General features: G+C 41.5%; 1 protein-coding gene across 1 annotated transcript; it reads right to left on the bottom strand.

Annotated features, from left to right (window-relative positions):
- Positions 1-7,613: 7,613 nt before the first annotated feature.
- Positions 7,614-51,026, bottom strand: rnaset2 (ribonuclease T2). Its single transcript, XM_039737868.1, has 10 exons — positions 50,818-51,026; positions 49,784-49,887; positions 47,384-47,444; positions 26,325-26,386; positions 20,877-20,934; positions 18,152-18,216; positions 16,634-16,747; positions 15,609-15,654; positions 15,443-15,517; positions 7,614-8,186 (listed from the first exon to the last, which is right to left on the bottom strand). The coding sequence occupies exons 2-10, from the start codon at positions 49,855-49,857 to the stop codon at positions 7,974-7,976; spliced, it is 768 nt and encodes a 255-aa protein (XP_039593802.1). The 5' UTR covers positions 49,858-49,887; positions 50,818-51,026; the 3' UTR covers positions 7,614-7,973.
- Between the last annotated feature and the right edge of the window lie 1,261 nt (positions 51,027-52,287).

The following is a 52,287-nucleotide window of genomic DNA, read 5'->3' as shown; positions in this document are numbered from 1 at the left end:
GCTGGTAAGAAGGTGGGCTTTTCTGCGGCCGGCGGTCATCTGCACGTGGTCAGCATTCACTTTGGCAGGCTGGTCGTTTATCGGCCGAGTCTGAAGGTCCCAAGAACTCCGCCGTCACTTCAGCCTTCCCGTCTGCCATCTCGCATTCAAGGTCACCGCCCTCCTTTGTCCAGCAGATGGCGCTGTTGTGTAACATAAGCAGGCGGTCAGCGCGCCTCGGTGATTTTTTTCACTTCATTTAAAGAATCGTTAAAATATTTACAGCAAACTCAACTCGAGGCGCCCTATTCAGATGTTTCCTAGTTTTCCATGACATGTCCTGTGGAATTTCTTCTCTAAACAAAGGTTTCTTTTCAGATTGTGTGAACTCTTCCCGTCATACTTTGGCTCTGCAGTTTGCCCACCCTGCCTTAACCACACCTGCCCAGTCAGGCCCGCTGGGTGATTTTTTTTCTAAATAAGACCCCAAAGCCCCCCCTCCTCCATCTCTGTGTCTTCACTTATCTACACAAGATAAATGGCGCTTGCCCGCAGGTTGCCCCTCTCTGCTCTCCAGCGGTGGACGTCAAGCAGGGCAGCAGAGGGTCCGACTGAGTGCTGCCTTCGGTCTGCCAGCATCCCTGGCCACTTTGATTCTGGCATCGGCGTTTCCTCCTACAGCTGGCAGATACCAACAGCTTGTAAATGCAGTCATGGCGCCCCCTGCAGGACCAGGCCATCTTAACGCACGGGCACTGGCTGGGGCCCACAATGTCTCTGATGCCCATGTATGTTTCCATTTTTCTATTGAATACAGGGGGCCTATGATGCTGGTAAGACAGCCCTGCGGAGTCCCGTCTCATTGAACAGATTAAATGGTGACAGCTGGTGGTCCTGCCCTGGCACTTCCTTTACACTAGAGTGCCCTCACCACAGAGGTCCTCTTGTCTCACCACTCACACCAGTCGATGCCCAGGCAGATTCAGGCCCCAGGACTCGAGGTTACTGAACTTGCGGCTCCAATCACAAGCGTCGTGTCTGCAAAGCGGCGTCCATCACCTCAAATCAAAAGGATCAAACAGAGACATATAAAGTGTGAGATTTCACAAGTGGCCGAGTCGCACCCGATTGACTTTCCCTTCACTGTGTTGGTGGTCTCTCTCTGCTGGCACACGTTCTGAATAAAGGGTCTTCTGTTGAAGTGCGGTCTCTGGTCTTCATCAAGCGCGTCTTCTGGGGCCGTAGTCAGGTAACTCCATCTTTGCCTCATCTGCCTGGGGCACGTCGCTCCAGAAGTCTCGGACTTCACCGTGTGGGTTTGTGGACACGCTTTAGTATTTACTCCTGGCCCACCCACCATGAAGATCTCATTTGTGTCTCCTCCTGCACTTTGACATCAAGTGAGCTACCTGTAAGTCCGGCGATGAAACCCTCCGCTTCTGGGAGACCCTCTACAGCATCTTGGGCTGAACCTGCTGGGGCAGCCTGGCCTGTAGGTGGTCTTCTGATTGAAATCTCTTCCCAGACTCTTCGGCGTCTAGGACCTTCTTTGTGAAGAGCTCTTTCAATGTCTTCATAGTCATAACACACACTTCAGCAACAACGAGCAAGCCAAGCTAAACGTCAGAGGACGGGCTCAGTGAAGACCCTCCACTCTCGTCATGTCCTAATCATTTAGACGGACGGTAATTTGAGGTGTCTGAGGTACTGATCAATGGAGGGGCGTATTGATGTTGTCCACATGTGAGATTTCTTTATCTGTAGACACGGAGTAAAGGAAGATCACGGCTTGATATGGCCACATAGGTTAAAAAGAATAACAGCAAATCACTGGCTGGGGTGTACTTACTATTTCACATTTATACATTACGAGTGAGGTACAGCATACTTTATGTGTTTCGTGTTCTTGTGGGTTCCATCGTTAAAGCTTTTGGTTTTACTGCTGGTTGCTCCTACTAATGGTCCACATTTAAAACAACAGAAGTAGGAGAGACGGAGAAGAAAGAATTGGAAAGTCGGCAGACATGGCATGGACATGTGATGAGGAGAGACAATAAAAATGTGGGCAAAAGATGGAGGAGGAGACACAGGAGGAGGACGGATAAAGTAAAAGAAGATTTGAAGGAAAAGAGTCTGAGTGGCGAGGAGGTGCAGGACGAGCTGTGAGGAGAAGGTCTGAACAGACATATCAACCCCACGGAAAAACGGAAAAAGGTGACGAAGATGATGGCTCTTTACTGCATATTAATGTCAACTGTTGTGACGAGACATGCATGTAAGAATGTCATTGTACAGTGTCCAGTATGCACTCTGTCCTTCTAGCCATCCATTTTCCAAACCCTCTTGTCCTGAGCAGGGTTGGCAGTAAACTTGAAATCGAATCCACCTGACGTACCACCCGTCTAAAGCCACAGTCAGGCATGTGTGCCCGGGGTACCACCTGCCTGGCTAACGGTGTTGTCTCTTTACCTTGTAGCGTCCAAGGGCCGTCAATAATCAGGTCACCTTAGCTCCGCCCTTTGGTGACCCCGCCCCTTCCGGGACTGACGAGATAAACTCAGGCGCCAAATGTTAATCAGAGAGAGAGAGAGAGACCTGTGAGGGGGTGGAGCCTGAAAGAGATACAGCCCAGAAGGGTGGAGCCTGAGGGGGAAGAGAGAGAGAGAGAGAGAGAGAGAGAGAGAGAGAGAGAGAGAGAGAGAACGACGACGATTGGAGATCCATGTGTGTTCGTTTTGCTCTCATTAAATGGGGTGACCCGGCTGCCAACGTCATTCTGTTTCTCAGCCTCGTTACACCATCTGTATCGCACCTCAGATGAACTGGATAAGCAGACAGGATTCAAATTCTATATAAAAGTTACCGGCAGAATGAGTAACGCCAAAAAGGACGTCCGAGTTTTAGGGGTGAGCCGAGTGTGTCCAATGGTGGAGCTCCACTAACAGTCAGGGAGAAAGGAGCCATTAAAAGCACAAACTCACTGTGATGTAAGAAAATGGGAAAATTTTATAAGCTATCACCAACGCACTAAATCCTAAAAAGTTTACCCCACCCTATTAGAAGAGCCCCCCAGCTCGAGCCACACCCACACGCACATTCCGCACCCCCTTTTCCCAGCCAGTGCTCAGGGGACCCGTCCCATTCCGGCTTACTCCATCTCCAGCTTTTTAAACTTTCCGATGACCGTTAGGACTCCTTTTCAGTTCGGTCCACCAGTGGTCTCGTTGTTCCGTGTGGTTCTTTTCGGAGTTTTAGCCTCATTTTGGTGTCGTGTTGCCATTTCACGTGCTTGCTATTTTAAATAAAATCTGATTGATCATTTGGTAGGCTAGAAAATCTTTTGCTCTAATAAGAACGCTAGATTATGCAACGATCTATTTAAAAAAGGGAGGATTAAACGAATAGTGAAAGGCTCCTATTAGAGAAGCTCCACCGACTCCGAGTATAACGAGACCCTGAGAAAGGAAAAACTTCACGGACCAGGAATCGGCCAAAGTGTCGAAGAGCTTTTAACCGCAGCGATCCTTCTGACTGAGCGCCAAGCTGCACATGAAGCACTCGTCCTTCTCTGGCCGTCACACCCGCAGACCGCGCAGGTCGAAAGGCATCTGGAGTCCTAGGGTGGGTGAACGGCGTCGCCCCTCGTTGTCCTAGCGGGTAGTCGGTATTATTAGACAACAATAACCTGCGACTTTCCCCCTCAGTGCCCAGAGCACACGTCCCTTTAATTGTCATTCATTGATGGCGCCCTACGCAGCCGCTTAAGCCACCGAATAGAACAGCACGGTGTCAGCACTCCTTAATCTTGCGCAAGCTCAAAACGCAGTCTGCCTAATTAACAAAGTTCTGATCCGATTTGTTCGAGCGCACCTGCCCCGACCCGTAACAACATGGGCCGCCGATGTATCTGTTAATGTGGCCAGTTGGAATGCAGACTCAAAATGTCAAAAAAAAAGGCAGGAGTTCAGAGACCAAGACCACCAGGTTCCTCCGGATGTCCCGTCTTTAAAAATGACCCGCTCAGAAGTCTGCTCATTCACATAACTTCATTTGATAACTATTTCATTTCATAACTATCATCAACAGGCGTTCTGAATTGTGGGTACAAGTGTGTGGAACGTCAAACAGCTCACGTGTACAGGAGACGGACTGAGCCAAGAAAACGTGCAAAGGCACATTAAGAAACCATTAAATGAAAATGACTTTTTGGGTTTCTTTGTACTTTTTATAAAACACACATTTGCGTCTTCTGCAGGTAACTTAACTAAGGAGAAGGAATGGCAAGAACGATGCTAACCAGCTGTTACTCGATAGGCCACCCATGTCAGTCAGGCCTGTGACAAGCAGTTATTTATGGTGACCGAGAGTGTCACGCGGTTACAGGGACGGCCGTGTAATGGCAATGAATCAAGGGTGGGCACCCTAGTGGGCTACAGTGGCTATGGACGATTTCTCCAGACAAGTTCTCGATTACAGCCCAATGCCATTTACTGTATGCCGGGTCAGAAATTCATTTGGGCCTCAATTGTAATTTCTGGGAAAATCAAAACAGAAGACCTGGGCTTCATTCAATCCCTCATTCTCTCCAGTTTTTTTTCCTCTCTCTCTCTATTTTCCCCCTCAAACATCTCATTAAAAGCCAGCATGGCAGTCCAGTGCTCGGTGATGCTGCCTCATGGAATGGCGTTTTCTCCTTTTGTCTGCTTGGGTTTCCTCAGGTTCTCCAGTTTTCCCCCCACATGCCCAAAGATTTGCCTGTCAGGTTCAAGATGGCCGAGTGTGTTTGGTGCCCCTCACACACACAGACCAGCATCCCGTCCAGGGTTGGTTCACGTTTTGACCACTGATGGCTGAAGCCCCCTACAACCCTGAATCTGATTTAGCAGGCTGGAGGATGCTGGCTTATATTTTACTAAAAGATGCTGCTGGATGAAGACCACTTGAGTGACGATGGCATCTCCCTTTCAATTTGTGACTTACGGTTAATTGCCGTATTGTTAGTAAAAATTCAAAACACAGTGGAACTTAACATCCGTGACCAGCAAGTTGATTAAAATCAAACAAAACCGTCATGAAATACAGACACACCTGTGCACAAAGCATCATGGAGGAAGCAGCAGGGGGTCTGGCGTGAATTTCAGAGACAAGTGAAAGGGACCCTCAGAGGCCGAGAGCTCGAGCGAGTCGGTGGAAATAAACTAGGAGTTTGCAGACTGAGGGAGCCGCCGGACGTCAAATGGAGAAGCCTGGCTGTCTGTCCAGTGGGCCTGAGGAGATCAAGGTAAGCAAAGTCACCATACAAATCACAAAGCATTTTAACAGAAAGTTTATAATAAAAAAGAACAAGGAGGACATTATTTAAATGAAACCTTTTCTACAAATCGCAAATCAATCCGATTTGACAAAGAAAAGAAACTCTTCAGCAGGCCAGATGAGGTTGATTTTTATACAGCAAAGCAGCAAAGGAGAGCTGTGCAGCCTCTGAAGAAAAGACTACATATGTTGAGAATCTAGCAGATAAAACAAGTAAAAATCCATAAAATATTCTCCATTGCAATATAAAGACACATTACGACATTGGAGACAAAGGCCACTTTGGTTGACCTTACCTGAGCCGTCTTTGAATGTTTTGTCAGGTGCCAGTGATGAACAACATTAACACTCCGCATGAACTGTGAAACCAGAAAGATGGACGACCCTCAGAGTTTCTGGCTGACATCAGCAGATGTCCTCGAGGTCACAGAATGCAGCTCAGGTGTACAGGTGACCCAACCGGAGGGCTCACAAAAGAAAAATCACGGACATGTCTGCTTACGTCTGTTACCACTGCTACTGGCCCAAGATCTCAATTTCCTCATAAAAGTGGCCTTAATATTTGTATGTACAGATTACGTGACACTCTTCATAGCATCGCCCCTTTGAGGTTTTCTATAGAAAGTGCAGGATAGGCAGTACAATTAAAATAGATTTTGACATTTTCCCAAAGAATGCACTTTTCAAAACTAGAATCGCCTTATGTTAATTATATTCAAGGTCAAGACATTAAAATCACATAACTGGAATGGCAATGAAACCAAAAATATACAAAAGATGCCAATGAAGTTCATACTGACAACGAGAAGCCAGTAGAGAAAACAAAGAACGGGCAGCCTGTGCAGCACCAGACTAATCAGCGCGTCCTCCTGTTACAAGTCAGGAGAACATCTAAAGCCAGGGGGCATCAGAAGAAGCGACCAGAAGACCCTGGAACGACATGCAGGGTCTGAATACTACAGAGACAGAAGATGCATCAATTCTCCATTACGCTGAACACCATGTGCCAGTTACCTTTAAGACTGAACAGATCCTGAAAATTCTCTGTCACAGTGACATCAAGACATCTGCCCTGAGAAGCGTGTGATCTAACCAGCCAAGTCCACACAGGGTGGAGAGAAAACGTGCTTCTGAAATGAGACTTGACAGCTGGCCAGAAGAACAGGAAGAGGCGACGTCATGGGTGTACAATTTAAAATAGCTGTTGATGCCACAGTGACAGACTCATCAGCTCTGTGGCCACAAGCTTCCCGTGCCTTAGTTTCTATTCGGCCATTGTGTGGAGTCTGCAGGTTTGCCCACACGGGTTATTCTAGAAGTGTTTGTGTAAACTCCGACTTCTCCGAGGACGTTCGCGTTTGGTTATTTAACGGCTCTACATTAGCTTGGAGTTGGACTGGCGCCTTTCTGAGTTGTGTCCTGTGCTGCTGGGACAGCCTTAGGACCCCCACAGCCCTGAATTGTATTGAGCAGGTTTGAGAATGTGACGTGTTAAAGTAGTTTCATTATTAAGCACATCAGAACACAATTTGTTTTCACTCCAAGCTATGGTGGACGCTATTCCAACCCACCCTGTCCTCTATAAGCAGTCTTAACGCATGCACATCTTATTAAAATGCAACGTAAAGGGGCTTTCCAAGAACAACATAGGGGTTACTGAAACAAATTTTAAAATGAGCTAAAACCAAAGTGCGCCATTACTGGCGGTAACCTCAACACTTGGTCTCCTGCATCAGCTTTTACAATGGGGCCGATTTTTGTTCTCTTCTTAAAACAGACTTCTGATGTTACTGTAGGCGGACAATATGAATATATGTGGCTCTTATTTTGAGAATCACGGCATCATGGGTAAGAAACAAAAGATGCAGCTTGTCTTGTATAGAAATGTCTGCACATGGAAGTGTGTGTGTGTGTGTGTCCGGCCCGGAAGTGAGAGGTGGCAGTCGGGGTAAGGGCTCTGTGTCCGAGGAAACGGAAAACTCGCTTATCGGCTATTAACACAAAACTAAACCTCCTAGGAGAGAGACGCCCAGAGGAGTTCCTTTCAAGTACCCGACATCTTGACATTTCAGTTTTTTTCTCCTGACAATTTCAATAGTTTCTAGGACCCCGGGTTTACACAGCTAGTGTATATTTTATATATTATATATATATATATATATATATATATATATATATATATATATATATATATATATATATATATATATATATATATATATATATATATATATATAAGTTAAGACTTTTTTTATGGGAAGATATTTTGATCACACGTGTGCTGATGAGTAAATGTAAAATTAAGACTTGTAGAAAAGCTGTTTTTGTAGATAAGCTTTTGTATTCTGCGTTATTAAATATAAACACCCCATAATATATATTTTCAAACAATATAGCCCACCCTTAGCCTATGATATCAAGAAACAAAACACAAGAACAGATGAGCTGTCCTGGGGTCACAGATTTTGCTTTGTGTTGTTCCTCATAAGGAAATCAATCACCAGCGGTAAATGGCTTTGACAACCCGAAAACCTGCAGTCCTTCAGATGGGACAAAGTGACTAAGACTACCACCATTAAAACTCGGAGATTCAAAAGGGTACATTGAAGAAAAGAGACACTTTGCACTATTCCTTAAAAAACTGTAAGATACAAAGTGTTTTCTTTACAGATAAAATGATTTTAGGACAAGCGCCACAATTTTGTTGACACCGGAGGATATAAAACAGCTATGGATTCATCACACACATGCAGTTCTGCAGCGGCGGTCAATTCAAATGCTGGGATGTCAATGTCACTGTCAGGGAGGTCTTCAGCGGGCTCCGAGCAGTTGGTATACTGAAACTGCTTGTCAACGCAGATTTCTATCTGGCCCAGCAATTGTACTTGCTCTCCCTGAAAAACAGATGACCACAAACTTAGATGGTGATTTTGCAAGATTTCATTTCTCTGAAAAGAGAACAACTAGAAGGAGATGAAAGCGTTAGTACTAGACAGACAAATAGCCAGAAAAATAGTATAAAGAGCATTCAAAAGTACAAAAAAGTGGCCCGACTCCACCGAGACGACTCTCGTCTCATTTGCCACCAAAGCCGGGCACAGAGATGTATTGACACACAAAGAGATCACTTTCAGCATCTTCTGTAAATGCGAGTACCAAAAGTGTTCATTTTTCTCTTCACCACGTACCGCAGTCGTCTCGGAGGAGTCGGGCCACTTTTTCCGTGGCCCACACTGTACAATACAAGGGAATTGACTCACTTCTAGATTTAAATCTCAAGAAATTTAAAGCGAATATTAAGTAAATTAAGATTTATTATAACATCTTTCACTGCTTAAATTAACAGAACACGTTTTACAAAGCTAAACAAAAAGATGACCAAAATGATGAAACTTATGAGAATACCAGCCAAATGAAAGACGCAAAGGCAAAATAAAACTGAATATATAAAAAAGTGAATAAGTGTGCAGAAACTGAATAACCTTTAGATGGAGGCACTGATGGTCAGTTCTTGAAAAGTCGATCACATACATGCAAGTGGAATTAACCAGAATGCTCTCAGTGAACCCCAAATAAAAGGACCAATCCTGGGCTTTAATAAGAAGCCTGGAATAGGAACTTAGAAACCGTAACTGCGTCTTACCTGAAACAGTAATATCAGAATCGAGCAGCAAAACGTCAAGCATCTAAACAAACTAAGGAATCTACTTGTCATACTCATCCCATATTCTACAATACACTCTGGAGCTACTTGGGATATTAGTGCTAAGACACGGGTGTCGCACTCCGAGCCTGGAGGGCCGCTGTGGCTGCAGGTTTTCATTCTAACCATCTCCTTCATTAGTGACCTGTTTCCACTGCTAATTAACTTCTTTTGCCTTCGTTTTAATTAACTCGACTCAGACCCCTGAGTTGTCTGTTTTTCCTTAATTAGCAGCCAAACCACAATGAGACACGAAACAAGCCGCCACGTGACCAGCTCACCTGTGCCTGTCACACAATATCTGAAAATAAAGAAAGGTGATGGTCTCGGTAGGGTTGATCTCTCAGGTCACCAGAACACTTTGACGAAGTTCTTAGAAAAAACAGAAGAATCAACAGTTTCAGAAATGTCTGCTGTGGCAGAATGAGAGCAGCAACTGGCCATGGAATTAAATAACGGGCTTAATTAACAGCAAGAATCCGCTTCACATTAATAGACTGGTTGGCGTGAAGTTGGTTGGAGTTTGAAATCCCAGCTTAGCTGGTCATCTGTTGGCTTGTTTCACATATCATTTTTCTGTTTGGCTACCATTTAATGCCCTGCATGTAGGCCTTCCAACCTACAGGGGAAAATCTGCCGTTTGGTGGCACAATTGGCACTCCAGCCACCATAAAAAAAAAAAAACCTCACACTCTGCCATTCCATCTGGACTAGTGTGGTGCTGAAGTGTCACCCGTTGCATGGCTGCACCTAATCTGGGATCCTGAGTTGGTTTGTCACGTGGTGGGTGCTCCTAACCTCTACCATTTAATGAAGAAGGAATAAATTCAGAGGACTTAAAAACAAGGTTCATAATATGAAGGGAAAAACAGTTAATTAGCAATGAAAACTGGTCACTGATTAGGAAAAGAGTTAGAATGAAAACCTGCAGCCACTGCGGCCCTCCAGGCCCAGAGTTCGACACCCCTGTTTCTAAGAGGAAGTTTTGTAATTAACGGCTGCATGACGCTCCGAACGTTTCTGTTCATTTGGCAATTTCAACAGTGGAGCGGCTTCACTTTCAGTGATGTCAACACTTTAAATAGCAGTTAAGTGGTTTAAAGTCTGTAACTTAAATTGATGAAGTCTTTCAAACAACTTTAGTCTGAAAAATGATAATCAGAACTGGATAAGAAAATCCCCTCAAAAGTTGCCTCATATGTGGCACATTTAATGACGACGGCAGACATTTATTTGTCAGTGGGGATGCCAGTGTGAAACAGGAGGGCTAGAATAAGGAACTCTGGGGCCTTCCGACATTGACAAGTTCATCATCTCAGAATTTCAGGGCCTTGAATACAACTTTTGAAAATGGCAGGTAGCTCTGAAACCTCTTAGGAATTAGAGATCAGTCACCAATTATCATTTCTTTGTAATGTTTTACAGATGAGAGTGTTACCCTAAAAAACATAACCTTGATATAAACATTTGAAGGCAGCCTAAATCCCGGTAAAAATATAGAAAAACACAACTTAGATCGTCATTTATGTTGTAATATCCTCTATGTATATGTAGGGAATGTTATAATATGCTTTTAAACTTAAGCACTGCATATCAGAATATCAACCATGCTGGCCTTACCTGCCTGTACACTGTGAGTACCTGATCATAAAACAAAATCACATTACCACACACAGCCAACGTCATCGCACGTCGTCACGCACATCACAGAATCACAGCAGTGTAAATATCGGGGCTCTGTCCATTCACTCTCTCTTTGCTACAGACAGACAGACAGACAGACAAGCATCTTCCTCTTCAAAAGTTTTAATAACTTGCATGTTAAAATAAAATGTGAGTAACTAAAACTAAACAGCAGGGATTGCTAAATCACAAGGCTCCATCATCTGTGGCGTTCTTAAACTCAGAAGGACATTATGCTGTCACTCTGTGAAGTACCTAAATTAAAAAAAAAATAAAAAGAAACGGGGCCTATGACAAATGAAAGTAACACCCTAAACGTCAATGACATTTTAACACGGTCCTGCAAGTTCTCCAGATTTTGATATATCTGCAAGCTGTAAACATTTCTTTACAACACTTATGCAACAGAAGCTTCCTTGTGACAGGAAAGTCACACTTCCTTTCTGCCGTTTTATCTGCCACATTTTGCTTGGGCTCAAAGCTTTACATTATTTTTTTGACACTTGGCTTTAATATTTGCCATTTTTTTGGTGAGCCTTTTTATTCTCTTTCAGATTTTTCTTTGCTGCTCTTTTCATTCTCCATCCAGCTTCCCTGCAACCCTGCTCAGGATAAAGGCAGTTTGGAAGATGGATGGATATACGTAGGCTGCATTCTACATGTTAATTTTAATTAAAAAAAAATAAAATAAAACCGAGTCACTAACATCATTGCAAAGGACTGCTGTATTAGCTTTGCTGTTTCCAGTAATTTTTGCTTTTTGTTTTAGTTTCACCTCTTTGGTTCGGCCTCCACATGATGGCATTTATGATCAGTGCCTTCATCAAGCACAGGGCTGTCTGCCTATAAAGATGTCACTTTTTTAAAATGGAAAATGCTCTGTCACTACGTTAGTTTACTTAAGCATATTAAAAAATCTTATTGTATTGATTCACTGTTTGTAAAAAGAATGTTTGGAAAACTAAAATATAGTCTTGTCTGTTGTCTCAGGTCAGGGTGCATGCACTGGCACAGCGTGTTGCCGCACTCACCCACTACACAATGAAACAGCTCGGGACCCTGGGTGGCAACCCCCCAGGCAGGCACGCAGTCCAATCCCATCCTCCAGAAATGACCCTCTATCTGCCACAACCAGGTGTCACGCGAGTGTCCTCTTAGGCTGCTCAACAGTGTGGGTACCGAGAGCCCGATCACCCTACAGGCATTGCATAGAGTAGGAGCAGAACACTCCGCTGATGAACCCCAGAATCATCTGTTGTGTAATCCAAAAAAATACAAATATTTTGTGAACCCTGTAAAGTGGTTAACACTTGTCAGCAGTACTGATTATCCGGGGCACACTTCTTTTGGCTGTATAGCCTACAATGAATATCTTAACAACAAAATTTGCACTACAATGAAGTATTTTTATGGTCCCGACAAGTTTCCACATATGACACGAGTCAATAGAAATCTCGTTACTACGAAATACATTCAGCAGATACTTTCATTACAATGAAGATCCTCAAACGTCTGAATGAATCATCCACAGAGCAGTTAGTTCTGTGGTCGCAGCTCACTTGTGCACAACAATCCCCAAACAGAAAAACTGTACATTTTTTTTTTTTCTTTAAACTTTCCCCGTACTGTTTTTTGTTTTTGCTGTTTTTGTTTTCGGTCGTCTTCAGTGATACCTTTTGCTTATCGCTCGTCAACATTTGAAAAACATCCATTGGAATTTAACTCATTGTCACCCACCCTATAGATACCGCAGACACGAAAAAATGATAACAGTTCATATTAGAAAAAAAAACTTTACATTTTTACAGCTCTCGATTGCGGCAAAAAAAAAAAAAAAAAAACGTTGCCAGTGAATTCGGAATTTAGCCATCGACACTGTCAACTTTCTTGAAAGACAGAGCAAACAAATGAAGAAAAATCTTAGGTTGCAAACGTATGTGAATTGCTGCAGTTGAAGACGTCAAAAAAGCCGTTTTTATGTGGTTCAGTGATGCTCGTTCAAAAACATTCCTCTTAATGCGGCACTCATTCAAGAAAATGTGAGGTTTCTAAACTCTCTTAGGACCTCCCCAACTGGACAATACGCCGAGGAGCGCCCTGAAGTGTGATCTCCATGTCTGTGGAAGACCGTTTATCCATTGCAGTGGCAACAGCAGGCTCACAGGTCTGTTGCACCTCTACACCGAAGCAAACAGAAAAGATTTCGATGGGTGATGTAAGGTACATTGTAAACTCAGGGAACAGGATTACTTGGCCACTATCCTGGCCACAACCCTGCCTGACTGCTGTGTCTGTATATAGCAGAGTGGCAGATCACGCTACAACAAATAACCGTGCTGTTCCTGTTACAAGCTGAATAAAGCTGGTTTTCTAAAGTACTGAGACTAAGCCTCGTGTTTTGGGGTGCAAGACAGGGACTTCTAGCATGACCTCGATCTTTTATGATTTGCTTCTGTGGTGCTTCACTGCACCGCTGTGAGCCTGCTGTTGCTCTGCCCCGGCAACAGACAAACAATCTTCCACGGACGTTGCAATCGTGCTTCGGGATGCAGTTCTTCATGTCGTTCCCTTTGGGTGTGTTATTTGGGGGAGGAATCCTAAAAGAGTTCAGAAACCTCACAATATGAAGAAGAACATAAGGATGACTCGGCTTCTGATTGACAACATGCTATCACATTTACATAATGTTCGAATTGAATTCCTCCCACCGAATTGCACAGCAGTGCTTCAGCCACTGGGTTTGGGCATCATTTACACCCTGAAAATGTATTATCACAAGGAAATGCTGAGAAAAATTCTCATCAGCATAACTTGTAGACAGGAGGAAATTAAAACTAACGTGAAAGAAGCTATTGAAATGATTGCAAACGCCTGGACGCAAGTTAAGGACAAAGCACTATAGCTACAAATACAGAATTTCATTACAAAGAAATATATTTTAGGTCCCCGGCAGTAAGTTGTAATGGAATTTTACCTGTACTCTAGACGAGGACAGGCCATTCAGCTCAACAAAGCTCACCAGTCCTGTCCACTTATTTCTTCCAAAAAACATCAAGTTGAGTTTTGAAAGTCCCTAAATTCATACTGTCTGCCACACTACTTTGTCGCTTATTCCAAGTGTCTATTGTTCTTTGTGGAAAGAAAAACTTCCTGAAGTTTGTGCGAAATTTCCCCTTCACAAGTTTCCAACTGTGTCCCCATGTTCTTGATGAACTCATTTTAAAGTCACTATCTCGATCCACTGGACTAATTCACTTCATCATTTTAAACACTTCAGTCAGGTCTCCTCTTAATCTTCTTTTGTTTAAACTGTAAAGGCTCAGCTCTTTAATTTTTCCCCATACCCCTGTAGCCCTGAATCAGCCTAGTCGCTCTTCTCTGGACCTTCTCTTGTGCTGCTTTGTCCTTTTTGTAGCCTGGAGCCTGTATCACCTTTAATGTTTGCTTTTCTTTGCAGGTGTATGCACGTACACACACGCACACACACAGACACACACAGACACAGACACACACACACACACACACTGGACTACATGTTATTCTGTCAATATATTTATAAACTAGCTGTGTTACCCAACTAAGACAAGTTGAAATCTAAGTAATCAACATACACCTCCATATTAACGTTTGCAGTGCACAATCCATTGCAATGTGCTGTATTTTTGTTAGTAATAAAATGCATTGCGTTTGCCATTCCAACAGAAGGCACATCTAATTTTTTGGTACACTGTATTAATCCCTGAGGGGATGCATGGGAGTCATAAAAGCAGTGCTAATGTTTGTGATGTGCCATTTGTTGGATAAGAGAGATGCAGCAACTAACTGCACACACAGATACACAGACACTCAGAACCGTGTGGCTTTATTAAGGTGAATATATACTTTGCATTTAAATTTAATTAATTTCTCCATAAAAAAAAGAAGAAGCTGCTGCTGTTTGGATGAGAAAAAATCATTTTGAAAAATCAGTGTTTCTACATGCACCTTGCAGATGCATTTGAGCAGGTCAACCGAACCTATTCACTGTTACAGTACATGCAGCAAGTGCTCTGATGTCATCTCCACCAAGAAAACAAAAATGTAAACGTTATTACTTTACAAATGATTAATGGAAGACATACAAGACAGATCTGATTGTAAAGCACAGCGTGTTCCTGCCTTGTGCCCATAACTAGAACTGACAGGTACATGCAGTCCATGGATGGATGATAAGGGGGTACTCATTCTGAAAGCAGCAGCAAAACTATTTTTTCTTACTTTAAAATATGATCCTTTAATGTTGTGAAGCAGCTGACCTACAACTTGTCTGCTGTGTGGATGAAGCCCAGCGTCAGTATTAAAAATACTGCAGGTTAAGGTCATCATGGCCGCCGTTGAAGAAAGACGAGAGGGGGAACAGGAGATGAAAACTATCAGCAATGTGCACTCCGGACGGCATTCCTCATAATGCTGAAAATAAGGCCCAACCAGGCTACACTTGCTTGCTGTCTAAATTGCAGAACATCTACAACCACCACAGTCAAGGCCGCTTTCTCCACTGGGAAAAATCATTTTTAAAAGAAACTTCTGTATCTATTGGAGTTGTATGCTAAAACAGATCCATTCTACTATATTCAAATACTTATTAGTAACATGCAATATTTTTGTTGCAAATAATTACAACACCACAGCCAATGCCGATAATGTAAAAAAATAATTAACTAATAAACAGATTTAAACTATCCTGCTGCACATTTTCTAATTAAAAGCAACAAAGCAAATCACCTGTGAAGGCAGGACACATTGGATTTTTGGAGCCACTTGGTAATAATTCAAAATAGCTTCTCGGATTTCCTTCAGCTACAAGTTAAAAAGACAACATTACGGTTATGATTTATTAACGCAAGTCATATATCACAATTAATAAAACATTCAAGCAATTTGTACTCACAGAGTACGTTTTCTCTGATGGAACAATGTTGAACTTCAAAAGGGTGCTAAAATCAGAACACAGAATACATTTTCATTATGATGTATTCATTATAAAAGTCAAAAGCATACATTGCATTTACCGCAGCATCTACAACATGCAGCTTCCCTGCTGAATTAACATTAAATTGTAAGCTGCAGATACAAACTAAGACTTCGGCTTTAGATAAAAAAAAACAAAAAGCAGATCTGCTCCAGAGTGCGCACACCTCTAGGTGGCGCTGTCTCTTTTTAACTGAACCAAACACCTCCACACTTGTTCAGTCGAACTTCTGTGATGAATTACTGTGGCCTTAGAAATTTAGCTTCAGTATGCAGATTGTTTTTTCCAGACAGAAAGGTTCTTTCAGTCTTGTTACTTATTGTTTATAACTTAAATTTCAAGTCTGAATACCATAATTGTTGACAGAAAAAAAACAAAAAAGGGTTTTGTTGTCCAAGTAAGCATGTTTAATTTCCACAGAATGTGGCACTGGAGAGAGCAGCGACACGTTGCACGATGGATTAGCTATGCAAGTCAGGAATACTGCAGTGCTCTCTCTCTGTACACATCATAATAATAATAATAATAATAAACATAAACCAATTCAGCATATCACACACCTCCAGTTATGCACACAGTGATACAGCGCTAAAGAAATTCAGTTACGTTTCTCTCCCTTTTAATTCCACTGAGCTCAATGCAGCATCACACACTACCACTGGTTATGGAAATTAAGTAAAAGATTAAAAGAGATCTTATAAATAGAATATTAAAATGGCCTTATCAGCTAATTACACTGAAAATCTCAGCCTGTTAGTTTCATTGCTTTCTATTTCTAAAGTCTATACAGTGAAAAGTCCAAGCAGGCTGCATGAGACAGTATCCTAATGACATATTCATAGGTGGTTTAATGGGAGAAAACAAGCAAACATTTTGGACATCTTGGCAGTGTAAAATATATCTTTACAATTTTTCCCCCAATGAAAATTTCATCATATCCTTACTTATCAAGGTTTATTTCTTTATACATCTCCAGTGATTTGGCAAAGTACTTGTACTGAGTGTTTATTGATTCCAAGTAAGCAGCACAGGTTCCGTGTTTCACCCATTCATGCTTCCTAAAATATCACAAAAAACAACATTAACATAATAGCGGAGTAATATCGGCAAATTGTGAAACAAACAACTGATGCACATGCTTTAAACATTTGGGTTTATGAATCTGTGTCTTTAAAATTTTAACAATATTGTCAAGAATAACGTTCCAAACCAAAACACAGAGAAGTATAAATTTCAGAAGTAACAACACAAGTGAAATAAATATACTGACAAATGACACTCTTCTGTGCGGATGCTGCCCAAACATTGGAGCAGAACAGACTTAAAAGAAGACCAAAATTAAATATGTACTTTTACCACAAAGACCCTTCAAATGCATTGTCCATTTACCTAAGGTAATGAAGTGACTGTAAAGCGGATGTCTAACAATTTCAACTGAGGAGATGAATAAGAAATAGGACGCCTTAATTATTGCCATCTGAATCATTCAGGAGAGCACACACACACAAACACGCAAACCTTCAAATAACCCAGAATACTACAAAGAATAGTTCAAAGAACTGGGACCTGATTAATTGTGGTATATCAACATCTACTTTTAAAAGGCAAAACTGACTGGAGGATTGTCCTTCCAATCCATAATGTATGGAATAATTGAAAACTTTTCCTAACAGATAAACTTCATCCAAAACTCTACAGAGCACTGTGGTTTCACATCTTCTAGAAGGAGCCTTCATGTACAATGCCTTGAGGTAATCTTCATTTTGGATGTTTGTGGATCAGAAACTACCGCAATTTATGAATCCATTTGAAACGACCTTTTTTTTTTTTTTAAAAAATGCTGCATATAGTGAAATCACGGTTTTACATACACTATGTTAATGAAATCTTCTTCACTGTTGGATTTTAGCTTATATTTTTATATCAAAATCTTATACTCAAGATCATATCATATTATACCTGCATTGTTATCACTCTTTAATTTAATATTGTTTCTTTGTATCAGTATACTGCTGCTGGATTATGGGAATTTCCCCTTGGGATTAATAAAGTATCTATCTATCTATCTATCTATTGAAGTTATTAGGTTTTCTTCTCAAGTTATGGCTTTCCCCTACTATCTGTAAAATATTTTTGCAATAATCATCTGTAAAAACTCTGCACATGAACACCAGACATCCATTTAGAGGTCAGAAAGGCAGCAGATCCATGTGCTTTCACACTCACAACACACACACAACACAAGCACATACACCTCACCCTTACTATTAATGCACAATTTACACCTGCATCTACATTAAATATGTCAGTTTACTTTCACAAATTCTCCAAAATAGTTCTACCAAGGACATATGAATTCCCATTTGAAAAAGACAGTAGCCATGTCAATGGCAATTTTGAAGAAAAGTTAAATTAAAACAATAAAACTCATCAGTTTCTGCTGACTGAAAGATATACAGTACCATAGAAGAGTAGAGTTAGGATGCAACAGGTCAGGCCAATATCTCTGCATGTCAGGCAAAAGACCCTAAAAAATAATAATAAGGATTACAATTAACATTTTTTGGACATGTGCATTTATCACAATTTATATTCTATTCCGCCTCATAGTTTGACTCGCTTTGCACGATAGATCGAGCAATAGACACATTGATAGGTGGCACTTTTAAAAACTTGAGATAGGGAGATGTGGATGGAGAACTTTCACAAAGAGCGAGTATTGCGTCACTCTTGAGAGGTCCAGCCTAACAGACAGTTGGAAACTCTTTTCACAAGTCTGATGTGAAAACTGCTCCCTTATAAGATAGATAGAGATAGATAAATAGATACTTTATTAATCCCAAGGGGAAATTCATATAATCCAGCAGCAGTATATGGATATAAAGAAACAATATTAAATTAAATAATAATAAAAATGAAAAGAATTAAAATAAAATTAATGTTCGCATTTACTCCCCTGGGTGGAATTGAAGAGTCGCATAGTGTGGGGGAGGAACGATCTCCTCAGTCTGTCAGTGGAGCAGGACGGTGACAAAAGTCTGTCACTGAAGCTACTCCTCTGTCTGGAGATGACACTGTTCAGTGGATTATTCATGATTGACTAAGACCTGGATCACTGAACTCGCACTAAATTCCCCTTTGGGAGACATATTTTATATATATATATATATATATATATATATATATATATATATATATATATATATATATATATATATATATATATATATAGATATAGATATAGATATAGATATAGATATAGATATATATATATATATATAGTATGTATTGTATATTATATAAAATACCTGGATATTAAAAAAAAAAAAATGAAGAGTAAAATGAAGCATGAAGACAAACTTCGTAAAATGAGTAGAAGCAGAGAGAGGGAGGTGAGAATAATCATCAAGAGCATTCAAAGTACAAGCCCCATGTATGGAAAATGAAAAATCATGTATTCATGTATTAGCAATAAGTACACAGAAAACGTATAAGCATTAAACTTAGTGTGAGCTTTAACACAAATCAGGAATCCCAGGCAAACAGAGTTAAATAAAGGCATACGCCATGTTTCTTTTTTAATTGAGCTCAGTGTGAAACCACCAGTATTTAATAACCCAAAAGGATGGAGAAGGGGGAGAATGATGAATGGAGACAGCCTGAGGTCGGAGAAGGGGGAGCACCTGCCGGTTGAGGGTGGTTAGGAATTAAGGGAAACAAGAAAAAGATAATGAATGGCAAAACATAAAAATATTGGTGGTTTCCGAGAGGGCCCGCAAGAGGTCAGATTAAGCAGCGAATGAGCTGTGTTGAGGGAGGTCAAGATGATAATATTAACTGTAACTTTTGACTTGTCCGGGCCTCAGCTCAGTTTGACTTAATTGGGTCGAGTCCGCGTTATTGGTTATTGCAGTAAAGCTAATTACTCTGTCTGCCTATCCTTCGACTCCTGCAGCCTTCTTTCAAGGTGAGAGCCTCTGCTGCATTTTACTCCCCGACACATGTTGTTAGCCCATCGCACTTCTAGATGTTTTTTTTGAATTCACATAAAACTAAGACAAAAGGGATCTGGAAATTTTTCCAACCTTTTATCTTGGATTTAATTCCAGATTTTTTCACTATACTGGTTTTTATGGCACTCTTCACAGTAAATTCCACCCCATACTGCTTTACATACTGTATGTATATCAACCAAAACACAGTAACCATAGATGAATATAGGAAGGATAAGTGACACTGTAATAAAGTATTTGATTTTGTTGCCAGACTATTACATGCATGAGAATCATCCAGAAGATTCAAATTAAATCCATAAAAGAACTCCCAGAGGACCCACTTATGTCTCCTCCAATATCATAAGAGGATTAACAAGCATTATATGTAGCAGAACAAAACTACTACTGTGGTTGCAAGAATAACGTGGATTGGCTTGACTTTATGCTACATGTGTGTAATATCTGTTTTTGCTGCCTAGAAATATTTTCGATATCACAGACACTTGTGGCCACTAGGGGGCGTCACTGGGCACACAACTACCAGAGACACAGTCCTGTCAATAAAAGGCTTTTTATTTACACAAAGTGTACCTTTTACAGACTTCCTTGTCCAACTGCCCAACTTAAACAGAACATTTCCCTCTGCTATGTGATGTGTTGCGTTCTCCTCCATTCCTCCTAGTTGTGTGTTGCCTGGCCTCTTTCCCGGCTCTGACTCCCCAGATCAAGTGGAGGGCTCTTTTTTAAAGTAAGACCCCAAGAGTACATCTGGTGTACAATCTATTGTCACACTGCGGCTCACCAGATGCTGCCACGCAGAGTACAGGAATTGGGGTGAACGCTCCGCGCATAGCAGGCAGTCATCGACTGTCCTGTCCATTAAGGTTTTCATGGCCATAGTTAAGACTTCTACAGAAGCTTTCTTTTTAAATTTTCCCAGTCTCCCTGCTAAGGTTTAAATATCTGTATCAATTAGGTGAACAAGATTCAGTGACTAGTGGGTTTAAAATTCCCATGAAGTAGTATTCACAAAAAACATTTATTCAAAAGGGTACATTATATTAAGTCAAGCAGATAAAACTTGGAAAATTGCACAGGCTGTAAATGAAGTAGTTAAACGTCTTAGCTAATATATAAGCTTTAAGGTGTGACACTTAGGAAAGCAATACAATAGAAACACAAGCTGGCCTACCTCGATGTTCGTCACGTTGAAGTGCCACGAATGGTTGCACATTCCTCCTTTGTTTGGCCTGCAAAGGTACCACACATTATTTTACTGCATTGTGAAATAAAATACCCAAAAAACGGTACTCAAAGTCAATATTATAATGCATAAGAAAAACTATTTTTATTAATTAGTATACTAAACTAGACATTAGTTTGTTTAAAAACAAATACAGACATCTAGCATTTATAGTCTTATTTAATTCTCTGTGCAGTTTTATCTTGCCAAGTTTGGCGATGATGAACAAGATAAGTTGGGCAAAACAGGCATCCTCAACACTAGAAAGTGTCTCCATTTCCACCTGAGGTGGTGATCTCTGGATATCTTGGGTCTGCCAATAGGACATTCCTGGTTCATCTGCCACTGGAGACACCAAGTCTTAATTTTAGGTATGCTAAACATCTCAGAGGGTCCCGCTGTCTGCAGCCCCAGTTTCTCTAATCAGACGCACAAGCTCCACAGCCTGCTAAAAATGCTCACTTCTGCCTCTTGTATATTCACAATCTAATGTTAAGCAGTGCAAAAGGATATGACCACAGGCGAGGATGGGCATGAAGACTTTAACGGTGTATTCAAGAGGTTTGTCTGGAGATTCAGCTGCCTCTCTAACACCACTGCACAATACAAGGCACACAATATTGCTGGTAAATTTCTAATAGATTTGTGAATTTCATCTGTTTTTACTAAAGGGCAGCAACCATAGCACACCAAATGTAAAAACCCTCTCTTTGGACAGACAGCATGTTCAGTGAGAGCTGCCAAAAGCTGTCAACACCATCTGAACAACAGGAGGCAGCATAGGTATACCTGCTGGCAAATCAGGGGCCAAAGTAGGGCTGCATTACCAAATGACAGTTAAGGGGGAGTTGGAAACTCCTATCACACCACTAAGTGCAAAGATGGCAAACTAAGAACCAGCCAGGGAGGACAAGCCGCTTGATGACTGCTGAAGGTTCAGGAGTGCACAGAGAGCAGTGGATCAGTATCCCTAGGGGATAAGTAGGGTCTGACGCCAAATGCCAGGGCTTGGCAGGGAGGGTCTTTGGTAGGATGTTTAAAGGCACTTTGAAGAAAAGCTGAAGTTAGAAGGGGACTTGAAGGAAGAGTTTACAGCTGGGCCAAACAAAAGCTGTGTGTGAGCGATAGAGCGAGATGGCAAGTGAAGGAGAAGGAGAGAGTGCTCTTGCGGTTCTTGAGTATGGACAACACGGGTTCAGCAGCTGCACATGCAATCCCAGAGTGACAGTCGCTTTTTATTTTACCTGAGGTGGGTTTGTGCCTCATTTTCCAACTGTAGTTATAATAATCGCAAAACTTTTCTTACACTTATGGCCTCCCCGTCATTATTCCTGATGTTCAACGACACTTTGAAAGCATCACCTCCTATTACAGTACTCATATTCCACCATTTGCTAGGGCGGCTGTTACCCCTCACCTGCAGAAAGCAAGCTCCTCTTTTCAGGGGGAAAAAAAATTTGGGAAATGGCGATTTTCAGTCTGACCTCGTCATGCTTGGCTGTGACATTTGAAGTATACTGGATTGGTTTACAATCAAACAGGACAGAGAGACAGAAAAGCCAACATACACAAATAGCCAAGAAACTTCCAAAGTGGATATCTGTCCGTCTTCTTAAATATTCATGATTAGGACTGGAGACCTAACATAACTCTGGAGAAATTCTACCCTCACCTCAAAAGTACTTTATTCACCAAGAATGAGTGCTCTAAAAAATATGTTAACGTAAATGAATGGCATGCAACAGTTACCTCAGGACCCCACACTCTAAAAGCACCACCTGAAAATGTCCCAAGGTGTGCACATTGAGAAGCCTTTCCAATGCCCACAATGTATGTGTAGATTGCACTTGAACTCCGACAAACGCAAAAAAAAAACATTTGTGAAAGGAAAAGAGGCTAACCTGCTGCTCCGTCCAATGTTAAAAAGAGCAGCACTCTCTGTCTGCCAATACGCATACAGTACAGTGCAGTCGTGGCCAAACGTTTTGAGAATGACACAAGTGTTGGTTTTCACAAAGTTTGCTGCTTCAGAGTTTAAGATCTTTTTGTCAGATGTTTCTATGGTGTACTGAAGCAGAATTACAAGCACTTCATAAGTTTCAAAGGCTTTGATTGACAATCACATTCAGTCAATATTTACAGTGGTGGCCCTTCTTTCTCTGCAATTCACCCTGGCATGTCGTCTGTCAATCAACTTCTGGGCCAAATCAAATAAATGCCAAATAAATGCTTGGAATTTGTGGGTTTTTCTTTGTCCACCCGTCTCTTCAGGATTGACCACAAGTTCTCAATGGGATTAAGGTGTGGGGAGTTTCCTGGCCATGGACCCAAAATCTGGAGGTTTTGTTTCCCCGAGCCACTCAGTTCTCGTTTTTGCGTTATGGCCCGGTGCTCCATCATGTTGGTTTTTATTTTCCCTATGGTGGGTTTGTGCCAAACCGTTTATTGGATGCTCTCAGAGGATGTTTTGCTCCCAATCTTTATTCATGGCTGTGTTCTTAGGCCAAATTGTGAGTGAGCCCACTGCCTTGGCTGAGAAGCAACCCCATGTGGCACGAATGGTCTCAGGATGCTTTACTGGCATGACACAGGACTGATGGTAGTGCCGCTCACCTTTTCTTTTTTCCGGATGCCCCAAACAATCAGAAAGGGGATTCATCAGAGAAAATGACTTTACCCCAGTCCTCAGCAGTCCAGTCCCTGTAACTTTTACAGAATATCAGTTTATCCCCGATGGCTTCTTTGCCTGCTCTTCTTGACACCCACCAGGCCATCCTTCAAAAGTCTTTGCCTCCCTCACACCTGCCTGCTGCCATTCTTCAGCCAGCTCTGCCTTGGTGGTGCCCCGATCTTTAGCCATGAATAAAGAATGGGACCAAAACATCCTCAGACAGCAACGTCTCCTAACCATCCAAGAACAGTTTGGTGGTCAACATGATGGAGCACCGGGCCAGAAGGCAAAAGTGAGAACTAAGTGGCTCGGAGAGCAAACTTTGGGGTCCATGGCCAGTAAACCCCTCACACCTTAATCCCATTCAAAACTTGTGGTCAAGAGGCGGGTGTGCAAAGAAAAACCCACAAATTCTGACAAACTCCAAGCATTGATTTTGCAAGAATGGGCTGCCGCCATCAGTCAGGATTTGGCCCAGAAGTTGATTGACAGCCTGCCAGGGTGATTTGCAGAGGTCTTGAAAAAGAAAGAAGCAAATATGGACTCCGTGCATAAACTGAATGTGATTGTCAACAAAAGCCTTGGAAACTTATGAAGTGCTCGTAATTCTACTTCAATATTCCATAGGAACATCTGACAAAAAGATCAAAAAACACTGAAGCAGCAAACTTGGGGAAAATCGATACTTGTGTCATTCTCAAAACTTTTGGCCACTATATATTACAACAACCTACAGTAAAGCGAAGAGATTTGTTAACTTGGGTTCTCCATCAAGATCCAGCATCTTGAGTGTTCTGCAACACATCCCCCCCCGCCCCAAACTCTTATCAAAGAGCTTCACAACCACCTCAGTGATCCATCTCAGCTACAGACATGGACCAAACCTCATCAGATTTTTCCAACAGGGTCTTCTTAGAGGAAGGCAAGGCTCTGGAATTTCCCAAAATGCTCCTTTCACTACTATTCCAGTGGAGACCAATATTTTCCCACTTAAGGATGAGAGCAGATTTACGGTTTCTTTACCACTTTTGTGTGCTGAGCTCCCACTGCACAACAGAAACATTTATGCAAAATATGTGAAGTACGAAGACGAATGATGTGATGTGTTGCGATGCGAGGCACATTCAGGAGTTCAAGAGGGAGATTATTACTTCAATCCAGTGCATTGAGCAGCACACAAGGGAGGCAGCTATGAAGAGAGATGCGGTACGGTGTGAAGTACGGTGTAGTGAACAGTTCACAGGAGACATCCCCACATTATTTCCTCAAACTGATCACGTCTTCACGGGGAGATTATTACAATGATGCAGTGCACAGCGCGGTGTACCAGGGAGGCAGCTATGAAGAGTGATGCAGTGTGAAATGTGGGGCTCCACCTTCACTGATAATTCTCTAAAGTCCAAACTACTGACAGATTTGTAAGATGCCACCAGTGCTTGTGGTCAGCTAATCAGTACAGTTCATCAAATGAGCTCCACATTGAAATAAAAGTACATAACCTGGAGTAGGAGCTTAAAAAATACACTCCAAGAGCTACCTACCAGAAACTACAAATGGTCCAAGCTGTTACGGTGTGCAAGCTACAAACGTTTCCAAGTCTCTAAAAAGTCTCTGGTTCCTGAGGTGATGATGTCAGGTCAACCTTTTTGTTTCAGCAGTTATCTCAGGTTAACGTTGTCTAATTTCTACATTTGGAAACATGTCTGTAGAGTTATTGCTGCATATTCAAAAAATAATTGGGGCTTAAATGGATATAAAGGTTTCATGCATGTTCATATTTCTGTTAATGATTTACAATTGATGTGTCCTTAACATCTCTTTGAAGAAGAATAAAAAGTTAGCTTAGCTCTTCTTCTAATGAGGTCTGTTATCTTGGTTTACAGTGGATTCTGATTCTGCTATAAAAGGTCCATTTATAGGATGCCCTAATTTAGGCATGTCAGGTAATAAATGACATGATGAACTGCAGGCGGCAGAACTTCCAGAACCTACCTTGTGTTTGCCCACCCAACTCCCCAGCACTATTTAACAGAGACACTATACTCGATTTTACTCCAGCCATGTTTATTTTGTTTTTTCTGTCCTCCTTGGCCATAGGACCTTACTTTATTCTTTGTAAATTAGCATTGTCAAATTTTTATTTTTTTTCCTTTCTTCATCTTTTAAAGCACTTTGAGCTACATCATCAATCCATCCATCCATCCATTATCCAACCCGCTGTATCCTAACTACAGGGTCACGGGGGTCTGCTGGAGCCAATCCCAGCCAACGCAGGGTGCAAGGCAGGAAACAAACCCCGGGCAGGGCGCCAGCCCACCGCAGTGGATAAGATATGCTGTATTTAAATAATAGGACACACAATCCTTAAGTGGCCCTTTGAAAGTGTAACAGGGTGAATCCCATCAAGATCAACGTACCACCCAAAAGCTCTCCATAACCCTATAACTGAATAAGGGGGCTCAGAAAATGTATAGCCATAATAAAAACAGGACATTCAATCTGGGTGACCACGTGGCTTACTAAACGACACAATGGAGCAAATCATTAACATCTGTCATGAAAACAACAGATTTTGTGGCTATACATAGAAAATGAGCAACAATTTAAAAAAAAATAAAAAATAAAAAATGTAAGATTCAATTTCAAATAGCACTGTTGGAACAAAGATTAATGATTCAAAAGAATGTGTTAGTGTGTGTGTAGCAAATCAAGTTACAAACACTTACCAGAAGCCATGCAGGGTCCAGTAATTAAACTGATCTGCAGTCTGACAACTCGTCTTTTCCATCTAATCATAAAATGACATTTAATTACACACTTTAAAACAAGTTGTATGCATGGTATAACATTCAGCTGCTTACAAGGACTTGGTTGACTCTTCTGAAATCTGGAGTATTTTAACATTTCTATTTATTTTTTAAACACAGACATAAGAGATATCACATATACTTTTCTTTTGTTTGTTAAATAAATATTTTTGTAACAGTAAGTCAGATTTAAAAAATAACAGTGACAACAGAATGTAGTACAGATAATAGATTTTTATAGCATTTTACGTTATCCTGTAGTTACGAGGGATGTTCAAAAAGTTTCGCCACTTGTATATTTTCGCTGGAAACGGTGTGGTAATTGGGCATTAAAAAGTTGGTACGCCGCTAGGAAAATTGCATTGCAAGCGAAGGTGACTACGTAGAAAAGCGACGTCATTTGTTTTTGAAATTCTTAATAAATAGAGTTAAAAAAAAAAAAAAGCGTGGAAACTTTTTGAACGTCCCTCATATAAAGCAAGGCCAGACAGCAGTCGGCGGACGAAGCAGCTTTCATAGGACACCACATTCCACATCACAGCTCCTTTAATGTCCAGTTGTTCGTCGTTGGTTGTGGAGAGTGTACGGATAATCAGAGTTCACACTTGTAAACGTAACATTTTTGAAAGAAGTCCCCAGAGGAGAGTTACAAACTGCGCTAAAGTCCGCCAGCACCATCCGGAGCAGCTACCGGAATGGGTGTACTTGGAAAGAGCCCCCCTCAAGTATAAAGAGTACGCTAATTGGTAATTGAGGCCCCACAGAGTGCTCCTCTGTTGTAAGACAAACCACCTCTCCTTCTTCACAACAACTTTTATTTCTGTCTCACGTTTTCATACAAATAATATTGCTCGAAGTGCTCTACATGATGAAGAAAGAGAAAAGAGACAAAGTAACAATTAAAAGCAGAGAAGACTAATTAACATAGAATAAAAGTAAAGTCTGATGGCCAGAGAGGACAGAAAAAACAAAAAAAACTTCAGACGGCTGGAGAAAAAATAAAATCTGCAGGGGGTCTGAGGCCATGAGACCACCCAGCCCCCTCTAGGCATTCTACCCAACATACATGATCAGTCCTCAAGTTAAGTGAACTTTTGAAATTTCAGAATTTTGCACAGCTTAGTCTTTATGATACCTTAACCAAAACTGAGTTGATGTCTTTGAATAATTAATTAAGTGTGGAAAATTTCAACAAAATCAGTGCACCGACAGTCAAGTTATTTCAAGTGGACAGACGGACAGAGAAACAGACAGAGAGACGTGAAGAGGGGAGCCGGTGCTGCCATATTTTATGCAAACTTACATGAGAAATATTTTTTGTACACTTTTGTTTTCCTAATTACTCAATAAGTAAAGAAAACACATGATAAACTACGAAGTGCCACAAGAAATGCTTTCAGCAAAATAAAATGATGAGTAAACAAAGTTGGAGGATAGAAAAGCGCATACAGTACAAGACATAAAACCACTAGGCCTGCGTTTGCAGAACCGTGGCTGTGCGTGACTGGCCTTCTGACTCGGCGTTAAAACGGACCACTGAGCCCCCTCAGAGGTTTGTTCTCTCCAGGGATACGGCCAAGTGGGGTTTTTGTTTTCAGCTCCTCCACTGACCAGAGCGCCATGATAATATTAATGGACGTAATGCAAGGATCCGTTTGTGTAAAATAGTTTGGAATTGCTTACTGTGTCTTTACATTATGCACTTAGTACTTTGTAAAGTGTGTTAATTGTATTTTACATGTGAAACGGTTAAAGAAATTTGAGCCTGCAATAAAAAAAACCAACAAGATTTAGGTTAAGTACGCTACTAAAGGTGAAGGCCTTGTTTTAACAACAGGATTGGGCCTCTTAAATTTCTTAATTTGCTCCGAGTCTGACAAACAATACTGAAGGAGAGCGGCCCTAACCGAGTACGACCTTGTTAGACTGAATTATACATTAGGGGCACAAAAATGTCACAATCAGTACAACCAAAGACACAGTTGGTAGTCATGCATCCACTTTCTAACCTGCTCCATCCTGAGGAAGGTCACGGGAGAGCTGGAGACAATCCCAGCAAGGTCAGAGCAGAAGGCAGGAACCACGACAAGACTGGGCACCAGTCCATCTCAGAGCAGACAGATGGCTGGCATTTGATGCATATACGTCAAAAAGTGAATTCAGAGAGTATTCAGACTCCTTCAGTCTTTCACACTTTATTGTGCTGAACATTTCATTTTCACAGTTGAAATCTGCCATTGTGCCCCTCAGTGTAAACTCAATAACCCATAATGACAAAGTGAACACACACTTTCAGATGCTTTGCAAATTAATAAAAAAATCAAAAACTTAGAAAAACCCTTAATTGAGTGCTTGGTAGAAGCCCCTTTGGCAGCCAGTATCAGCTTGGAGTCTGCTTAGTAAGTTTCTGTAAGCTTTGCACAGCTGGATTTGGACAATTTATCTCATTCATCCTGGCAGACCCTCTCAAACTCCATTGGACCAGAAGGGAAGCATCTATAAAAACCGCCACCTTTGGGTCTCTCCATATATGTTCTACTGTATAACAGGGGTCTCCCACTCCAGTCCTCGAGCTCTACTGGGGCTGCAGGTTTTCATTCTGTTTCTTAATCAGTGACCAGTGTTTGCTGTTAATCAAATTCTTTTCCCTTTGTTTCATTTGACTTAATTTTTAATTGCTTCATTTTTTTTTGCTTAAATGGCAACCAACCAGAAATGTGATGTAAAGTCAGTGAGCCATCAGATGAAACTTTTGTTTTAATTTTTTATTTTTTATTACAAACTAACGTCATCAAGAAGAAAAAATAACACAAAATGAGCTAAACATGGTCAAACATAACTATCTGGGTATCTGTGCTCCATTAGCTACAAATCTCTTTACCAGTACAGCTGTCAGACAGTTCATCACTACTAAAATGTAATTCAAATATACGGTGTGTGTATATGTATATATATATATATATATATATATATATATATATATATATATATATATATATATATGTATATATATATGTATATATATATATATGTATATATATATATGTATATATATATATATATATATATATATATATATATATATATATATATATATATATATATATATTTATATTGTGGTCCCTGGCTGGGCTCCCAGGAGGACCAGAGGAGGGCTTGTGCCTCCTCCAGACCACAAGGGGGCATCCGCCCTGGTTATGTTGGGGCCTCGGGTACAGGGCTTGGAAGCCCAGCCCTGTAGGGACCCGTGGCCACTGCCAGGCGGCGCCCCGGTGCCTGTAGAAGTCTGGAGCCCAGCACTTCCGCCACACCAGGAAGTGCTGGGGGGGAAGACGACAGGGGACACCTGAAGGGCTTCCAAGTGCGCAGCCGGCACTTCCGCCACACAGGGGTGTGTCTGCAGGAGATTGCCGGGAAGCAGCTGGAGCCCATCCAGGTTCCCATATAAGGGGCCGCCTCCCTCCAGTCATGGGCAGAAGTCGGGTGGAAGAGGACGGAGCTGGAGGGAGGACTAGAGACAGCCAGGAGAAAGGCAGAGAAACTGTGTGGCTTGGACATTGGGGGAATCAGTGCTGGAGGTACTGGGGTTTGTAGTGCACGTTAAAATTGTAAATAAGTCTTGTAAATAAACGGTGTGTGGTGGAACCATGTTGTCCGTCTGCCTGTGTCCGGGTCCCAGTCCACACTATATATATATATATATATATATATATATATATATATATATATATATATATAAAGGTCTTCAAAGACAGAAGCGGACATTGAAATGTAAATGAACAGTTGTTCGTTTTCCCTCCGACTACATTCAGCATTGCGGTACTTCAGACAAGCTTTCCAGTCTGCAGTACTTCACAGATCTGTTTTTTTTTTTTTCTAGGATCGGCCCATTCATGATTATAAATCTTAGGTTTGCGTGATCATTACTGAAACAGAACGCCATCAGCTACTTGAACTCGCCGCTTCTTCATGACATGTTTTTGGACACCCCACTGCTTTGCTCTTGGATCTACAGTTCACTGGCGCTAAGAACAGCTTTTTAAAATTCTTACAGCCTTAAAAATATCATTCTGATTCTGATCACGCTCCGGTTCACCCTTGAACCTGACATCCTTGACTTGCTGCTGTTTTATGCTAAAACTGTTCAGAGCAAGGAAAGGCTGGCTTGCTTTCTCATTCAGGGACTGCCATATTCTGCGTAACCAGAATTGTAAAAGAAGACTCCGACGTCACTGAGGTTCATTTTAACTACCTCGGTTTGACATGCACTCTGAATCTTAGTCGGCTGCTGACTTGACACATACATATTACCTAAAACAATGATGCATAACGGAAAAAATAAATTTCTGGTCACCTGTATTACATTTTTGCTGCAAAAGTAAAGGAGGGGAAAGACAATAAGACAATTATTTTAGTCGTTGGCAAACCGATCCGATCTATTCAAGCTGTTCCGCACCACTATTTCAAAAAGTATTATCCTGTTGTGCCTAATCATTGCCACTGCGGTGCGTCTAATCACATAGGGATGTGTTCCAGCGGTCTACTGACAACTACTGAGGGAAAAGCTAAGCATTAAGCATGTGCATAGCAATGCAATCGAGCGGCAAGAGGTGAACAACAGTTTACATCTGATCCTGCCTGTGCTGAGGGGTACCTTAAAAATCGACCCAGTTCAGGGTAACAGTAAGCCAGTGATTATCCCAACAGCACTACGCTAGGAGCAAACGTGGTGGACGGCACGCTGGCCCTTTGAAAGACTCAATCGCACAGCCAATCAGAATAGAGTGTGCTACGTGCAATCCAGTGACAGAAACATATAAATACAGTCATCGTCTAAAAGTAATCCTGTTATTAGCTATAGTTGTGGTAGCGCAGTGTGATCTGGGGATGCAGCAACTAGTGTTCATACACCCAATCTCTGGAGGCTCAAGTTAGGATGGACGTTACTCACTTCTCAGCACATGAAGGAGCAAATACTGTTTGATAATTGACAAGTTATTACTGGAACACTTCAGTGTTAAAAGAGGTAGTCATAGATAGTTAAGTACACTCATGGATACCAATCAATCCACAAATACATGGCGAGAACATGCAAACCCCACTCAGCCCCAGACACTGTGAAGCAGGAACAGCAGCTCAGCGCCATCACTTGGCCTACAGTATGTTACTACACGTTAACATGAATCAAACTACATGTAAACCCGTATTTTTACAGTTCTAGTCACCTGGTCGTGTGTGTGCTTAACCTCTCACTCAATAGCTGTCACCAGACGACCAAAGCACGTGCAGACACAACATTACAGACACCAGCAGTATTTTCCAAAATAACACAAATATATGAGGGACGTTTAAAATGTTTCCACATTTTTTTTTTTTAACTCTATTCATTAAGAATTTCAAAAACAGATGACACCACTTTTCTGCAGTCACCTTCCTTTGCGATGCAATTTTCTCAGTCACATGACACTCTCAGACACGGCCAATTACCACTCCTCCCGCCTTCACCGTCTCCAATGAAAATACAGAATCTTTCTGAACGTCCCTCGTACGTTTGTTTTGAGCGCTAGGAGTGAGCTTCCAAACCCCCTTGTCGTCAACTAGTATCCCACACTGCATTTGTGCTCCTTTACGACTGCTAATGTTCATCTAGCTAAGGATCTAACTCATGTCTGTGCTTCTTGTGCTTAATTTAATTTGTTGTTTTGTGCTTTTTGGTAAATTGGTGGTTGCCTGATGAACAAACAAACTCAATTCACAGATGTTTGTATGTTGTTTTGAATAAATAAATAATTATAAGGAGAATAATTTTGTGTGTGCAGAGAATGTCATTTACTTGACAGGTACAGGTTTTGCATGTGTCCTTTAAATGAAGAAGGACAACAACAAGAACGTGCGACTGTGTGGGTTGGCTGCACTCTCCCATTTCCGTTTTGGGAGCCTCTTGAACCCAACACCATCGATAAAGTAACCGGATGAGCCAGGCAGATGAGGACAAAACAAACACACACACACACAGCAAGGGGTAGGTGCATAAGGTTCTCAGTGCTTTATTAAAAAACAGTCAAAACAAAACATTCAATAAATAAATAATCCAATAAAAATGGTGGAGGTTAAAAATTAATCATATAAATATCCCTTTAAAAACACGGCAGGAAACTGGCCTTAAAAATCACGAGCCCAGGTGCACTTCTTAAAAGCCGACATCTCCTCGACTTAATCGAACAGGTCCTGGCAGCCAAGGAGGCGCCTAATCTGCAGTTTGGCCACCCTTACATGCCACTCCTAGGCTCGGGGCACTTATAGCCCACTTTGGCTCCTGGCAGGGTACCACATCAAGCCTCCGACTCCCACTGCCAGGCCTGTGCCCCTGTGGTCCATGGCACCACCCGCTGCCTCGGAGTGCCCTGCAGCCGCAATTGGTGAGTCGCTCCAACCAAGCAGCGTTTCTGCCACTTCAGCTCCCAAGTGCTGGTCACACGCTCCCCTAGGGACTTTCCTCCCGGCTGCCTGCTTTCTCCGCTTCTCGTTCGCTCACTTGCGCTGGATCTCTCCGTCTCCTGCCTTGCTCTCCATTCCTTCATTTTTCTATTTGCAAATTGGCCTTTTTTCCCTCCTCTAGCACTCATGCTTCCCTTTTAAAACAGGGACATGGCACAGCTGCAGCAATCAGTAGCTCCTGGCACCAATTAGGGTCCTGCATCAGCGCACTAAATGCAGGGCGCCATCCACTACCACATCACACATGGGAACCACTCTCACCATGGTACCATGCCCCCCCCACCACACAAAGAGGGAAGAGTGGCAATTATTTATTTAAAATTCGCCCACCACCTGCGGACCTCACTTTACCACAGAACAAGAAGAGGTTAAGCAGCATCTGCAGTTGAAATGCACACCCAGAATTTATATTCAAATATATACTTTCAACGAAAACACTGAAATCTTACACTTACTGCATAACACTGACCTATGCCTGTGCACCATCACATCAAACACACGATTTCAGAATAAAAACTGTAGTCTGTTCAGAAATTCTTTATCTGGCAACTTGAAGACTAAAATGGATTTCAGACAGAGAATATATTGTGATGGGTGGCCACAGCCATTACCCGGCTGGGACGCCAGCTGGATGGAAGGACTGTGTGAGAGAACATCTGTGAGGCACTGCCGTCCCTGGGACACTAGAGGGCAGCCCTCCTGGGTGCTAACAGCACAGGGCACCCTGGGAGTTGGAGTTTGGTGCAGCTCTGTTGTGTTCCGTGGGGGCTGCAGATCCCTACTTTGGGCTTTCACCACACCAGGGAGCGATTCCAGGTCTGATTAGTGAGCCACCTGGAACACTCCCAGGACCAGCTTAAAAGGAGCCGCCTCACTCCATTTAAGGAGGAGAAGTAGAAGGAGGAGAGACAAAGCTTGCCAAGAGGAGGAGTGGAGGCAGATGACAAGGAGACAAAGAAGAAGGGACTGTGAACAGCGTAGTTTGGTGCTTTGTTTATTTGTACTGTGCTGCTGTGGGGAGCGAGGGAGAGGCACTGTGTGACAAACTCGTGTCTCTGCCTGTCTGTCTTGGGCTGGGGTGGGGCGGCTTTACACACCCCTGGTTTCCGTAATATTCATAAAGTCAGAGAGAGAGAGAAAGTAAAGAATGTTAGTGCAAAGACTGTGAAACTTGATCAAAGTGTCCAGATCTGCTGTTAAACTGTCGAGGCACCGCCTTGTCAAGAATGTCTCTCAAAACTCCACAACTGAATAAAAAAGGAGGGATGGCAACAGTCCACTGAGTGAAGGTGTGTGAGATTTAAGAAAAAGTCAACACCAAGAACTCTTTATGAAAAAAGCCCCTACAGAAGGGTCCAAAAAAAAATAAATTATTCAAACAGAAGTGTTTTTTAAGGTGCTTAGCGTGTGTCCAAGAGCACAACAGTGAAGAACTGGAAGAAGGTTTCATGGTCGGACCGGACTAAGCTCGAGTCTTGAGCCGTGCGTGGTGCAAACTTAATACTGCAATGCCTTGAGAAGTACAGTCATTAAAATGAAGTATGGCAGGAGATGGCAGCATCCTGCGGTAGTTTAACTACTAATCAGCAGGCACTGGGCAGCATTTTACCACCTAGGGGAAAAATAAATGGTGCATATTACTCAAAAAAATTGCAAAAGAGCTTGTTGAGCTGGCTATAAAAGTGAAGCTTTGAAGATTTACCTTTCAATAGGGCAGAGGCCCAAAGCACAAAGCTAAAGCAATACTGGAGTGGCCCCAGAGTATATAAAATAAGACTGTGATTTAGTGGCCCACACAGAATCTACAGCACAATTTTAAAAGCAACAGTCCACCATTGCAGTCTTAGAAACTTGAAGAATGTTTAATATATCTGTTATGAGGAATTAGCAAAACGTCTGCTGTCTAGTGTGTAAACCTGACAGATCACTCTGACTTTCCGTGTAGTATTGTTACACTAAAAATGTACCTACATGGCCTGAATAATTATGCAAACAGCATATTTGTGGATCTGAATTTAAGATTTTTTTTCTTAGGTGGCTGTGTTCCTTTAAAGTGGGTAGCAACACCTTTTAATTGTTCTACAACTCTGCGATTGGCAGCAGTGCGATTTTCTGTGCTGTGGAGTGCTGGGCTGGCGACATCACTTCATGTGAGGCTCACTGTTACAAAGCTAATCAAGGAGGCAGGCCACGGTCTGGGAAAGCACCCTGGACCTGCTAGAAGTTGTGGTGAAGGAAAGAAAGAAGTCAGAACTGAGGGGCATTACGAACAGTGCTGCACATCCTCTCTGCGACTCCACCATTGAAGACTTTTACAAAAACCAGTTAGTTATTCTGAAGTGTCTCACACCGGCGACAATGTGCCTTCATAAAGCCTCACTCGGACTGCTCTTTAAGCCAAGTCAGAGGGGTTTTTTGTTCCTTTTCCTAATGTAAACACTAGGGGTCACTGTTGCCCCGTTAACCCCAACAGCCAGAGGCTCCGGACACGAAGTCCCAAGTATTTTAATATTCTTCCTTCTTAGCGACAGTGCCTTAAGCACCAACGCCACAAGTAAAACACAAGTAAATCATACAATACACACAATTCTCTCTCTAACTCCCCTCCACACCTCACAGCAAGCTTTGTGCTCCTCCACCAGACTGGCTCGCTTGCTGGGTCTCCAGCAGTCCATTATATAGTTCTTGACCTGGAAGTGCTTCTGTCCATGTGACCTGCCAGCACTTCCGGGTCAGATGAAGAACTTGACTTTGTTATCCTTGGGAGCTTCCGTCCTCGTGACCTGGGAGTACGTCCGGGCTATAGATGAGGCACAACGACTCCTGTCCCTTTACAGCTCCCCCCTGACGGCACCCAACAGGGCTGAGCAACCGAACACCAAGTCCCAGGATGCCCAGCGGGAATATGGGGCACTGCTACATTTCAGGGAGCTGCCATCTAGCGTTTTGGGGTGGCAGTGTCCAAAAGTATCTGCCTTCCCCCATCTTTCAGGCATCCCGGCATCCTTTCTTCTTGTCTTTATCATTCTGGTGGAGGTTCATCTTGGTTTCATCTGTCCAAAGAATGCTTTTCCAGAACTCTGCTGGCTTTTTTAGATGTTCTTTAGCAAAGTCCAACCTAGCCTTTCTATTCTTGAGGCTTATGAGTGGCTCTCACCTTGCAGTGCACCCTCTGGATTTCCTTTCATGTAGTCTTCTCTTTATGGTAGACGTGGATATCGATACGCCGACCAAGCCCTGGAGAGTGTTGTTCACTTGGTTGGCTGTTGTGAACGGGTTTCTCTTCACCATGGAAATGATTCTGCGATCATTCACCACTGTTGTCTTCCATGGACGTCCAGTCTTTTTGCATTGCTGAGCTCACCAGTGTTTGCTTTCTTTCTCAGGTTGTACCCAACTGGAGATTTTGCCACTCGTAATATTGTAGTAATTTCTCAGATGAGTTTTTTCTGTTTTCGCAGCTTAAGGATGGCTTCTTTCACCTGCATGGAGAGCTCCTTTGACCGCATGTTGTCTGTTCACAGCAAAATCTTAAACATGCAAGCAGCACACCTCACATCAACTCCAGGCCTTTTATCTGCTTAATCTATAAGACGTAACGACGGACTTGAACACACCTGCCATGAAATAGCCTTTCAGTCAATTGTCCAATTACTTCTGAGCCCCTGAAATGAAGGGATTGTGTTCAAAGAATACTTTAGTCGCCTCACATTTTTATGCAATCGTTTTGTTCAACCCACTGAATTAAAGCTGAAAGTCTGCACTTCAACGTCATCGGAGTTGTTTCATTTAAAATTCATGGTGGCAATTAATGTACAGAACTTTACAAAATGAGAAAAACGTTGTCTCTGTCCAAATATTTATGGACCTCACTGTATGCAGGGGTTTGGCTACAGTTAGATTTACAAAGGGAGCTGTGCTGGGCTCTGCTGTTCCCTGGAGTGTCATTCACTGGTTTCATACAAAAAGCTGCTACATGGTTGGCCCTGAATTGTGCCAATTGTGGAGGGTAAGTACATATATAAAAAAAATGGACACGTAGGTGGGTGAATGGTGTTACAAAAATGAATGCATGAATATTTTCAGATGCGTTCCTTTTCTAATGATCTTTAAAAATTAAAATCGGGTGCAAGTCTGGAGCAGTTTGCTTGGGTCACAGAATTTCCTTTTTCCTAAATGCCGTGCATCAAATGCTACCACAGCCAGAAAAATGAGGGAATAAGCTCCAGACAGTTCCAGCAACAACATGCGATGGTGGTCTCTTACTTGTCCTTGTGTCATTTTCCTTTCCCTTCAAAATGCCTGCCTTGAATAGGATGCCAGGCCACCAATGGTAACAAATACGCCACAACAATGAAAACTCTTCTGTTACCCTGCAGTAGCCCTGCAGGATGGATCAAGCACGGGTCAGACATGTGCTGAAAGAAATCACTCAGTCCAATTTTAGTGAAAATTCAAAGCAAACAGTCCATACAAGAATAAAGAAAAAATGTTGTTACACACGTAGAATAAAAGGAAAAAAAAAACCTGGAAAGAGTCTCTCTTCTCTAATCTTAGCTTTTCTTGTCAAACTTCACTTGTTTCTATGCTTAAAGATGCTTCGCCTTCAGTACGCTCTAAACTTACGGCGCTGCGTGTTCAATAACTTTCATGCTATTGGGCATGTAAGGCGCGGTTTAAAACCGTGTGCCCTCCATGCCTTACACACGGCAAGGCAGGTCACTAACTGAGAATAATGTGTAGTCGGAGAGACAAGAAACAATTAGAATACACCAACTCAGTTCAGCTTGTGGGGGTCAGAAGAAGCTCCTATAGTCTATGCACTAATATGTAGGCAAACATTTCATATAACTTAAAGCAGTAACGGCGCACTGCACAGAATACACTTGACTAAGCGTTCAAGCCATTGTCACGCGATCAGCGTCTCTTTGTCGTCGCTGGATGGCGTTTTGTTCGGTCTCATCTTTGCAATTCTGGCATGTTTGACCACTGATTTCCGGCATTGATTAGCCTCTTCCTCAGTCTCACTTGCTCTTGCGATTCTCTTTCACTCAGTGTTGGCCCTTCTTCATTTTATGGTCTGTTCTTTGCTCTCAGTTGCTTGAGCAATTCTCTCTCGCTCTGCGTCAGCCTGTCAAATGATGAGTGCACTCCTCCTAGTTTTCATCCACTTTCTTTCTCTGTACGATTTGTTAATGTATATGAGGATACTCGGAAATAGATGCACATTATAAAATATCAGCTTAGGAATAATGTATTTTGTATTGGTGCAGCGACTCTTCTGGAGGGCACAAGGCGTCGACGCAAACACAGATAAAGTTCAATCTCAGTTAACGTCTGTCCTTCCCTACAGCCTTAAGCTTTTATGTGTATGTGTGGCATTGGCAAGAAATGAGAGTAGGTGTTCAAAGAAGGAGCCAGCACTGTTTCAAAGAGCTTGGTGAATTCAACCTCAATTAAAAGTAAATTAGAAATTTCACCTAAACAACACAATAACAATAAGCAAGATCTCAAAATGGACAATTTATACAAAAGTGAATATCAAAAAATACAGTAAATGATGCAAACCCAGACCAAGCCCATGTCTTTTGAATCATAAGCTGTGCACATTCCATGTGATGCGTTTGATCAGACCTCCTCCTCCTCCTCCTCAGTCAGACTATTTTCCCTCAAATCTTCTTTTACGTTATCAATCTGACTCTCCCGCTTTCTGTTGTCCTGTATATCTATTGCCATCACCACTTTTCTCACATATTCATGGTCTCTCCTCATTACTTATCCTTAGTGTACTTTCACTCTTTCTTTTGTTGCATCTCCGATTGTCTCATTTCTTATTCTGTCCCTCTTTGTAACTCCACACATCCATCTCAGTGTTCTTCGATACTCCCATTACTGCCCATGTCTCAGCTCTACATATCATTGCTGCTCTTAACTACAGTTTTACAAAACTGACCTTTAACCTTTACCTTGATTCGTCAATTGCTCAAAACCCCCGATGCGGCCTTCTACTTGCTCCATCCTCACTATGCTCTGTGGGTTATGCCTTCATCTAATTCTCTGTCTTAGTCAGCCTCTGATCCTAGGCGTTTAAGCTTGTTGTGGGATATGGCTCAGACACAGACAGGCAGACACCGATGGTTCAAGCACCAACACACGTTTATTCGCCATAACTCTATTTACAAGTGAAACACACAGCACACAACCCACTTTCACCCCCCAAAGTCCAGGACTTTTCCAACGCCTCTGTTCAGGTTGGCCTCTACGCCTCTCCTCCTGAGCTCTGTCTCTCTTCCTCCGGACTCCAGCCATTGAATGGAGGGAGGCGGCCCCTTGTACATCCACTCAGATGTGCTCCAGGTGCCTCCCAATGAACACCAGCCGGCACTTCCTGGTGTGACAGAAGTGCTGAGGGTCAGGGATCCTCAGGCATCTGGGTGCCCGCTGAAGCTTCCATGCTCCTTTCCCATGGTCCCCGAAGCCACCAGGGCGGTCGCCCCCTCGTGGTCTGGAGGAGGCGTAATCCCTCTTCCGGCCACTCGCACATTGTACCCTCTTGAATAGCTCTCCCTACAGGCTCACTTCTGTATTCTCAGATATTTGGTCTTCTTTGGCTGTGGAAACACTAAATTAGCCAAAAGACAAGTGTGTGTGTGTGTGTGTTTATTACCTATTCTTTCAGCAACTATACGTGGGCAAACTAAACTCTTTATTTATACCAACTGCACTTTCGTCATTCAAATCTTGAGGCTAAATGCCCATCTGCTACTTGGCAAATACAGACGACATCACCAAGAACACAGAAAGAAAGCTCTGTGCAGGTCCTAAAATGTAGGAATCAACCTACACATTCAAAACAATCCTACTTCAGCGCTAATTTTGCACAGACATACAATAAATGCTTAATCTCTGTAGCAATAAAAGTGCAGGGATATTAAAAACAAAGTGAAATAAAATGCCAATCTCTCCAATTATTTTCCAATTTCATTTACAGTCATTCTGTAGAAACGAATGTTAACGGTGTTAGCTTGGTGCTACAACTGACAACACCGCAGCAGACCCAGTTAAATTTCCAACCACTTCACCGGCTCTATGCGTTTTGTATGTTCTCCCTGCAATTAATGTCCCCAGTCCATAGACTCCAAATTAACTTCCTAGCAAAGTCAAATTCAACGTGGACTCTAAACTGGCCCGCCTGAAACAGAGTGTGTGTGTGTGTGTGTGTGTGTGTGCGAGGTACAAAAGGCTGGCAGCCTGTTCACAGTACTCTGCTCTCCTGAGCCCACTGCTGCCAATAAATGCCCAGCTGTCCCATGACTAAGAAATGAAAAAAATAAATCAGATTCAGAAAACGGATGCACAAGTGTTTTTCCATCACAAGTGATGCCCAATATCACAGTATGTTGCAATTCTATTCATTTATTTAGTGTTAATTTAGGGGTCAAGTGAAAGAGCAAGATATGATATGCTTTTACCATACAAAACACAAATAAAACCTGACCGTCAAATGACTCGGTGAATTTTCTATTGTATACTTTGGGGTGGGGGAAAAGTGAAACGTCGGTGTTGCAGTACAACTTAACAAAGTTAACCCCAGATTGTCCCACTGGGAGTTTTTAACAGGCTTGGAAAAAAATAATAATAATGAAGTGACAGGGAGGACCAAACAGCACTCGGTTTTATCCTAACAAGCCCCGACTCGAAACCCAAACCAAGGAAATGCTAATGGGTGTCTGCGTATGAAGCAGATTGCAAGGGCCTTCCTCACCCCTCCAGGTCTACAAAACAAGAGTGGGCACTCATTCTAACTTACTTGAAGGAGCAGGCAGACACCATGTACCAAATAAATAAATAACTGGAAGGGGAAAAAGAAAAATTAAACATGGGTGCTAAGTAACCTTCATGAAATTTTAGCAAGGAACGTCACAAAAATGGCGTCAAGCGGTTATAAGAAAGATCATGAAAAAGCTGGTGACTCACCTGTCACCAACCTGCCCCTTTAAAACACTGTGTGCTACACTGCCACAAGCCGGGTACAGCAGGCCACCTGCATACACACGTAGGCGAACGGGTCCACAGACTTATATGTTAGTATACTTTTTACTTTGTGCTGAATTAAATTAAAACAAATATTTACAAATCTTTCAATATCAGCTAAAGTAATAAACACCTTACTATACATCCACACAAATATATATTTGTACAATGATTGTCACTTTACAATTACTATGAAAGTATTCGAACACAAGACGATCACTACAGTCACAGACAAGAAGCCAACTGTTCATCTTTTCTTGTCAGAATGTATGTCAGGCCCAGAAAGCAAAGGTCGTGCAGACCGAAAATCTTGGAGAGATCAAATAGACGACGTTATGCAGATGATCTGCAAAAAAGCAACAACTGTTCATTATGCCTGCAGTGGGCATGATCCCTGCCCTGTGTTGGCTCCAGCAGACCCCCCCGTGACCCTGTGTTAGGATATAGCAGGTTGGATAATGACTGACTTTTCTGCTCCTTGATCCATAAAGATGAGGAAATGCAAACTCCAAGTAGCGCGCAGGAATCTACTGACAATCATTTTGGTTTTCTAATGCATCTTTAGAACTGGAAAAGTAGACACCGACTACCAGAACAAGCACAAAGCACATTCCACAGCTTAACAAAATGCCTACAGGACAGGAAAGGAGTCGGGCAATTTTTCCCCCCCATGATAGAACTTTATTTAAATACTAAGCAGTGTGAATTTTGTTGATAAAAACTGACAATGAAAAATACTCAACTACATTTTTCCAGTGACGAAAATAGAACAAAAATGTGCCTTTAAAGACGAAAACTAAGATGAATGCTTTTAAAATCATTGTTGACAAAAACTAAACGACTATGTTACAGACAGACGACTGGACAGTGAGCAACGTGAAGCTCTTTTGCACAGCTCCTTTACAAATGACATTACACAACAAATAACGAGCTTGACATAACTTTAAAAAATGTTCTAAATTGTATGCTTGTAATTGGATAACATCAGAACAATCTGGATGAGAACAGGCCATTCAACCCAACAAAGCTCGCCAGTCCTATCCTCATAATTCTCCTAAAAACACATCACTTCGAGTTTTGAAAGTCCCTAATGTCTTACTGTCTACCACACTACTTGGTCGCTTATTCCAAGTGTCTGTCGTTCTTTGTGTAAAGAAAAACTTCCTAATGTTTGTATGAAATCTCCCCTTCACAAGTTTCCAACTGTGTCCCCGTGTTCTTGATGAACTCATTTTAAAGTCACCATCTCGATCCACTGGACTAATTAATTCTCTTCATCATTTTAAACACTTCAGTCAGGTCACTTCTTAGTCTTATTTTGCTTAAACTGTATATGCTCAGCTCTTTTAATCTTTCCTTATAACTCATTCCCTGTAGCCTGTTCTCAGCCTAGTCGCTCTTCTCTGGACCTTCTCTTGTGCTGTTATGTCCTTTTTGTAGCCTGGAGACCCAAACTGCACGCAGGACTCCAGATGAGGCCTCACCAGAGTGTTATAAAGCCTGAGCAGAACCTTGAACATAACATTATCATATCAGCCAGAATCCTGCTCCACTCCACTCCGCTACGTTGTCCAATACGATTATCAGGCAAAAAAAAGGGGTCAGCCATGTGGACCAACTTTAATTACAATGCTGACAAAAATAAAAATTCATATAAGCCACGTGGAATGAAGTTCACAGGAAAGAGCACCACAGACCTGAAGAGTTGTCTGGAGATGTGCCACCCTGAGATTCAAGCCAAGGTACGTAATGTTATCTAGGTGGCGACTTACCGGATGTCAAAACTGTTGTTATCTCTGGCTCTCATTTAACATCCTAATATACTGTAAATGCATCAAGTGCAAATGGGGAAAATGTGCTTATTAATAAGAAAAAAGAAGCCAATAAACAGACACACACAGGATTTTGTTCTTGCCAGTTTTATCCCTTTACGAGTTACATAAGAAACAGATTTGTGCAGCTTTGAGAGCCCAGTCAGTTCAGCCTCTGATGGGAGTTGTAACTGTGTAGCTTGTAGTCTCAGGCATTTGTTACAGCAGATGAAATTACGGGGGGATTAAGTGCTCCTAATACAGCGGCCTACACAGTCCCCATAAAGGAAGAGATGCCTCGCAGTCGCTCTTTAATTGTAATGAGCACATCTACACCAGGCTCGTCTGTGCATCCATCCAATTTATAACTGGATGGATGATGTCCCTCCATTGATGGATTAAAGGCTAGAAGTCCACATGACCATCATCATCATCATCAAGTCCTTCCATGAGAACCCTGAACACAATGAGGACTGATTGAGGTCTTTTATGTTAGGTAGAATGCCCAGAGGGGGCTGGTCAGGTGGTCTCATGGCCTGGACACCCTGCAGATTTTATTTTTTTTCCAGCCGTCTGGAGTTTTTTTTTTGTTTTTTCTGTCCTCCCTGGCCATCAGACCTTACTTTTATTCTATGTTAATTAGTATTCTCTGATTTTCATTCTTACTTTGTCTTTTTTCTCTTTCTTCATCATGTAAAGCACTTTGAGCTCCATTATTTATATGAAAATGTGCTCTAGAAATAAAGGTGGTAGTTGTTGTTGGTGGAGACACAAGCCTCACTCACACATACGGGCACAGGGGCAGTGAGGACAACAGTCGTACCAATTAAACAAGTTTCAAACAAAGTGGCTATTTGGCTTGTCTACATCACTGATGAAATCCAGCTGCCCCATTTGTTAATGTTAGCATAAAATATATTTAAGATTTCAGTCTTTGAAGTGCTTGAAGCGCATCGCCCAATACATACGACACGTACATGTACAGAACGCCAAAACAGCACTGCTTCATTGCTGAATACGACTCTGAAGACACTAAATTTGGGTTATTTGTTGGGTATTTAAGAGCCAACTAAAGTTTATGAACATAATTATCCCCCTAAAACGTGAAGAACGTAGTAGCAGCACTTCTGATGTCATATATTAGAATGGTACGTTAGTCTCTCGGTTATGATTAATGGGACTACAGGTAACTTGTAATTGTGGATCTGCAGCACAGGCTAAGCAATAGCAAAGTCTGATCACTTTGGAAACGGCACAACAATGGCTCTGATAAAAACAGTTCTGGAACACTATATACAGCATGTAAAAATATACGAGTCATTCATTAAATGTTACTCTTTAGCAACAACATTTATTTATATAGCACATTTTCATGCAAAACGTAGCTCAAAGTGCTTTACATAATGAGGAAAAGAAAAATAAAACACAAAATAGGAAAAATAAGTTAACATTAATTAACATAGAATAAGAGTAAGGTGGTCCGGTGGCCAGAAAAAAACAAAAAAAAAACTCCAGACGGCTGGAGAAAAAAAATAAAATCTGTTGGGATTCCAGACCATGAGACCACCTGACCAGTCCCCTCTGGACATTCTACCCCACATAAATGAAACAGTCCTCTTCGGAGTTAGGGTTCTCACGGAAGGACTTGATGATGATGATGATGGTCACGTAGACGTCTGCCTTTTAATCCATCCATCCATCATTGTTGGAGCATCATGAAGCTTTGAGTAGGTGGAGGTGGCGCACCTTTAAAACTTTACCAAAGTTAAACGTTTTTAACAAGCCAATTGTGTAAACGTAAATCTTACAATAGCAAAGAGTGCTTCTCTGACAAACCGGATTTTAAAAGTATTGGTTATAAAAAATACAGTATGTTTAAATGGAAGTATCCTAAAGTATTTTGGAATTCACGAATTCAACAGCACAGATATAATAAGGTTTAAATTTTCATTTTTAGTATTATTTTAAAGCAGTATTTTTCAGTTGCTGGAGAACAAAAATATCACAGAACAAATTTAAAACGTGCACATGGTCAGATAAATCAGAGTCCATGATGATCTCATTCTTTATGAGCCCGATGCTGAAATGAAATGTGTGTCGCTTGGTCCAGCCCGTTTTGGTAAAATCGTAGAGCAGCAGAACTAAGAACTGATAACTAAGAGTCATGGCAGACCAGAGCTTTTGGAGTAAATCCTTTCCACACCTACCCTCCGTTTTATGTTCAATAATCTCTACACGTGTACATGTTGGCATAAGAGTTCAGAGGTACAGTGTGTTCCATGCATACTCATTTTTAAACAAGATCTCCATCCGATTTGGACTTTTTGACTGATTGACTTTTAGTCAACTAAAACCGATTTACTTTTTCTTGACTAAATGTTTTAAATGTGACTAAAAACGAAAATGCAATGTAGTCAGGAGACTAAGACTAAACCAAAATGTATTGTCAAAGTTAACACAGATATTAAGTGACAGCCATACGTAGGCAAATATTGAATTCTTTTCAGAAAGCACCTTTCTTCCTGTGTTAATGGCATGAATTTTGCTAGTCATGAAAGACCACTTCCTCTACAAAATATTGTGCAGCACAAAGTACTTTTCTGACGCAAATTCTGTTTCACGTGAGTTGCTGGGTCATCACTATTGGCCGGATTGCCGCTTAGCTTTTGCATGGAGTTCAAGGCTCTGGCAAATTAAGTGGTTCCACCCTGGGCCAACAGAGGGCACTGTTGCTGTTTTTTTGTTTCCCTTTCCTTCAGCAGTACAAGTAGGCAAAATCTGGGAGACGCCTGCCTGCCCTCACTTCCCCATTCCCTTCTGGAAGAATCCACTTTATATGCCAGTCACCCACAGGATGTGGCTGGAGAGAGACGGAGCTCCGACTGCGTAGAAATCTGCAAACAATTTCAATATTAACTTTCATTTCCCTTTTCCTTCAGTTGGTTCATTAAACAGGGTTACAGGGATGGTGCCTCAATATTTCATGTGCTTTCTTTCTATCTATCATTAAAGTGGACACATGGAAAGTGGAACGGTACACCGGAAGTCATTGTTTTCAAAAACTGTGCAGAATTTCTGTACAGAAACCTGAATGGGCCCGTTTTCTCTCCCTTAAACAAAAGAATAAGAATAATAATAATAATTCTTTACATTTATCTAGTGCTTTTCTAACTACTCAGAGCGCTCAGCAATTGCAGGTTAAGGGCCTTGCTCAAGGGCCCAACAGAGTGGAGTCCCTTTTTGGCATTTACGGGATTCGAACCGGCAACCTTCTGATTGCCAGTGCAGATCTCAAGCCTCAGAGCCACCGATCTGCAGACTATGAACCACAGAGGAGATCTCATTGATAATGTGGCGATTCTGGCATACATCTCCTAATACTTCTCGTGGTCTGGAACCCCTACAGATTTTATTTTTTTCTCCAGCCTTTGGAGTTTTTTTTTGTTTTTTCTGTCCACCCTGGCCATCGGACCTTACTCTTATTCTATGTTAATTAATGTTGACTTATGTTTATTTTTTATTGTGTCTTCTATTTTTCTATTCATTTTCTAAAGCACTTTGAGCTACATTTTTTTTGTATGAATATGTGCTATATAAATAAATGTTGATTGATTGATTGAATACAACCCAGAACTCTTAAATCAGTTACCTAAGACATAAAACTGATTGGTATCTAAATTAACTTAAAATCAGTCACAATTCACATCACTCAATTCTGGAATAATAAAAGCCAGAGAAGAAATTTATAAAGAAATAAAAAATGTTCTACAGTATCCCAAATCCTGTGATCGACAACAGAATTTTAATTGGCAATTCAAAATTATAGATAACCAAATAATAAGAGATAGTGGCAAACAGGATCTCAGACACAACCTTAAACTATTAAGGAGTATGTTTTTATGTCACAAAAGGCCAAGTGGTATTATGCATTAAAGCTTTAAAAACTAATAAATGAGCTCATAAATTTTTAAGGCTATATAAATTAAAAAAAACATTGTTTAACTAAAATGAGAGTGATGGTGAAAAAGAGCTCAAAATTAAGCCCGACAGCAACAAGCAAAGCCAATTTTCATGGCCATTGACCCATAATAAAATAGTGTGACACGAGAGATTTCATACCACAGAAGAGCATAAAATAAAGCTTGGAGAATCTAATAAACCAAACTCCTCAACTAAAAGAAAAATGTATGAATTTCTGTGTATTTTTTTGTTTCACGTGGCATTGAATGGAAGTCGTATTTCCGGTCCGTCTTTGTATTTTTTATTCATTTCAGTACTGACACTGGTATATTGGAGGCATGCAAACACAAATTAAATTTTACTATATACAAGATAATAAACTTGAACTTTAGAGCACATGCTCATTCAGTCTCAACACTGATCTCTCTGTGTTTCTACATCACCATGAACAAATTAAATCCATTTCTAAAAGAATTCATTTTGTGCCATTTAATGATTTGATTACAAGTGGAAAATGTCCAGATTTGAAAATTCACGGAGAGTCACAACATACATTTGAAAGGCTAAACCACACACATCTGCAGATACAGCTGACCACAGTTACCGCCTTCCTTAAACAACGGCACAGTATCAGCAATTTCTAATTGTGCAAGTTAAGCCAACAAAAGAACTTACTGTACAGAAAGTATGCGGCCAGTGGTGAGTCAAAATAAGTTTTGTCCACTCGTGAGATTTTCTGCAAAACAAGAATGCAGGTTCATTATTACGAAAAATGGGTTTTTCAGCGACAGTCTTAAAAGTTTTAACACATGACAAGGGAAACTAAAAATGACAGGAACAAGACAGAAACTGAAAAGACAAACAGTATTTCTAGGAAATCTGCTTCCCCGAATGTACAATATGCACACGTTAAAAATCAGACATTACATGGAGCTCTTCAAATACAAATAACATTTAATAAGGGTATCTTAAATGCATCTAATGAAGAGGTCGGTTGAATGAATCTTCATTCTTCTAGATTGAAATAAAAATGACATACAAAAATACTACAAGAGTGGATATGATCCTGGGTTATGAAATGCAAAAACAAATGATCTTCTGTACAAATTGGGTATCTGATAAGTTGCTCAATTAAAAATAAGTTTGCGGTGTTAAAACGCATGGATACATGTTATGAGCACGCGGAGCTGTGCAAACACAACAGTTTCACTTCAAGCCCTGCACGTGGTACATTTCATCTCAGTGCCAGAATGTTTGTTCCTCAAAGTCTGCACTGTGAGGAACCTGCATCCTAAAACCAAAGTCTACTGTTTCGAGCAACAGTTCCCTGAAAATAAAAAAACACCTGAAAGCACAAGGCTCACAGTCGCTTACAGGAACGGATTAATAAAAATCTTAACTGCCTATTTTTTTTTTTTTTTAAGTCTACAAAAGCAAATGTTTTTCTAGGTTATCTATTTTTATTAATTTTATTGCACTCCATACAAAGCAATCAAGTTTTTACAAAAAGAAAAATAGAGTTAAGAACAGATCGATCCCCACCCTTGAGAGAGAGAGCAAGCCAAACGGCATAAAAATTTTACAGCTTTTAAACATACCTAAATTAATAAATTCTATATGCTTCATGAACTTATTTTAAAATATTACTGATTAGATCCTGCCATGTTTTGAAAAACATCTGTACAGATCCTCTAACTGAGTGTTTGATTTTTTCCAATTTCAAATAATATAACACATCAGTTTCCCACTGACTTAAAAGAGGAGAGTTTGGGTTCTTCCAGTTTATCAGAATAAGTCTGCGTGCCAACAGTGTAGTGAATGCAATCACAATTAGTTTGTCTTTCTCCACTTTAAGACCCTCTGGAAGACCCCCAAACACAGCTGTTAATGGGTTAGGAGGGATTGTGAGTCCAAGGCTGTCTGAAAGTTAATTCAAAATTTTTGTCCAGAATAATGTTAATTTGGTGCAGGCCCAGAACATGTGACCCAGTGAGGCTGGCACTAGTTTGCAGCGTTCACAGGTTGGATCATCACAGCCCTGGAAACATTTTGGAGAGTTTTAGTCGAGACAGATGTGCTCGATATATAATTTTGAGTTGTATAATTGTATGCTTTGTGCATATGGAGCTCGAGTGAATTCTCTGCATTGCTACTTTCCACTCCTCTTCTGATCTATTAATTGAGAGGTCATTTTCCCAGTGTCCTCTTGGATCTTTGAAAGGAAGGGATTGTAAAATGATTTTATATATTGTAGAGATGGAGTCGAAGTCCTTGAGATTGAGAAACAGTTCCCTGAAAGCACAAGGCTCACAGTCGCTTACAGGAACGTATTAATAAAAATCTTAACTGCCTATTTTTTTTTTTTTTTTTTTAAGTCTACAAAAGCAAATGTTTTTCTAGGTTATCTAAACATATTAAAATATTATAAACACTAATAAGCCAACCCACAAAAAAAAAAACTTTAAAGAAACACTAACATTTGAACAGGTCAGTCACATGATAATTGACATCTTGCAGTGAGCGACTGAGTATGCAGACTGTCACCTCACGACACTTTAAGCACTAATATAATATTTACGTATGTACTACAAATCTTTAGTTATCAGATGATTTGTATGAAACGACATGCAAACAGCTGTTTTTAGTGAAACTGGGAAAACTGGCATCAGAGAACTCCTGCAAAACTGGCTTTAGATGGAGTAGCCTACTGCCATCTAAATCAATGCTTATTTACAGTCAACAAACTATGTTCAACATTTATTATGACAAGAACTTTGAAAATGGCTTTCAGCCATCACTTTACTATAATTTGTGTTCTCACAGTTGCAGGCAAGAATGAAGCTCAAAAGGAAACAAAAAGAACAATGAATTAAAGACGGGCATTTGGTGGTGCAGGACCACACTCCATCATGTATATAAAGTGAATTTCATGCTGATAATTTTAAATAAATGTGACCAGAATAACTGATATCATTAAGCAAACATTTTAAAGAATAAAATGGCCCAAGTACATGTTCATCTCCCACAAGTTATAACACTTTTATTCTGTGCCACACTAAATGCCATTTTACTTACTTGTAGTTCAGAAAGGAATGAAATGCCGGAATGAGGCACAAGCACAGGAACACCAGAGGCTTTACTGAAGTCATTTTCCTCTCAAATGGATTAACTTCAACGTGCTGAAATGTAAAGAAAATCATATTTGGAAGATGTGAAGTCAGACGAGTTCTCATTTCTTTATCTTGCATTTCCAGGCCAAATGTGCAGATATCAAAAACTTTTCTAGACACAATACCAGTGTGCAAGTATTGGAGGTTTAGAAATGGACATCTTCCTTACAACAAATAACTAATTGTTTTAACAACACATAAAGCAATAAAGTTTGGGAATGTGTGCAAATCTCTGTAGGAGGTCAGCTCGGATCCCTAAAATGTCTTCAGTATTGACCAAGAAGGTTACAAGACGAGCCCACGGTCCTCCGCTTGAAATACGCTGTATATCTCATCGCCAACAAGACTGGGATCCCAGTGGATCCTGCTACTGGGTGGGGGGACGAAAGGCACCTGCTTTACATTACAATTTGTTAATTCTGAACACAACAATTCTGTGCTGTCTACTTAAAAGTGAAACTTCATACTCAGCGTCTATTCTGGGGTTACGTCAACCACCTCCCACCCGGGCTCTTCTAAATGTTAATACTGAACTCAGTCACTAAATGAAAACCCAACAGAACGACAGAGGCTGCAATACGAATCTCACTGGAAAAGAGATATACTGTATGTCGCTTTTTGTGACTGCATCACTGTTACCCAGTTACAAAAGTAAGAAAAATGAGGGCTTAGAAACAGGAAAAAATAACTAAACAAGACAAACTGTCCATACGATTACAGAAACAACGTAACTCAGTCATGTGCGTTCACTTTCCGGTGGGGTGTAAGAAGAAAAGCGCTGTGCAATACAAGAACTGGAAGTCTCATAAACACTTTCCTTTACAAACAGACCGCACTGCTATATTTCTGCCTCTCTCCCCAAATTGTGAAAGTTCTTGCGAAAATCAGTAAAACATAACGTCTCGTACAACTGGCGTTACTTCTACACCAAAGGCTCACCTTTACGGCAGTGCTCCGTTTTGCTGTTATTTTTGTTTCTGACGCGGAACTTTAATCCAGGTGTTGATCTTTTCTTTCGCGTTATCAAATTCTCCTCAAGAACAAAGCTTTTCTTTCTTGGGTAAGTCACTTCATAGACAGGCCAGCACTAAACAACAACATCCCAGCAGCTTTAACCCTCCAGTCTCCTCCCAGATCAGCTCCACACAAGGCGGGGCGAAATCTGGCGGGTGGCTAACCTGTGCCGCGCAGCGCGTGCGCGGCCACGCCTCTCTCGTGGCAGCCTTCGGTTAAATCGTGTAGGGACGCTTCCGTAGAGCTGTCAAGTAATGAATAAGATGTTCGGCGTGCACCATCTAACTCATCTCTGAGTCATGTCGTCCCGTTTGAAACAAAGCAGTTATGTCTTTGAGCTGTCAGAGCTTGGCACTTGGCACACGTTCTGCACAGTTAGCTTTCGAATGACTTTCTGCCAAGCGCAGCCCCGCCTGCAGTACACGGAGAGAACGGGCCGGTATGTGACAAAAGTCAGGGTCGGATTTCCCATAAAACCAACCTAGGCCATGACCTAGGGCGCAGCAGTCAGGGGGGCGTATATACAGAGGAAATAACCAACTATTTACAAAATTTTCAGTATTATTTTGAAAAGGCCATATAAAATGCTTTTTTTTTCATTTAAATCCATATACAGTACATTGAGCGGTACATTTACGTTGCCCTTCTCTACAGCTTGTGCTGTCTTGCTCAGTCACAGGCAAAAAGCATTTGGTATTTCTCTCTCACACTCAGCGTAAACCACAATAAGAGTAAGGTCCGGTGGTCAGAGAGGACAGAAAAAACAAAACAACAACAAAAAAAAATCTGCAGGGGGTCTGAGGCCACAAGACCACCGGGCCCCTCTGGGCATTCTACCTCACATAAATGATCAGTCCTCTTTGTATTTAGGGTTCTCTTGGAAGGACTTGATGATGATGGTCATGTAGACTTCTGGCTTTTAATCCATCAATGTAGGAACATCATGGTGCTTTGATTAGGTGGTGGTGGTGCAGGTCGCCACCACAGAAAACCGGGAAAAAAACAGAAGAGAGAGTAGGGGTCAGTACGGATTTTAGAGCCACAATACAGTAATGAAGATTTAGTGTCCATTGCCCATCTGTAAAGACAGAGTTTTTTTAATGCAGGGCTGTCTTCTAGGTGTGAGGCGTCCATTTAAATTCTTCTTTCTCCCTTTAGTGATTGTCCATTTTAGAGCTTCTATCTGGTGCTTTTCATCTATCTATCTATCTATCTATCTATCTATCTATCTATCTATCTATCTATCTATCTATCTATCTATCTCTTGTGGCAGGCAGCTGGGTCCCATGCCCATCCGGGTCACCCCTGCTGCATATGTCCTCTGGAAGCAAGCATGGGCAACTCAATACCTCCCCCGGGACACTTGGTGGCAGCCTCCCTGCCCGATGGTGATGC

Source organism: Polypterus senegalus, chromosome 16, assembly GCF_016835505.1.
Source record: "Polypterus senegalus isolate Bchr_013 chromosome 16, ASM1683550v1, whole genome shotgun sequence".
NCBI lineage: Eukaryota > Metazoa > Chordata > Cladistia > Polypteriformes > Polypteridae > Polypterus > Polypterus senegalus.
This window is presented reverse-complemented; position numbering and strand designations above follow the sequence as displayed.

Bases quoted from the DNA above. Each gene is read 5' to 3' on its own strand.
- rnaset2 (XM_039737868.1), bottom strand. From the start codon at position 49,857: ATGACTTCAGTAAAGCCTCTGGTGTTCCTGTGCTTGTGCCTCATTCCG. The intron at 26,387-47,383 runs GTAAGTTCTTTT...TTTTATGATTAG, and splicing joins GGCCGCATACTTTCTGTACA to ATGGAAAAGACGAGTTGTCA. The intron at 8,187-15,442 runs GTGATTTGCTTT...TCTGTTTTTCAG, and splicing joins AATGTGTCCTGCCTTCACAG to GGAGAGCAAGTACAATTGCT.